The sequence below is a fragment of the Molossus molossus genome, unplaced genomic scaffold (genome assembly GCF_014108415.1).
Source record: "Molossus molossus isolate mMolMol1 unplaced genomic scaffold, mMolMol1.p scaffold_m16_p_3, whole genome shotgun sequence".
NCBI lineage: Eukaryota > Metazoa > Chordata > Mammalia > Chiroptera > Molossidae > Molossus > Molossus molossus.
The window spans coordinates 45,861,578-45,933,666 of record NW_023425366.1 but is presented as its reverse complement, the minus strand read 5'-3'; the positions used below and the strand labels follow the sequence as shown (position 1 = coordinate 45,933,666).

At 41.2% G+C, this 72,089-nt stretch overlaps 1 protein-coding gene and 1 pseudogene across 1 annotated transcript; both read right to left on the bottom strand.

Annotated features, from left to right (window-relative positions):
• Positions 1-19,285: 19,285 nt before the first annotated feature.
• LOC118642000 lies at positions 19,286-24,586 on the bottom strand (annotated as a pseudogene).
• Positions 24,587-47,576: 22,990 nt separating this feature from the next.
• On the bottom strand, positions 47,577-48,112 carry LOC118641724 (ubiquitin-like). The gene has a single exon (XM_036279220.1). It carries the CDS (start codon positions 48,095-48,097, stop codon positions 47,678-47,680), a length of 420 nt encoding a protein of 139 aa, XP_036135113.1. The 5' UTR covers positions 48,098-48,112; the 3' UTR covers positions 47,577-47,677.
• Between the last annotated feature and the right edge of the window lie 23,977 nt (positions 48,113-72,089).

Here is a 72,089-nt window from a genome sequence, read left to right as displayed (position 1 = left end):
TTGCACATACATAACACAGAGAACGAATGTGACACTTGGGAATGTACGCTCTTTTAAGTCACTAGGGTCAGGTTTAGCTCATTACTTCCTGAAAAGTTAATTCAATTTGCTCTTAAGGAGGCCCTTTTTTTTTTTTATCCTCACCCGAGGACATTTTTCCATTTTTTGTACAGATAGAGTGGGAGGGAGAGAGAGGAAGAGAGAGAGAGGGAAACATCGATGTGAAAGGGACACATCAAGTGGCTGCCACCCGCACGACCAACCAGGGCCGGGGACAAACTGCCCTTAGCGGGAACCCAACCCGGGTCTCTCCGGACCGCAGGCGGACGCTCTAACCACTGAGCCAAACCGGCCAGGGCTTAAGGAGGCACTTAAGCACCGGGCAGAGAGACTCGAAGCTTTTCTTTTTGCATCAGCTCTGGGATGAAGTCAGTGAGGTATTCTGGTGACCTTCAATAGTACAACTTCTAAAAGAGATAGTATGTGTGCCGTGAACTGTATACATACATACATACATACATACATACATACATTCATAGGCTTAACTACTAGTAGAAACTATATATACATAATACATATATGTATAAACACCCAATTAATATATATTACTATAATATACCTATTTATTTAAAGTATATATTTATATAATAATACTTACATATTTTTTAATATTAATATAAACAGTTGGGAGATGAGAGGGTGCCTACAGGATACAACTAATATTACATATTAATTACGTATGTATATGTGTGTGTGTTTGCTGTGTGTGTGTATTGTCCAGGTACCCTTCTACCCCCCAATTTATGTTTACAGTACCAGTTAATGCTTTACTCTGGTCTCTTAGGCATTTTGCAGAGAGGAACTTATGCTGTATGTACATACACATTCTCAGAATTATAAAAATTTCCTACTTTCAAACAACAACTACATGCAATAACGATACTAAAAATATTTTCATAATATTCTGAACCTGGAGGTGGAGTCATTACAAGTGTTGTGAGAAATTAAAGATGATTCTCCAAAAAGTTGAAAATTGCCTACAGGATCTCTTTCTCTCTCTCTGCACGTAGGAGTGGTGACATTCAGGATTTGTACATTGTTATCTTGTCCAGAAAACACCAGGCTGGATGGATGTGGTCATTTCCCATTACTTTGCAGATGATGTCAATAGGGAAAGCCAAGTATGGAGTAACTTGAGCAACCGTTAGGGTAAGACTGAGTATAGCATAATGCAGATACAGGGTATAAAGAAGGCTCTCACGTTACTTTCTAAACAAGATTTTCCAGCCTCATCATACCCCTGTCAAAGGTCACGCAGCGTGACGTGGCAGCAATAACAAACTGTATCCCTTGGCTCTTGGTGCCGGCTCATATTTCCTTCCTGTGACGTACAACAGTCTGCCGGAGATTACATAGGGAAGAGTTGGCACAGCGCTTCAGTCTATATTTTACAGTTCTTGATTTTCATATAAATAGACTTGCCCGGACTGTATATATTTCTAACTACAAACAGACAAAAGGGACCTACCGATGCATCATCCTGTTCCCGGACACGTTGGGTCGGAGCACTGTTTGCCATTTGGGTCTCCCTCTCCCACAGCACGTGCGGAGGAACGCTCTCTCAGTTCGCAGAGTGCTTTGTCGAGGCTGGGTGGGCTAGCTCCCTCCGAATGAACTGATGCTCTGCAGCTGTGTTTATTGATCTGGCTGCATTATCACAGTTTGGCTTTCATTAGTATAAGTGGGTATAGCAAACAATCGTGGAAAACAGGTGGAGAGAAAACTATGTGCTCTCTTCTTAGTGCAGAAATCAGGTTCATTAGCTTATTCTTGGCAGATTAGCTAAAAGTCATACCCTAATATATATATTTTTCCCAACAGTGCCCTTTGCCATGCTTCACTGCTCTCATCTGTATGTGCCATGAAGAACATACAGAGGGCAGCACTAATGGCTTGGGCCACATGAGTAACTCTGCTAGCTGACTAGAACTCTGAAATAATTCTAAATAAACAGATGACAATTTTTCACTAGAGATGGGTGTCTGTATGAAAGGCCACAAGAGCAAAGAGCAAGTAACGTTTCTAATTTGGGTCTGACAATGCAGGGGGCATAATGGATATGTGCCCAGAACTTTTTCTCTGGCGAAAATCATGCATACCCATTACAGAGACAGAAGAAATGAGCCCAAGAGCAGTGATCTTTATTCAGTTCACTAATCCTTACCTCGGTTATTAGGCTTTGCTATATTACTGAAGAGGACTAATTTCCCTGGAAAAATTCAAATGAAATTTCTGTGATTAGCAGAATCTTAACCACTACCTATCAGCAAACACCTGTGGCTAGTCAGAATGAAAATGTCATTTTGATTACTAGAATCAGGAGCTTTTTATCGGAGGTAAATCATGTTCCAGAATCTGTCTACACTGTACATCAAAATCTTGGACTGTTGAAGCGATGGTCTCCTTCCACAGAAAAATACATACATGCTTCAAAGTCAGGGGGTTCACGGGTTCCTAGAAACAATTTCGTGGGCCTTTATGGACTAGATTAATAATCCTAATGTCAAATGTATCCTTGGTGACGCCATTGCTGCCTCTCCATCCCTACCAAAGCTGCCCCTTTCCAGGCTTCCTTACTCCGACCGACTCTAACCCCCGCCTCCTCACTGATCCTCTGTCCCAGGGAGGCCTGACCCTTCTGTTCCACACTGCAGCCCAAGTGAACTAGCCAATACCCAAACCCAGACTCATTCCTCCGCCTCCATCCCTCCCATGCGTCTCAGCTCGCAGAATAAAGCCCAGATGCCCCCAAGGTCTGGGCCTTATCTCTACCTCACCATCTCAGCTTACATCATATCCTGACTGATACCTAATGCCTCAGAAGTTCCAAGCTTTTTGCAATTTCCTGCACATATTTTTTGAATCCATGCCTTAAAGTTAAAAATTTTTTTCTTAATTGTTGACAATATCACAGATGTTCCCTCTCCTCCCCTCCTTGGGCCCCTCCACCCAGACCCTGCCCCACCCCAGGCCTTCTCCACACGACTGTCTGTGTCCATGGGCCACGCAGACATGCATATAACTCTTCGGTTAATCTCTTCCTGTCCCTCACAGCCCCCTCCCCTCTTCCTCAAAGAGTTCATGCCTTTATGTTTAGCAGTCACATCAGACTGGAATCCATACGCTCTCCTCATTCTCATTCTCTCCTTTTGGTTAATTTTCTTTGCACTGTAATGACTCAACTCAGTCGCCTTTTCCACCATTAACCTGCCCTGACATCTCTCCTGCTCCTGGCTGATTTAGGGCCTTGCTCAATCCATCTGAAATATTTCACCCATATCCATGTTGCATTACGATTATTTGCTTAGGTTTCAATCTTTTACACGAGACCATAAGCTTCTTCAGGTAGGGGCTGTATCTTATTCTTTCTCGTATCCCTAGGTCTTAAAAGTAGGCTTATCGAGAGTCAGTGTTTGATAAGCATTTGATTGTCAAATAAATGTTTTAAATGAATAAATTAAAGAACAGATGCTTAATAAACCATCTCTGATTTTTTTGACTCATTGTGCTGTTCTTTTGAGATAAACAGTAGCCACTCTTATGTATCTTCAGGATGTAATAGGGAACATATACAGAAATTTAAACTAAATAAAATAAGAGAAAGAACTTACTTGAGTACTTGACATAGAGTAATGCTCAGTGTTGATTTTTTCCCCTTTATATTAAATTATATAAATAAATATACATTTATTAGTTTTAGCATGTAAAGATTATATAATATAAATATATTATTTTTTACTATAAAATATAATATATAATTTATAAATTTAATATAATATAAATTTACTTTTATCAAATCACATCTCAAAGTTGAACCAAAAATTAAGGAAAACTATTTTATTGAAGTTACTAATCAGTAGACGTTCATTGGACCTTACATCCACATGCTAACCGCTGTGCTAAGTACTGAGATATTGAGGGGCAGGATTCGGTGGCTTCTTGCCTTCGGGGAGCTTACAATCAAGTGGGAACTGAGTCCTCCATCGATGCTTCCTCGTGCACCCAGGAGCTTCCCAATAGAATGGTAAGTATGTTTCTGGATCCAAGTTAATTGTTACTTCATTCTTACTTAAAAAATAAAATCTCCAGAAGGAAGTCATTCTTTCTGTGAAATGGTAGATGCCAGGGACAGATATTCTCTGAACTGACAGATCTTATTTAAGAGTCCTAAGGCACATTCTACACGCCATCGTCAGGAGGCGATTGTTCAACCTCAGCCTGATCTGGACACTGCCTCTCTGGCACACCTGCAAGATGGGAAGAGGTGGAATTCCTTTCGCTTCTTGGTCCTAGTCTACTCAAAGGTTATGTGGGGAAGCTACAACACTGCAGGCACATGCGGGTGGGAGTCTGGGACTACAACCTGAAGGAGGATGTGGACACTGGGGATTTGACCATGAACTCCATCTAGCCCTAGTTAGATAAGCAGGCCCCAACTCTCCCAGGACGTTGCCTTGAGGGCTTTACCGTTTACAGCTGTTGAGTATTAAAGAAAGACAGAAAATACACTGCTGGTGGGAATGCAGACTGGTGCAGCCACTATGGAAAACAATATGGTGTTACCTCAAAAAATTAAAAATTGAACTTCCATTTGACCCAGTGATCCCACTTCTAGGAATATACCCTAAGAAGCCTGAAACACCCATCAGAAAAAATATATGTACCCCCATGTTTGTAGCAGCACTATTTACAATAGCTAAGATCTGGAAACAGCCCCAAAGTCCATCAGTAGACAAATGGATAAAAAAGCAGTGGTACATATACACAATGGAGTACTATGCAGCTGTAAGAAAAAAAGACCTCCTATCCTTTGAGATGACATGGAGGGACCTGGAAAGTATCATCCTAAGCGAAACAAGCCAAACAGAGAAAGACAAGTATCATATGATCTCTCTTATTTGTGGACTATAATGAACATAACAGTCTGAGGAATGGGGTAGTCCCAGAGACGTGGAAGTGGGGTACAGACTGACAATCCCCAAAAGAGGGGGTGGTGGGGGAGAGATAAACCACAGAACTTATATGCATGTGTGCATGGACAATGGACATGGACAACAAAGCTGGGGACAGGGCGGGGAGGGAGGGGGAGAGGGGGAATCAGTGGGGGAAAAAGGAGAAACATCTGTAACAAAAATTAATTAATTAATTAAATAAATAAAAAAGAAAGACACAAAATAGACACTGAGAGCAAATTCTGCCCACTGGAATCTGCCTTCCTCAGTCTTAGGCTCTGGGGGCTGGCTTGTAGTGCACTGAGCTTTTACTCAATCACTTTTTAGTGCCTTGGGAAAATATGTCCCACACGAAATTAGATTTGTATCTGTTTTAATGTCAATATCATGTGTATGTATGAATTTAATGACAGAGCAACAAGAAAACACGTTCAAAACATTTCATGAGATTCGGTTAGCCAGTGCTTCATTTTGTTCCCAGCCTCACCGCAACCCACAAGGGGCTTTTGGCAATGTCTGGAAACATTTCTGATTGTCACAGCTGGGGATGGGGTACTTCTGGCATCTAACAGGTAGAGTCCAGGGATGCTGTTACACATTCTCTAATAATGCATAAGAAAGCCTCCCTCAATAAAGAATTACTAGGTCTCCAATGTTAATAGTATGAAGGTTGAGAAACTGTGGGTAGGCCTTAGATAGTAAAATAAGAAATAAGTCCTTCCTTCTAGTTATCTTGTTACATATTTCCATCTTCACCATGCTCCCCTCCATATTTTATTTTATTTTTGGCATATCCCTACGCTTTACTCATGGGAAATAATCTGATTCAACATTTATGAAATGATCCCCCTGTGAGTCCAGTTATTAGTTACCATCATCAGTCACAGTATGAAGTTGTGACAGTATTCTTGACTATATCCCTATGCTGTGCTCTACACCCTCATGACTTACTTACTTTATAACTGGTAGTTTGTACCTCTTAATCATCTTCACCTATTTGCCTGCTCCCCACCTCCTCCTTACTCTAATGACCACCAGGTTTTGCTTCCTGTATCTATGAGTTTGTTTTACTTTTTTTTTTTTTTTTGGTATTTTTTCTTAGATTCTGCATACAAGTGCAATGATACCCTGTCTGTCTTTCTCTGTCTGACTTATACTTAACATAATATCCTCTAGGTCCATATATGTTGTCTGAAATAGCAAAATTTCATTCTTTCTGTGATTGAGTAATATTTCATTGTGTGTGTGTGTGTGTGTGTGTGTGTGTGTGTGTGTGTATCTCATGTGATGTAAAACAGTGGCTCGGTTTTATTCTTTTGCATGTAGTTTTCCCAACACCATTTATTGAAGAGAGTTTTTTTTCTCTTGCTCTTCTTGTCTACTTTGTCATAGATTAATTGGCCATATTTGTGTGTACTTAATTCTGGGCATTCTATTCTATCCCATTGATTTACATGTCTGTTTTCACACCAGTACCATACTGTTTTGATTACTACAGCTTTGTAGTATAGCTTAATATCAGGGACTGTGATACTTCCAGATTTGTTCTTCTCGCTCAGGATTAGTTTGGCTATTTGTGATCTTTTGTAGTTCCATACAAATTTTAGGATTCTTTTTTCTCTTTCTGTGTTTTTATAGAGATTGCATTGAATGTTTAGATTACTTAGGGTAATATTGACATTCAAAAATAATAATTATTCCATTCAATAAGCATGGTTTATCTTTCCACTTATTTATGTCATTTTCAGTTTCTTTCATCACTATTTCATAGTTTTCAGAGTACAGGTCTTTTACTTCCTTGGTTAAGTTTATTCCTATGCATTTTATTCTTCCTAATGCAATTATAAACGGGACTATTTTCTGAATTTATCTTTCTGATAGGTTGTTACTAGTGTACAGAAGTGCAACCAATTTCTGTATGATAATTTTGTATCCTGTGACTTTTACTGAATTCATTTTTTAGTTCCAATAGTTTTTTGGTGGAGTCCTTAGGGTTTTCTATATATAGTGTCATTGGCAAAGACTGATCATTTTACTTTTTCTTTTCAATTTGAAAGCCTCTTTTTTTTTTCTTGCCTAATTGTTGTGGCTAGGACTTCTAAAACTATGTTGAATAAATTTGGAAAGGGAGGCTGAATATTTTCTAGAAAGTTCAGAGGAATGGCAAAGTAAAAGTTGGGAGAAATAATGGGACTGCTGTATTTCAAGCCCAGTGTAGCTGCTCAGAGGAGGTTGTTAAAAGAGGAAAATGGAGCAGGGGTATAGGGAAAAGGAGGCCGAAGCTAGTTTGGGGACTTTGGATTTGCTTTATAGTTATTGGGAATACAGTTTAGGGATTCTATTTGTTCCAGATTTATCCTAATTTCTTTCATGACTTGTTCAAATCTGGGGATGTCTTTAATTGCCCTGCAATGAGTGGTATGTATGAGTGTGAGTCTGTGTGTCAATGGGAGCAGTCGGGTGTTGCATTACCTAGTCCTCCTCTTTATCTAAATGTCTTCCTGCTTCTCTGGCCTGAACCTCCATCTTTTCTACCCAGCCTGGGCTGCGATCCCTGCTCCTGTGTGTGGCCTGACTTAGGGAGAGAATGGGGTAAGGGCTGCCTAGTGTGTGCTTGGTTACTGCCTGCTGGGACTCCAGCAGGATCTATGCATGAAGCCCCACTGTGACTGAGGAGATGCCCACATGATGAATCTGCATTTGAGCCATGCTGCTTTGTTGTTACTGTCACCAAGCTGCCACTTAACTGAGAGTTTATAGCAGTTTATAAGACACAGTTGCTGGTCTTCCCATGGAAAGTGGAAAAGACAATGGGCAGGGAAGGGGTTGTCTGAGTAACTGCTGTCCTGTTTGCTCTTCCTCCTCTGAAAGATGGATGACGTAATTGGGAATAATAACCCCCACAGAGCCGCAGACTAAGGCCTTCCTGGGTCCTAGAGAATCTTTAAGCTGGGAACAGAGCACACAAGGACAGGGGTTCCATCTTTCAAGGAGGGGGAATTCTTTCCAGGCCTGATAAGCTCCAGGGATTTCTTTTCAAACCTTACTCCCCCCTCCCCCTTTTGATACCTATGTCCTGGTGATACAGAAAATTAACATAAGGCTGCCAAGTGCCCAGGATGGCTAGACACAAGACACTAAGGAGGGCCCTAGGGAAAGGGTCAGGTTCTGAATAACCTCTGTCCAAAAATGGTTGGCCTGCACCCGGTAGGGAGGGCACCTGGATACTCAGGTAGTGGACCTTGGGGAAGTGGTTGGAGTGACATAACACGTATGTTAATTAGGACACCCACAAGTGTTGTAATATTCAGTATGTAATACTAACATGAGACTAAGCTGATCTCATGTTCTCTTTCAATGACTGATGATGACAATGACAATGATAATTGTTATGTTTTAGAACAATTCTGCTTATGGCCGAGCAGTGTGGATCACTATCTCCATTTTACAGTGGAGGAAATGAGTCAGCCAGGAAGGTTCACTTAAGGACAACTGAAAAGGTCACTATGTTTCCCCCTGAACGAGTTCACATTGTGCAAGACCGGCAAGATGTTGCCTAAGGTTGACTCACATGAAACTGCAGATACATGGTACATTTTTTACCCATACAAATGGCAGTTTCATAGACCCAACTCAAAACTATGGCTGAAGCAAACTGTCCTTTCTACTTTTTATAGCTTAAGGTGTTTGGGGTCATTTTTATATTAATTTAGAATAGTCATACCTAGTTTTACCTCCATGGTAGAATAGATTCATTTCTCAAGTCTAGGAAGGAAGTCCAGTTTCCCATGCTTGGAAGAATCCTGATGGTCAGTACTTTCCTTCCTCAGCCTCTCCGGCTGTAGCTCTAGAATCTACTCTGGAAGCACAGCCCTGCCCAGTGGCTGAGCAATTCCTGACCCGGGCAGCGGATTACTGGTTGCCTCAGTCCTTCCATGCTTAGACTCTGGCCATAGCCTCACTTCCCCGAGCCCAGTCCGTGTGCCAGGAATGAGTCGTGGGCACCCCACTCTGTAATCCTCTTCTGCAGCAAAGCTGTGGCCCAGCACACAGCTACCTTGGTTTCCTGGGTTGTACTCACTCTTTTTTCCTTCTTGAGGGTTAGTAGTGTTGAGAGTCAAGACAGCTTGGTACCCAGCGAGTTTTTTGTTCTTCCATCCACTGAGAGACTAGACATATCCCCAATAGTCCAGCCACTGGCTGGTGTCCTGCTTCCAAATGAATGGACTGTCTAGACTCATGGCGCTGCCCCCTCCATCTCTGGCCAACTCCCCAGGTATCACTAGCCCTGATCACCTCAGACTTTCACAATCTCCTTTGGACACTGACCTTCTCATCTAGAGGGCCACACTTGGCTTTCTGCCAAGACCCAGCATGACTCGCAGCATGGGTTTCCTCCCATGGCAGAGAGGTGAAACCTTTCTGGATGGCCTTCTGGGTCACTCTCAGACGGAGCAATGAGCACAGTCGACTCTGGCTGCCCCTGTTCCACTTACATGCTGGGAAAGATCCCACTTTGTGATGGTGACTGAGATGCAGACATAGAAGGGGGTGGGAGAAAGCCAATACCAGCCAGTTAGAAGCAATGCAGGGAGAGGAGGTACAGAGTAGATGCTGGACGAGGATGGGAGAGGGTCACCGTTGCAGCTGTAACCCTGGTCATTGCAGGTGTGGCTTGGCTGGGGGTGTTGTGCATGTTGGACTGTATCACAGCCCTGACACTTCGGTGTAAGAAACATCATGGAAAATGCCTTCTGGTGGCCCTGTTGCTTTACAAACCATTTTTTCCTCTACAATCAGCTAGAAAGATGTACAAGGTTAAGGTGATTTTGGAATTGGGATTTGTCCTTAAGTTCAGAAATGCTTTCTGAAAAATAACAATTTCTTTTCCCTTTTGGATGACAGCAGTGATGTTTCATTTCAATGTATCATTCCCCATTGTTTTGCTACAAATATTAAAAAGTAATAAATAAACAGTAACATAATATTTATAAGGGGAAAAGAAGAACACACCAGGAACTTTCACTGGGCAAGCACTAAGTATTTTTCCTTTCCTGATTTGGATTATGAGGAGGGGCACAGGATCATATGACTGTTAAAAGATAAACTAAGTCATATTAAAAATTTTAAGTCTATTTGAGCGAAAGTAGATTCGAATTGGGCAGAGCCAAACCAGAGTGGTTGGGAACATTCTACCTGCAGGAGCTCGGGTAGGGACTTTCCTAGAGAAAAGGCAGAAGCAAAGCAAGAAGAGTATTGATTAGCTATAGCTTAACGTCTAGTTGGCTGTTTGTGATTGGTTGTCCTTAGGTTCCAATTTTGTAACCTTGAGGCATTGCAGGCACCTCAGTCTAATGGCCTCCTTGTTTAATTAATTTAATAGGACTCAGGTCCCCACTCAATCATTAACTCAGTTTGCTCAGAATGTGTGGTTAGACAGATAATACAGAGGGTGGATTCTACTGCTCCTATTCAGTTGAGTGTGGGATGCCGTAGCCTGATCTCTTCTAGTATGTATTCATAATGCACCCTACCCCGTCTTGTAGCTATTAACACACACACATCTAGATGTGATTCTCTGGAGGGCTGGGTTCATGTATTGAATTTAAAGAAATTTTTATTTTGAAAATTTTATAATATAATGAACATAAAACATTTGAATATAGCAAAACTATAGGCACTTATCACCCCAAATTAACAAATATTAATATTTTACAATATCTGTTTCAGATTTTTAAAAATAAAGAGTATTATAGTTGTTTTGCTCTCTCCTTAGAGGTAACTAGTACCTATCCAAGTTATATGCACTAAGGACCTGCAGATGTATCCATTAGCAAAACAGTGTTGTTTCCCATGTTTAAAATTTTACATTGAAAGTATCACACTGTTCATATCAGTCTGCAACTTGCTTCTTGATCTTAAAAAATTTATAATTTTGAGACTTATCCATATTGCTATTCCAGTATCCATGTAGTAGTTCTAATTTATCCATTTCAACTGTCATATAGAATTTCATAGTATAGATATCATGTAATTTATTTAGTTAGTTACCTGTCCGGTGGACATTTAAGTTATTTTCATTTAAAAATTATAGCAAATAATGCTGCTATAAACATTTTGTGTGTGCTTCCTTGTGCACCTGTACAAGAATCTCCCCAGGTACATCTGCAGAGGTGGAATTTCCAGGGTGTCGTGGAGAACATTTCAGCTTCACCATGTGCTGCCAAATTGTTCTTCAAAGCAGGTGTACCGAATAATACTCCTAACAAGATTGCCAACTTCTCTCTTCCCAAATTCCTGTTCAAGTCTGTACTATCAAACTCGGAAACTGCTCCCAATCTGAAGTTATGACATGTTATCTTGTTGATGTTTTAATGTGCATTTGCATATATTCATATATTTTTTTATCCATGCAGACTTCTTCTCCTAGGAATTATATGTTCCTATCTGTATCCAACAGAGCCCCTGCAGGAAACAGATGGCACACTCAAATGATAATAATTTAAAGGAATTGTTTACCAAGTTGAGGGCAAGTTGGTTCTTTCCATGGTTAAGAAACTTTTTTAGTAGTTCTGGTTTGCTACAAAGGTTTTTAGTTTATTTGTTGAGGGAGACTGACAGGCAGTTTCAGAGCAAGGGCTATGATTTTAAAGGTCTCCCTCCTATTCATTTCCGCTTTTTCCTGGAAGTGGGATTGTGCAAAGGGTCCCAGGGCAGCAGGCATGTTGCCCTGAATCTCCCCCCAGGCAGGGTACCACCAGTTGAGGCTCCAAGAAAGATCCCCCCGTCCTGCTAACTTGGTTTGCAAAATATGCTGCTTATCTTCTGAAGAGGGCATGTGACCCCTTATTCTCACCTAGAGTATTTGCATTCATTTGGAATTATACATTGTTTCCTTCTATCTTCCTTCCCTCCTTCCTTCTCTCTTTGAAGTCAAACTTGGGTTCGAATTCTAACTCTGTCACTTTCATAACCTCTCTAAGCGACAATTAAGCTTCAATAGCTTCCTGATATGTAAAGGAGTAATAATATTCACCATGCCCCTACATACACATACCTATACATATACATACATATGCATAGACATACATCCAGACATGATTAATGAACATATGCAACCTGAGCACATGGCAGATGCTTAACAAATGGTAGCTCTTTGTTGTTGCTATGATTAAGCACCTACTATGTGCATGCAATAGGCACTAGAAATACAAGAAAATAAGGCATAGGGCCCGCTTTAGAGAGGCATGTAGACTTGTTTATAAACCAAGAAATACAATGGTGTGTTCTAGTCACCATTACAAGCATCTGTGCAAGGTAAAACTGGGGCTGAGGGAAGGAAACCGGGAGGGAGTTTATTTAAAAAAAATCCTTAAGAGAAGAAGGCTGTGAACCAAATTCCAATGAGTAGGTCTCTCCGGGCAGACAGGACGACGGGTTCTCTGAGCAGCGCACATTATGAACAAAGCAATGTGAGTGAAATAAGCCATCGTGTTTGTAAGAAGCAGCTTGGTCCGGAAGGCACAGACCAGGAGAGGGGTGGGTGGGAAAAGGTAAGGTAGGAAAGTGGGGGGGACAGAGGTTTTTAAATGCTAGTCTATGGAAAGTACATTTTTGCATAAAGTCCCATAGACATGAAAATCTACTGATGGGTTCCGAGCAGAAGAGCAATATAATCTGATGTGCATTTTGGAAAAAATTGTACTGGCATCATTTGGCAAATTGGAAGGGTTTCATGTTAAGAGAATGAGCTCCGTCGTCTGAAAAATGGGTTAGAATCCTTGGTGCCCCCACCTACTAGTTTAGTCAGCTTGAGCAATTTATTTAACCTCCCTAAGTCTTACCACCCCTCTCTATAAAACAGAGTTAATTATATGCCTATCGATAGAGTTCTGGAGGATTAAATGAGAGAATTCACACAAAGAATTTAGTGTGGTGCCTGGCATCGTAGGCAAAGTTAGGTAGTAGAAACCCAGGGACCTTCTCTAGTCTCTAAGCCTTTCAAACTATCTAAGTCTCGTCCAGAAGAGAGTTTACCCTCTGGCATCGCCCCAGTCCTCTGGGACAGAGTTGATGCTAATTTGGGTCGGCTGTGTGGATGAATTAATTCTGGTAAAGGAAGGGCAAGTACAATACAAAAGTATAATCAAAGTATAATCGAAAATGAAAGAGACGATGAAGTTCGTGATCTTTTTGTATGACGTAAGACCATGTACATGAGAAAAAAAGGTTTCAGAATATTTAAAATGTAAAGATGTCAAGTGGACATAATGCTAAAATGGGAGAACATCAAGAGAATGAATAAGGTTAATCCGACCTCTCTCTGGGAACCATGGCCAAATGAGTCATTATGGACATTGTGTAATTTATTTTTATGACTTGTGTTCAAGGGAAATGTTCAATGCTGGTTAAATATTTCATCTTGAACATCTAAATTCAAGATTAGCAGAAGGCATTCCTAGTCATACTCACCTGGGCCTTGTCGAAATGTGGAAATCCTTGAGAAAAGATGGAAGGGAAGGAATGGAAAAGGGTGTTGCTGGGAATATTCCTGTTCCTGGCATTTCTTCTCTAGTGTTTGGGTTTCGCCTCATTGCAACAGACTTATAACATGGCTTATAGTTGCTTGGACAATTTATAGGTATTTCTACTACAAACGTAAGAGCTCAGTTAGCTTGGATGGTATGGGAGGTCCTATCTGAAGAATGAGATTTTAATTTAATAGACAAATTAATTCTGACGGTTCTAGGAGAAGAATGGATGCTTCTGAACAAATACATAGAAATCTGTATTTCTGTACATCACAGCTGGTCAAACTCCTGCCAGAAGAGGACCTTCAGGGATGGGCTCAGCCTCCTGCTGACACCTGTGTGTGACTGCCTGGTGCCAAGGCGTCCTGGACCATGGCGCTCAGACGGACAATCGCTAACTGCTTTGGGCTTCCATCAGGATGTGCTCCTTTGGTGCTTTGAAGACTAATATTCTTTCCTTTTCTTTTTCAAAATGAAGTGAAATAAATCAAGAAAAAGGAGGTCAGAACATGTGTATATGAACGTGGTTGTATAGAGAGATAAACTCTGAACAGGACGCCCATCAACTGCTCAACGTGGTATAATGCAAACACCTGGGCAAGGTCTACGATGTTGGCCAAGTCCCTTCGCCTCTTTGGCTTCAGATCCTTATGCCAAGAAAGGGCGTTGGGTTAGTAAATCTCTAAATCCCCTTCCAATTTCAAATGCTACAACTTTCTATTATTTAATACTGCTTATGGACACTTAAAATTAAATACAATTCTACATTTATTTTCTGAGAAATGTAGTATTTAGCAGCTTTACAGAAAGGAATTGACAAAGGAGAAAACAAGAGCAACTCTGCTGAAACATAGTTTCACTTGTTAAGGGAGCTTGGAATAATGTAAAGCAAATGCAGTAAGCCCTCACTTGGCGTCGGCAACAGGCTCTTGGAAACTGTGACTTGAAGAGAAACGACATGTAACAAAACCAATTTTACCATACGCTAATCGATATACACAAGAGTTTAAGTTCTTATGACATATTTCTGGCCACAAAATATCGCTGAACTTCTAAAATAAAGACCCAAAACACTTCTAATATTAAACATTGAAAAAAAAAATGAGAGCTATACATGCATCAAAGAAAAATTAATAGAAACAAATAAGATCATTATTTTTTAATCTGATTATTCCAGTTCAGGTTGCATGTGGCTGTGCCTATCCCAGCAGCTCAGGTACAACATAGAAACCACCCTGGACAGGATGCCCATCCATCACAGCACACCACACACACACACACACACACACACCACACACGTACACACACCACACACACACCATACACACACCACACACACACCACACACACACACCACACACACCACACACATACACACACCACACACACACCATACACACACACACCCACACCACACACACCATACACACACCACACACACACACACCACACACACCACACACACACCATACACACACACCCCCACACCACACACACACACCATACACACACCACCCCCACCCCGCAAACACCCCCCACACACACCCACCCCGCGCACACACCACGCGCACACCACACACACGTGTGCACAATGTAGACATGCCAATCAACCTAACGTGCACAGTTTAGGGATGTGGGGAAGGAGTGGAATTCCTACAGAATCCTACACAGACATGGGGAGAACATGTAAACTCCACACAGACAATGACCACGGCCGGGAATCAATTTTTTTTCTCATCAACGTTATAATGAAGGGATGTTGAACAGAACGTTATTTGAGGGCCTGCTGTATGTCTTTACCTGAAAATCAGAGACAGTGATTCTTATAGGACAGGGGAGAAGGGGTGGGCTTGGTTAAATCTGGCCCACCGCCTGTTTGGTCACTGAAACTTGGCTGGAACAAAGCCAAGCTCATTCGTTTAGGTTTTGTCTATGGCAGTAGAATAGTTGCCACAGAGACTTGAATGGCCCACGAAGCCTAAAATGTTTATTTTTCGGCCCTTTACAGAAAAGTGTGCCCACCCCTACTATAGGAGATCTAGTTAGTATTCACGGAGTTCTATTCTCCACATAAGCGTGTCCAGCTTAGGGAAGAGTGTGGAATCTCTCTCCTACTTGAGGACTCAGCAAGGACCTGGGTCTTAACCCTCTTTTTAATAGGTGCAGGCCCTGGACCTGCAATTCTGACTCACATTGGCTTCTCAAAGGCGTCTGGAGTTTTTAAACGCCTCCACACACCAAACAGCTCTTTGGATGATATGGAAGATTTTTAGGTTAGAGAGGTTTTTGGAGCAGGGCCTTGTGTGTCTTTCTGGAAGAATCTGGCCAGCTACATGCTGCTCTGATGCACAGGGCCAGCCTTGGCAGAAATGAGGCCAAGGGGGTGACTGGTGGGAGTCAGGGTGGCCACCGTCTTGCCCAAGTCATTGGCGTTTCTTGCCCTGACTCCAGGATGCCTTTCAAACTGTTGTCTTTTCCATCCAGTCAACCCTCCAATGCTCTAGAAGGAAGTTTCTAAAACACATATCTTAGCCCATGACTTCTCTGCTTAAAATCCTCCAGTAATTCCTTATTATGGACAGAATAAAACTTGCCCTTTGTAAGAGGGGCAGTCAAGTCTCCAGTATTTGGTTCTAGCCCCTCTCTCCTACCTTTCAGCCTATTTCCTCAGTCTACTCCATGTACTCTGATCGATCCTGAATTCTGCAGCAATATCTGAGTGCAATTTATGTTTTGTCCACCGCCCCCGCCATTCATTTTTTATAATGAAGATGTTGTCTGTTAAACAGTGCAGGCTCCCGTCTGTCCACTGATTTCTGTAGAGCTAGTGCTCATGGCTCTGGAACAGAGTGTGCCTTCAAACATATTTACAGAGTGAATGAATGAATAAATAAATAAATGCTGCTTTGTAATAAAATAGTTTTTTAAACTAGAAAAATGTTGAAACAAATTTGTATTCAGTTTAAAGGATACTTCTATAAACATAAGAGAACACAGATTCTGAGAAACTTGGGTCCTCGTCCTAAATTTGCCACCATGTGACACTGAGGACGCTTTAAATTCCTTCCCAACTTTAATGTTCTTACTTATTTTTTTTTTTTTATCCTCACCCGGGGACATTTTTTCATTTTTTGCTCAGATAGAGCGGGAGAAAGAGAGAGGAAGAGAAAGAGAGAGAGAAACATCAATGTGAAAGGTACACATCGAGTGGCTGCCACCCACACAACCCAACCAGGGCCAGGGACAAACTGCAACCGAGGTACATGCCCTTAGCGGGAATTGAACCCGGGTCTCTCTGGACCACAGGCCAACGTTCTAACCGTTGAGCCAAACTGGTCAGGGCAATGTTCCTATTAAAAAATTTTTAAAAAAATATTTTTTCTTTATTGATTTGAGAGAGAGAGAGAACATCGAATGGCTGCCTCCTGCATGACCCCACTGGGGATTGGTCCCATAACCTGGGCATGTGCCCTGACTGGGAATCAAACCAGCGACCTCTTGGTACATGGGTCGACGCTCAACCAGTGAGTTATACCGGCCAGGCTGTTCTTACTTTTGATTCTCTAAGTATTCTTTTGATGCCTAGTGCCAATTAGCCAAACTATCAGGATACCTTAACTATCACAACAAATCAAATAGAAATCTGTCCATCTTTACAAAGATTTTATGGAAGATGTGAGTTCTGAGAAACGGTTCAGGGGAGGGAAGATGGTTCGTAATTCACCAGACTTTTGCAGTGGTCACAGGGAAAAATATTAGAAAGTACACGAGCTTGGAGGAGATAGGTGAGAAAAAGAGCAAAATTAAGATAGTGAGTATGAAACACTGGGATAATGCATCAGTTCTTCCCATGAACTGTCTTTTCCCATCTAAGCAAATGACCCAAATGCCCATGTGTAAACTCAGAGTTCAAGTCATGAGGATACATTTCAACATTTATGCTTTAAAATTTTGGAAAATAATATTCTCATTCTCTCTCTCTCTCTCTCTCTCTCTCTTTGTGGCCCTATCCCCCAATCTCTTCTCACCCCCTTATTTATTTTTTCCCAGGGTTACTCCATATAGTCCAGAATAGTCTTCTTTTAGCTCCTACATCTCTGGGCCATTTAATGCATATCCCACATAATGAGCATTCAAAGATTAATAAGGCAAACATATGAAAATGCCCTTAGCTTAGTAGAATGGCCTTTTCAGCTGGCTGGGAAGTTACTCAGGATTCTGTGCAACTCAGACTCCCAGGAGAAGAGGAAGGGATCCATTTAATCTGCCTTTCCCTGTCTGTGTTTATGCTCAAGGCCACAAGGGCGCTTCCCTCATGAGATTGTGGGGAGGAGCCATTTTGCTTTCAGAGCGTGTGAAATTTCTGGCAGATTTTATTTTAGAAAAGATCAAGGCTCTGAAGAAGAAAGGGGCTCGATTGGCAGGCAGCCCCATAAATTCATATTCCATGTTGTCTTTGCTCTTAGTGTTCAATGGGGAGACTCTTCCCTGTCTGTCAGTAGCATTTCCTGTTGGAAAAAAGTAGCTAGATCCTCAGAGGATTCATTTCTCACCATCAACAGAAACCAATCAATCAGTAGGGTTTTAAAAAATTATGAATTAGCAGACTAATTTTTGGAGCAGTTTTAGGTTTATAGAAAGACTGAGCAGAAAGTACAGAGAGCGCAGTATATTCCCTCCGTCACCTCCCCATTTTTCCTATTATTAACATCTTGTTTTAGTGAGGTGGATGTCTTATAATTGATTAATGAATAGATACATTATATTAACTAAAGTCCACAACTTAAATTAGGGTTCACTCTTTGTGCTGTACCGTTCTATGGGTTTGAACAAATGTACAACAAGATGTATCCACTGTTATAGCATCATACAGAATAGTTTCACTGTCCTAAATATCCCCCATACCGCTCTGTTCACCCGCGCTCCCTCTCCCTGCTGAAGCCCCTGGCAACCACTGGTCTTTCTACTCTCTATAGAATTGCCTTTTCCAGACTGTTATACAGCCCAAAGTATACAGTATATAATCTTTTAAAACCAGCTTCTTTCACTTAGTTTTATGTACATATGTTCATCCAGGCCTTTTGTGGATTGAGAGCTCATTGCTTTTTATACTCAAAAAATGTTCCATTATGGATATACCAGTTTGTTCATCCATTCACCTATCGAAGGATATCCTGATTGCTTCCAAGTTTTGGCAATTAGGAATATGGCTGCTCTAAACATTTGTGTGCTGGTTTTTGTGCGGACCTACGTTTTTCACTTATTTGGGTAAATATCAAGGCATGCAATTGCCGGGTTATATGTAAGAATATGTTTAACTTTATAAGGTCTTGCCACACAGTTCTCCAAAGTGGCTGCATCATGTCACATTCCCACCAGCCATGACGAAGAGTTCCTGTTACTCCCCACCCTCACCAGCATTTGCTATTGTCGGAAGTTTGGACGTCAGTCATTCTAGTATGCATGCAGGGGTATCTCGTTTTAACTCGTAATGTCCTAATGACATGATATTAAGCATCTCTTCATGTGCTTATTTGTCATTTGTATATCTTTCTGGTGAGGTATCTATCCAGATCTTTTGCCCATTTTGTTTTGTTTTGTTTTCTTTTGGTCTGAAGCAAAGGTATTTTTTATTCTTTTTGCCAAACACAAACACTGATTTCCATCTACAATCATTTTTAAAGATGAGAAACAGTAGGTGAACAGAAGTACCAGCACTGGCCTTGCGCTAGGGTCATGACACTAGGCTGGGATACAGAAAGTCAGCCACCGGCTGGGTGGCAGCGGAGGGACACAGCCAGCGGGCCTTCTTCTCCGGGAAAACCTGCAGCACCTGGCACACCACTGGGACAAGGTCTCCAAGCCGGACTCACGTCCATAATAGGGATCTTTAACAATAGCTGTTTCTGTGGACCACAGCTCCCAAGCAGTTCAATTTTAGCTTTGCGCTTTTCCCTTGATTGCTTTTTCTATTCAGATCTCTCAGATTGCTTTCACCCATACACAGTATATAATCCAATGCGGCGAAGGCTTCTTTAATAACCTGTCTTGCTCTGTGGGCTGTGCAATGCCATGATTTCTCGGGCAGCTCGCAGCTCCTGGAACTGGTGACCGGCCCAGGTTCCAGCAGGGCGCTGTCACTGACCCATTTGTCTGACACGTTTGGGTCAGTAACACGTTTTCTGAAAATTGCCTCTGCAATGGGTGATCACAGATGTTATCCAAATATATGAACAGCACCGACCGACGTACCTTCTCTGCCAACTTCCCTCGTGAATACTTGCCTATTTTTTAATTGCCCCTTCTCCCCGTTGTTGGCTTTAAAAAGAGTACTTTGTGTATTTTGTATCAGTAAGTTTTAATGAGCTCCTTCTGCTGTGACAAATCTTGGGGCCACAGAGTGTACCGAGTGTATCCTGCCCTCACTAGACGTACCGACTAGTTGAGACTCTGACTAAAATGAACACAGAGAAACCGAGGAGAACACAAGACGACAGGTGACTGGTCACTGCAAACGCGTTCATTTACTTTGTGAGATACAGTAAAAGTCTCACTTACTTCGATGTGTTCCATAATCCTTTAGGCTGAGTGGAGTGTCAGGTCTTCCACTTTTGAATATTTCATGGTTTTCTATACCCTCCCCCAACACACATAAGTAGGCAATTAAGAGGCTAGTGTTGACAGGAGCTGGGGGGGCGGAGCACTGACTTTTAGATCCTTTTCTAAAATGTGCCTTGTAATAAAAATTTATTTTAGGCTTTCAGATAGGGTTTAAGATTTAATATCCATATAAAAATTTTTCAGTTAGGGAGTCTGTGTGCTTGTTTTGTTTTTCTTTTTGTTTTCCTTAGCAAGGTGACCTTGAAGAAGGAAAGCCAAGCCAGGGACAGTCCACCATGCTGATATTAGAAAACAGAAAATGCAGAGTCCCGGTGATTTTCTTGGAAAACCTTCTCTACGACCCCATAAAGCAGTGAGGTGAACATGCTGGAAACTACATGGTAGCACTTATAACCAGACAAGAAGCCATTTCATTTGCTTAGTACTTCCTGGTTCCCAAAGCACTATCTCATTTATCCTCACAACAACCTTAGATAGTAATGATTATGAATTTTGTTTTATAGTTTGTGAAACAGTCTAGGAAAGGCCAAGGGACATGTTGAAGAACGTATGACTGACTTCATCTTGAACTGGGGTACTTGACCCCAAGTGCAATGATGCAAAGTTCCGTCTCTGTCTGACGGTCTGAGTTAGCCTGTTGAGGATCACTACCCCTAAGTGATGATTACCCTAAAAGTGTAAGTCTGGACCTCCAAGTCATGCTTAGATTGTGTTTCATAGTTATCTCTAGCAGACCTACTTATTTATTTATGTCTGTCATATGAAGTCATAGCCAGCTTCCCACTGTATTGAATTCATGGATTTTTTTTTCTCAAAGGCTTTTCAAATTTAATATAACTAGCTAAAGACATAGAAAATTTTCATTATATATATTCGGGGAATCAAGTGAAAAAAAATAGAATGAGTAGTTTGACTCTAATTTTGCTATGTAAACATGTATTATATAAACTATATTATTGGAAGATTATAAACCAAAACATTAATGGAGATTATGGCTGGGTCATGGAATTATGGATAATTATAAATTATCTTTTTTATATATTTTCCCCAATAAAATGTTACTTTTGTCCGTAAGGTAAAGAAAGACAAATAAATGCCATTCAAATGTTACTACAGCCTCCTCTGCTATAAAATTCCCTAAGCGTCTTAGGGCTCACATTAGCTGGGAGCCAAGATTTCTATCCTTCTTTCTTTCTCTGGGGAGAAGCTGTGATGAGGTAACAATGCAGGGCACCTAAAGACCACAGAATGAAGAGCCTGGACTCCTGAAATCCTACCTCCCAAGAACCCCACCCCTCCCCAGGGCCACACTGGAAGTAAATTGCATTTCCTGACTATTTCACCCAGTGCTCAGGAAACAAAATTGTTAAAAGGTGAGCTTAAGCCAGGTCTGAAACATAAATAGAAAAACAAAATTCACTTAAAGAATCCAGAAGGCAAGTGTCACACGGCAGAGGGTTGGGGCTGGGCAGAGGTGGAAGAAAGCAGGACAGGAGCCGGCCGGCAGTGCAGCGGGGTCTGGGCCGTTGTTAGGAGCAGGCCTGTGATGCCTGAGGGGCCCCCAGCACGCCGGCTGCTGAGTCGTCTTATCCTTTGGCGAGGACGGGGTGGGATGGAAGCCTCCCCCTCAAGGGATGACTACAGGCTTGCATGTCATGAAAACATACATACATATACACAAAATGTAATTTAAAAAACCTAATTCAAATGACCTAAAGTCTTTGCTGGAGGAGACCGGAGCCCTAGCTATTGTAATTTCAGGGTAAGAGGAAATCATACCATTAGAGATTTATTATTTGGTGTTAAAATTTGGGCTATCCAGGATTCCTCTTCATCTGGCTTATATGTTCTTGGTTTTAACTCACCCAGAGCCTTTTTCTGACACGGTGCAAAATATCTGCCGTCCAAATGTACATCCTTTGACTCATTCTTTTACTCTCCAGGGAAGTTCCTGATTTGCCATTTCAATTGGCTGTTAATGTTAATATCATACTGTTTTCCCAGGGCTATTTGCATTTTATTTTAAAAAATGGATGGAAAATCAAAATCCTAACCCCAAATATCTCTGATGGCATGTATTTTATCCATCTTTATAGAAGCACTAAAGGGCTTTTTATCATGTGTCCTCAAATTGTACTACCTAGAAAGACTCCTGAGAGGCCTCTGGGCCTGAGCAAGACACACACACACACACACACACACACACACACACACACACACACAGTATTGCCTTAAAGGCACCGCCTAGGTGCTAACTGTGCTTGGGTCGACATACATCTAAGAAACTTGCTCAAACACATTCATCTCATTACAGTTACCTCGGTGTCTGGGCCAGGGCTCTTCTAATTGTCTGGAGTTGCATGATCTTTGCCCAATGACTGTACAGATGAGTTTTAAGATCTTTTTTATTGACGGAAAAGATGACTCATGATGGTTTGTGGCATACTGTGTTGTTTTGAGGTCCTGCTACCCAAGGATCTTAATTTTCTTAGGACTGCTTGGGTTCTAATAGCTTTTTCTTCTATCAGTCAATAAACACAAAGCATGTTTACTTTGGCCAAGGAACTATTTTTTAAATATCATGAGTTTCAATAGAAGACAGGTCCAGAATTGGATGACTCTGTGAGTGTCTTTGGCTAGAGCTTTATCCTCCCCACCCTGTCCCCCTCCCCCCAGATAAAAATGAAGACTCCTGTTTTACCTCCCTTGCCTAGAGCCTGGTTTAGGTCTACTCAACAGAACTTCTGTTTAAGGAACTCAGAGCTGGTGCTAGAAAGTATGTGGGGAAGAGGAGAGATGCGTGAGCACAGTCATTCAAGCACTATCTTTACAAAGCATGAATGAGCTGAATCAGTTTCTCCTCCTCCTCCAGGGGCTGACTTTCAGCTACAGATCCCTACAGTTTCTGCCAAGTTCATACTGTCTCCTTTGAAGGTCTGATAGGGGAGAGGAAGAGCTTTTCCTGAAGCTCTTATGGCTGAATGTGCCCTTTCACAGTTGAATTTAAATGTCACTTTCTCCAGGAAGCCTTTCTATCCCTCCAGTAGGAAATCCAACTGCAATTGCTTAAAGTCTTTGCTGGAAGATAAATGAGTCCTATCTATTCATTTTCTAATGCATAGAAGTCTTATACACACACATCTCAGAGATACTGCGGGTTTAATTCTAGGCCATCATAAAGCGAGGATACCAATAAAGTCAGTGGTAATCTTTTCATTGGTGGAGGGTCTTGCCTTAAATTTGTAAAAACCACAACACCTCTAAGGCACACTTAAGTAACATGCAATACAACTATGTAGGCCTGCATTATGATTATTTGTGTTACATATATTTCCTCTACCAGAGTATAAACTTTTGCAGAAAGTAAACAGATCTGGGCAGAACTAAAACTGAGTGCTTAAAAAAAAGAATCTTGGTAATATCTTCAGAAACTGACCTTTTATTTCAGGAACTATCTGGAGCTCACTAAAGAGACTGCTTACAAGAATCTAGGCTACATTTTTGGGGTTTGGAGAATGCTTCATCCCGCAAGGACAGAAGAAATGATCCCAGAAGTGTTTCTTCCACACCGAGCAACAGGGAAGATTTATTAGGAGGTTGCCGGCAGGTTTGAGGACAGGGCTTGTGTATTTTGTGTTCGTTTCTCGCTTCGTGAGAGCTGGTCCTGGGGCTGGCGTGTGTGTTTGAAGTCTGCACAGGAAGCTGTAGTTATGAGAGCCTTACTGCTAGATCAATTCCAAGGCCCTGGGAGCATGGGCCAAACCATGGGCCAAGAGCAGTGCAGAATGCTGGCCACTGTGCACAAATGTGGGGCAGAAGGGGAAGAAGGGTACTGGCCCAGTGGCAAGGAAACTGATGTTTTGGGGCCCGGGAAGGAGATGGGGAAGGACATTGTGACACAATTATCATTTAGGAATGCCTCAGCTAGATGTGTTTGTCTAACCTCCAAGGTACCTGGCCATGACCCAGTGTGGTAAGAATTTTGCTGTGAGAACCTGGACTGCAGTCACCGCGGAAAAAGATGTTGCCTCATTGTGGAAAGATTTTTACAACCTGCAATTCGCTATAGGCCAGCAATCCTCCCACTGACAGCCTTGAAAAAAAAAAAAATTAAAAATAAATTTAGAGTTTATGCATAATAAAAACTTTATGTGCCGTAAAAACTGTTTCTCTGGGGCTGCACTAGGATCCTCGTCTGAGCCACATCTTCTGGAGCTTGTATTGGGTGCTCTGTTGATTTAATTTTCTGATCCATGCCAAATGAGATAAATATCCCTATTTTTGATCTGGTAGAACGGATGGCCAAAGGGATTTGTGATCAAAGGTTGCACACCCCCAAGGACCAACAGTTGAATGCTCTGTACTTGAGCGAATTCCAACTTCAGACTGGTTGACGGAAGAGAGTCGGGCATAAGCTTCCATGGAGACAAGGAGTAAAGTAACATTAACACAGATAATTCTGACTGTGCCCAACTATTCACGCTCTGGCTTCATTTGAAGGGTGACTGTGGACCTCAGAATGTTCCATTTGCAGCATCTTACTTTGTTAGGGTCATATTAACCAAAACTAATTGTGTTTGGCTCATACAGTGGGATCAGCTTAATATTTACTCAGTTTTAAACTCATCTGGAGAAACCATACTGAACTGAGTCAAATCAGATAAGATGTGTAGTGTCTGAAAATGAGCTACTCCTATTGCCAGATGCCTGGTCCAAACTTACAAATCTCTCATTCTGGAGAGAATGAAAGTTCTTTGTCTTTTAAGAAGGCTTGGCCTCCTCATGTGCACTTTCTGTGAGGGATCGGACGCCACCTGCAGGGGGCGGTACCCTTACCAGCACCCCCACCATCCACAACCCCACTGAGATGCACATGTCCTGCTAACACTGAATTCCAGAAGCATTTGAAAGCTTCACAAGACCCCAGAAATCCTTATAGCAACAGAAAGCTATCAAACACAAACCAGCCTTCTTAACAAGAGGGAAGACATCAAATTTCAAGTAGGAATAGTGTTACTGTTGTTTTCCCCAAAAGGTTTGGACCAATTTCTTTAAATATTGTATATTTGAGGAAAAACCCCAACGGGAAATGTAAAAACAGTCTTTGTATTTTAATTGATGGGCTTCGATGTGAAATTAAATGATTGCTGCACATTGAATGAAGTAGGAAACTGAGATACCAAGAACCTCAGGAATGTGAACAGTGGGAGCAGTTAGTATAAATGGAACCCCTGGTTCTAACCAGCGTGTGTTCCATGGATCCCACCTTCTTCTAAAAATCACAAACACCAAGTAATTTTAGCTTAAGTTTGCTTTCTTTCTGTATATAAGTTATTTAAAATCTTTAAAAAACTCCAATAAACTGAGGATGGATACTACCATAAAAAGTCATGTCCAGTTTGTTTAAAGTGGACATATCAACACAGATATGAATATCTTAATGCTTTTATTCAATTAACACAATTGTATCATAGAAAAATCTAATTGCAGGGTTAGAAACAGGAACCTACTATTTCACCATTTCTGAACCATCGATGTTTGGAATTTTAATGGCTGTAGCCAACTTTTTCCTATTTCCCTTACGTGAAAAGATCTCTTGCTCTAAATATGTGTCTAACATATACCCATGCACACACAGGGAATGGTCATGTATGTTTCAAGTTTCCAGTTTAGTGTCTCACTGGTACCATTGATATTTAAGTCCTTAGACAATGTCATCATTACAACCTAGATTCCTCTAGCATCTTAAAACTGAAAGATCACTCTGTGGTATGACAGTCTTCCAGATACAGCAATCCATAAGAAAGAAAGATAAAGAATATATATTGTTTCCAAAGAAGTCATCCAGTTTTTTTTTAATTAATTTATTTTTGTTACAGATGTTTCTCCTTTTCCCCCTCCCCTTCACTCCCCGCCCTGTCCCCAGCTTGTTGTCCATGTCCATTGTTCATGCACACATGCATGTAAGTTCTGTGGCTTATCTCCCCCTCACCCCCTCTTCTGGGGATTGTCAGTCTGTACCCCACTTCCACGTCTCTGGGACTACCCCATTCCTCAGACTGTTATGTCCATTATATTCCACAAATAAGTGAGATCATGTGATATTTGTCTTTTTCTGCTTGGCTTGTTTCGCTTAGGATAATACTTTCCAGGTCCCTCCATGTCATTTCAAAGGATAGGAGGATCTTTCTTTCTTACAGCTGCATAGTACTCCATTGTATATATGTACCACCACTTTTTTATCCATTCATCTACTGATGGACACTTGGGCTGTTTCCAGATCTTAGCTATTGTAAATAGTGCTGCTATGAACATGGGGGTACATATATTCTTCCTGATTGGTGTTTCAGGTTTCTTAGGGTATATTCCTAGGACTCTAGTACACTGCTGGTGGGAATGCAGACTGGTGCAGCCACTATGGAAAACAATATGGTGTTACCTCAAAAATTTTAAAAAGTCATCCAGTTTTAAATTAAATGCTTCCATAAGCTCTCTTTAAGTCATTTGCTCTCAAATCAGTATGTATCAAATATATATATATATTTTGGTACATGCCCCTAGCGGGAACTGAACCTGGGACTCTCTGGTCCACAGGCCGACACTCCAACCACTGAGCCAAAACGGCCAGGGCCAACATGCCAATATTGATGAAAGAAATGTAAGTAGCCTCTTTTGCAATTATACCTAGAAAATTTGAGTAGACTCCCTCAGACTTACCACTTTTCTAAAAATCACTATTATCCTAATTTAACCACACTATATTATGTAGACAGATTTTTTTCAAGTTATGGAAAATTTCAAACATACACAAAGTGGAGAAAATAACCTAGCACACCTCCTGTTACCCATCACCAGCTACAGCCGTTAGCGACATTTGGGGACAGGCTTTTGATCCAGCAGTTTGTCAGAGAATATCTTAAAGTCTAAAAAAGTTGTGTGGTTTCCGTCAGCTACCCAGTTCAGAACTTTACTAATTTAATAACAGAATATACTTTGGACAAGAATTCTTGGAAAAAAAAACTGGAGGGTAGTTAAGTTTGAGAGAGGAAGATGGCCAACAGAGGGAGGGGACAGGATTCCTGTGTTCATGGTTTCATTCATTGAACTAGCAGGTACTGAGCACCTGTTCCACGCCAGCACTGCCGGCACCAGGAGACAAAGATGCTCACACTGGGTCCAGCCTTCCTCCGACAGCTGAGTCTCCTAGGGGACGGAAAATAGTCCCCTCCCACCAGCTGACTCTCACCTTAAAAGAACAGAATGGGCTAGAGTAGAACAGATAAATCTGTTTTTGGTTTGATAGCAAACTGAAACAAAAAACAAACAAACAAAAACAAACACTCAAAAAACCATACCATGGTAATAAAAAAATTAACATAGAGACAACTACAGTTCCGTGGATAAGGAACCAGCAATGGCTTTAGTTCAGTGGATGTGTGGGTTACAGAATTTCTGCTGAATTGAGTACAGGCATAAACCAACCTATATGAATCGGATTTAAGCCCTTAATAAACCAACCTATATGAATTGGATTTAAGCCCTTAATAAACCAACCTATATGAACTGGATTTAAGCCCTTAAAATGTTAAGACAGATTGATAATGACCAAATCTTAAGGGTGTTGTTGCAACCCAGAGAGTAAAAGCAAAGTAGGAGGTTGCAACTAACCCTCAGGAGAAAACTTCTTGTGAGACACATGAAGAAAAGGAAATGTTTATTTTCCGTCCACGCTGTAAGTAAGCAATTCCTATTTCTATTTTCAAGTATCTCAAAGGAAGTGTCCTCTTATCTGCTGAATGAATAAGGAACAACTGGCAATGTTATCTTAAGCATAGCAAATGATTTTTAAAATGACTAGTTTCATGTAGGGGCATAGAGAGAAAGGACAAAAGAAGAATAAAGGGGGAAAATAAAAATAAAACAGAATAGGAGGTTTAGGCTATGATGGATGAGTAAATAAAGTCTCACCAGTCACTGGAAGGGCAGCCCTATTGAGCAGTAAATAGCATGAACTTGACAGTCTAAATGACTGGGTTCAAATTCTGCCTCTACTATTAATTAGCTCTGTATTAAGCAAATTATTTATCTTCTCTGTGCCTCAACTTCCTTATTTTTACAATGGGGAAAATAATAGTTCCACATACAATAAGCTTGTTTTGGAGGATTATCTAAAACACACATGAGCCCTGGCCAGTTTGGCTCAGCGGTTAGAGCGTCGGCCTGCGGTCCCGAGAGACTCGGGTTCGGTTCCCGCTAAGGGCACGTACCTCGGTTGCAGTTTGTCCCCGGCCCTGGTTGGTCGTGTGGGTGGCAGCCACTTGATGTGTCCCTTCACGTCGATGTTTCTCTCTCTCTCTCTTCCTCTCTCTCCCTCCCTCTCTATCTGAACAAAAAATGTCCTCAGGTGAGGATAAAAAAAAAAACAAAAAACAAACAAACAAACAAACAAAAAAATAAAACACACATGAGATAAACCAAATAACTAATATGCATGTATGCATAACCAATGGCCACAGACAGCAATGCTGGGGGTGGGGGCAGGATCGGGAGGAGGGTGTCTGCAGGGGAAAATGGAGAAACATCTGTAACAAAAATAAATTAATTCATAAAGAAAAATAAATAAATAAAGAAAGAAACAAAACAACAAAACCAAAAACTACCAAGCAGAGGATAAAGTATGAATTTGGCTACAGACAACCACGAAGTACTGTTTTTAAGTATGTACTACATCCTCACTCTGCCACTTACGAGGCCGTATGTCCCCAATAAATTCAGTCAATTTCCTAAACAAAAATAAATAAATAAAAAAACACATATGAGGTTGCCTGTCATATAATCAGGGCTTCATAAATGCTGGCTGTTTATAAATCTGCCCTCTCTTCACAGTTCTTCTTACACACTATTTGTTCTTCATCGATAGCCTCAGTCTAGGTTCCTGCATGTCCCATTATCTTGACAAACCTCTACCCAGATAACAAAATTCCATCATCTTTTCCTTAACAGGCTCTGGTTAACTATCCTAGTTTCTGCAATCATCTAATTTTCATGTAAAAAGAAATCTCAATTAAAAAATACAACTAAGAGAAAAAGAGAGAGAGAGAGAGAGAGACTGAGAACCAGATTTTCTGAAGTTTAGGAAGCAAAACTAGGGCAGAGATAGAAACCACAAGTGTGGATATATTCAAACCAGAATTATATAGGAGCTTCGCAAGAAAGAATATTATGTCCTGTTGTGGTTTATCCACAAGTTGGAGTGCTGGGCCAATCCTGGAGGTTCTTAGACTGTTTTCAACCCATAAATTCCTGTGTTTTTGAAGAGCCAAAACTCTTCTAAAATGTTAACAGATAGACCAACTTGTTAAGGCAATGGCTCCATTTTCTGTGCTACAGAGATGCTGGGGCAAATCTCTATTTTAGATTTGTAGGAAACTGTGAAAACAGACTACCACCAGTTCCTGAAATGGATCTTGGTTCCCCCTCAGGGCAAACATCTTCCCTAGAGCTATTTAAGGATATCCTTCATCTTTTTGCACATTCACCCTTTTTTACTCTGTGGTTAAAGGAGTGTTTGTTTGTTGTTAAATGGGCTTCAAGGAAGGAGGCAAAATTCCACTCTCTGCTGCTAGAAGACCCCCCTCACCTGCCTTCACTCCCTACCCACCACTCCTACCTGGAAAGTTGGGAATGTGGGCTGTGAAAATACTTCATGGATATCTTTTTGGCCACATCCCCTAACAAAGAACTGACCTGGCATATCTGGAATTGTTCATTTAGTATCATTTAAGGAGCATAGGAAAAGGCACTAATACCCAATGTGTTGCTTTAATTGGTCTGAAACACACAGGAAGTTCCTCCAGAAGCAATTCAATTCTCTGGGAAAGCATGGCTGTACTCTTAAAATGCAACCGCTCTGCATTACCTAACCCCTTTAGAACCCTGAAATGTAAAGACAAATCCTTAGAGAGATTCCCCCTAGGAATCTAGGTAATGCGTCCTTGTATAGACCGGGATCTGGAAGGAGGGTCCAGTCAAAGGGAAAGGAAAGCACCACAAGGAGAAAGTCAGGAAGAATCACCTTGCATGCTGGGCAATGTACTTAGAGGAAAGCAGGATTCTGTCAACAACAAGTTTGCAAACTCTCACTCACAGCTTCTCTGTAGCTCAGCTTCTTCATGTGAAAATAAAGATAATGATTCATGTGTCCTAGAGTTGTTGAGAGGATGACACTGCATGATGGAGAGCTTCCTAAAATTGTCTACTGAAGTGGGGAGCACATAAAACATGGGTGATGGGGTGCTTACTGTAGACATAGCCTTAAGACCTTCTGCAAAAGCCAAGTTTCTTAGAAAACTCAAGTTTTATTGTAAAAATGTATGGCTAACTTGTATTCTATTCAAAAATAGAATTCTTTTCTCCACATATTTTAGGTATATTTTGCTATAAGATGATCAGCTATGTTTATCCTATAGCTTTGTAGATCTCTTGGGACACCCTGATGTGAGAAGCTTGATCATATTATGCCTTTGATACGAAGTTGTGCCTTAATACTGGGTAGGTGCCAGTTTTTATTACCATTATTATTATTATTATTATTTTAATAAATACTATTCTTTTATAGCTCTGCTTAGAGACAGATGTAAGGAGAATATACACATTTTCATCATGAACGTTGGACAAATTAGTTCTGTTTTGCAGACGGAGAAATTGGGTCTAATTAAGTCTCAATCCCCTTTTCACCTCTGGTGGTGTGCTGATCTTACTCCACCGAGATTATTTTTGTGGAAGACCTCCCTCTCCTCCCCGGTCTTGCTAATAAAGATACAGGCAGGTATCTGCCCCAAGCACTCTTCCCCTGCGTCATACAGCTGCAGACTTGCCTGGTCTTCAGCACTCTCCTACAGCCGCTGAGGCCAACAGGCAAGAGAGTCCACACAGGGGACATCTTTAATTGCACAGCCCTTCTGGCCAGAAGAGCTTCTGTACCCTGGGCCCCATGGGATCTTAACAATGGGAAAGGCAGTCTGGGCAGGCTACCCACCACAGCCAGGACACTGCAGAGACAGCAGACTAAAACATACTCCCAATATGCCAGTGAAAAGGCCCATTTAATTTTTCTGGCGCTGAAACTTGAGGGACAGGATTCAGGTTTAGCATACGTCTGGAGGCTGCAGAGGCCCCCTCAGGGAATGTAGGCAGGGAGATATTATCTTTGCATCCTGTCTCAGCCTTGCCACAGCTCACTGGTACCTCCCAGAAAGGAGTTTATATAATCATCTGGAGCTCTGCTTTTCACAGTTGTCACCCAGGGGATACCTCCAGGTCTTCTGGTCTGGAGCTGCTGCCTGGAGGTCTGGCTTCCAATTAATCTGAAACTAGGTGCTAAGATCTCTCCCTCTGAAATACTGACAGGTCGTGGCACACACTCAACAACTGGGACTTATGAAGAATAAACAATGGAACTCAGACAATCACAAAGGTTTGAGGGACAACCAAGAGCTAGGGCCAGGTTGAACTACAAGATTCATTGACTTCACAAGCCCACTCCTTCAAGACTGAGAGGTAGCTTTCCCCCCTAATACATAGAAATAAACACAAAGAATCAAGCAAAATGAGGAAATAAAGGAATATGACCCAAGCAAAAATAATAATAATAATAAGACAAAAACTTCAGAAAAAGACTGTAATAAAATGAAGATAAGCAATCTATCTGATACAGAGTTAAAAGTAATAGTCATAAAGATGCTCACCAAACTCAAGATATGAATGAATACAGTAAAAACTTTAATGAAGAGATAGAAAATACCAAACAGAAGTCACAGAGCTGAAGAATATAATAACTGAACTGAAAAATATACCAGATTCAACACAGACTAGATGAAGCAGAAAAACATATCAGCAACCTGCAAGACAAGGCAGTGAAACTCTTCTAAATAGAGCAGCAGAAAGAAAGAAAAAATAAAAATAATTAAAAGAAGTGAAAATAACCCAAGGGGCCAGCCTATAGGACAACATCAAGCAGACTGTCATTCACATTACAGGGGTCTCAGAAGAAGAATAGAGAGGGGCAGAGGAGTTATTTGAAGAAAAAAAGCTGACTTACTGTAAGGTAAATAAGCTGTGTTCATAATTTTTGGTTTTACTTTTCTAAGCCAAGTTCAAATCAAACTTTCTATGTCCTCTCCTCTGCTCACCATTTTCTATGTCCTCTTTGGTCCCTGTTTTAAATGGATTCAGTTTAAGCTTTTTTTGGATACTAATTAACCTCAGATAATTAGAACCTCGAATACAAACTCAAACACATTAGATTTGAACAGCCATTTACTGTTTGCAAACACTTGCTCAGACTTTGTCTTGTTTAAATTTCACAAGAACCCCATCATTAATTTGTTTTCTCTATATTATGTAAACTAATATTTAAGACAGAATAAGTTCCCAGTTTTCTTAACCTTTACCACTTTTAATTACCACAAAATCTCATGTTTCCCAGAAATTCTAACCTACTATATCCCCTATTGGGAGGGGCAACATTTCACCCTCAATTAAAAATCATTGAGACTTGTCCTGGTCAAGTGGCTTGGATGGTTGGAACGTCATCCCCTACACCAAAAAGTTGCAGGTTCAATCTCTGGTCAGGCTGCATACAGGAGGCATTTGATCAATGTTTTTCTCTCTTGCTCTGCCTTCCTCTCTTGAAAATAAATAAATAAATTAATTAATTAGAAAAATCATATCCTTGGGTGAGGATTAAAAAAACAAAACAAAGAAACATCAATACTTTAAAAAAGAGTTAATTTCTAAAGGCACTTTTTAGCCAAGATTCAGTTAAACCTGACTTTCTATAATTTTTGTTACAAAAATAATTTGTGTTCCAAAACATAAAGTTATAATATTGAATACATAATTAAAATAATCTGCAATCCCAGGTTTCTGGCATGTCTTACTGAGTTATGTATCCACTTCTTCCCACACCAGATTGTAAATCACTTGGGCAAGACCACAGAGCTGTCAAATAGCTATGTTAGCCCTTGGCAAGGGCCTTGATTCTTTCCGTGTTCTTCTTACCACAAGAGCCCCCTTCAAGTTCTGTGACACTTAGCAGCTACTGTGGTCTACACATAGTTAACCCATGGTTCCAGCAAGGCTTGGAAAGCTGAGAGTACATGAGCCTCCTTACATTTTTCAGGACTTCAGAGGACTGAGACAAGATTATGGCCTGGAGAAAGCAGATAAACAGTACTTTGACTGGATGTCAAATGATGGGGCTGATTTAGAAGGGGATAGTGTTTCCAGGCAAGAGAACAGGTAAGGCAGAAAAGGAAGGTTTAGATCACAGTTGGAAGGGTGATCAAAGTAAAGCTAAGTCCTTCAGACTTGCATTCAGTAGGCTAGGGGCAGATGGGGAGGGCATTTTCAGCCTTTGAGCAGGGTAGTGAAACAATCAAAGCAAACTATGTTTTCATATAGTGGGGAAGATTCTTCAGAGAAAACGTGTGAGTAGAGACCCATGAGAAGGTTATTAAAATATGTGTAGACCAGAGAACAGGAGAACTAGAAGGGTCTTAGTGGTCCTCTAATTCAACATGTTTCCAGTGCATGAATCCTCCTGTACTCTCTTTGATAGATGACGAAGACTAGACAAAATGGAAGGGCCAAATAGGGATGGTGGAGTGGAGACACCAAGAATGCGATGAGTGCCTCACCACAAGAAAGACACGTGCTTTTTTTAAAGTTAGCAAGGACTATTCTGTCTTCTCTTCTTGCTGCCTTCCCAGCACCCTTTGCCAGCTCTTGGGAATTTCTCTCTAGCTTCCCCTTCCTCCCACTGGAGTAGAATCTATTCACTGAGGGTGGATCGCGTGGATCTTTAAAGTTGGAGCATCATACTGTCCACTGAATATATCCTAGATCTGGGAATATACTTTGTCAAATGGTTATTGGGCTATTCTTAGGTGAATGTGGGGTCAGTTGGGCCCAGGCTCATCACAATCATTGTCAATTGGGGCTCTAGGGAGGGGTTAATACAGCCTGATAGCTGATGTTTCCAGAAATGGACAGGGCTGGGCACTGGCTTCTGAAACTCCAAAGACATTCTGTGTGGGGTGGGGGTGGTGGAAGATGGACATTTTTTAACCTTGTGTTAAGCACTCTTAACCTTGTGTTAATGCATTCTCGGAATCCTAGCGGGGGGGGGGGGGGGGGAACCTGGCCCACCCAGGTGTATTGGGTACTTCATTTGCATATGAATAAGGGTTTGTAATCTTTTGGCTTCAAGGCCTCTTCCCATAAAAAGCAAGAGACAAAGCTAGGGTGTATGTTTGCAGTAATGCCATCTCAAGGAAATAATTTACTTAAATCTACTTGTGACCTGGGGGTACCAATCTGCAAGTAAATAGGACTGTGTCCAGAGATCGAGAGCATTTGCTACCTTGCAAAGCTTCCCCTCACTCCAAGCAGCATGTGCTTGTAGTTTCATTGTGTTGCACCGATCCCGGCAGGCCAAGAGAGGGCAATTCTGGACTTGTTGCTAAGGGCTCACTGAGACTGCTACCTTTGCCCACTTCTGTCACCATATTTTGCCCAGTTTTTATTGTTATTCCTTTTGAAATTGGAGCCACAAGGAAAAAGGGTAAATTGGGCAAATGACACTTGCTTGGTCTTTATCAAGCCTCCGACTCTTACTTCCAAAAGCCATCATTGCAGCATGTCTAGGCTTCTGCAGATATCTAGTTAAAGTATTCTGTAATCCTTATTCATGTTTTTAATATTTACTGGATTTTATTGTCTGTCTGGACTGGGGAAACAAAGACAAAAAGATAAATTTTCTATCCTGAAAGCACTAAAAAACCAATAGGAAGAGAGAGATTCAGAAAGGTATGACCTTAGAATATCATGCTAGTCATGCTGAGTTAATTTTTTTTTTTTTTCTTTCAGGAAAAGACCCCCAGAGTTAAGGAAAATTTGTTTTCAACTTTAACCTATTTTAGTTACTTGCAATTTTCTTTTGAAAAATGCTTGGGCATACTAAATTTGAGTCCAACAACATTCTCATGTCTTAAAATTTTTTTTTTCCTCCAAGGTGATTTTTTTTTTTTCTTGTAGAGGTAGCAGTGAGGGGCAGGAGGAGTGGTCAGATGACATTTCAGCCCCATCGCCCACCCCATTCGGGGAGTTATGCACCAAGGGGAAATGCGTTTTCCACTCGCGATCACTTTTGCTCTTACATAACTCCCTAGCAGCTGGAGCTGTAAACTTTAAAACTGGCAGGAACATAGTTCATATTGCGAAAGGAAATTCAACCCAAATATGAAGAGAAACAGCTAGATAAATGTTTTAAAAGTGATTCCAGTATTTGTGTTCTTTAACATTCTTTAACATTTAGTGAGTGCTGGTGATGTGTTGGTACATTGGGCAGAGCTTCTTGCCCAGAGACATCACCATCTTGACTAGGACTGCTATCAGCTGGGTCTGGCCCAGGAGAATGGTTATTTCTTATCTTTCTCTTCATCGCCAAGCTCTGGTCTGTGGCAGCACCACTGCCCACAGGCTACCAAAGGAATGCTCACTCTCATGTTTGGAGTAGATTCGTATCAATCTACTCACTCCTTCCAGAAACCTTGTGGTCTCACTAGCTCGCTTGGAAAATCTCTCTGTCCTTCTCAACAACAGTACTTCCTTCCCTTCCAGAGATGCCCACTACCTTGTTTTCAAACAGACTCCCCTTTGTCATTGGTTTCCCTTCCTCTCTTCTACCTTCTTCTCCCCCACATCCCCTCCTCCTTCAAGTTTGGGATATGAGCTTGTTGCCACCAAAGTGGGGATAAACCTGTAAAAGATACATGTCTGCTGTTATAATGTTTGCACAATGAAAACCAGTCAAGTCCATCAAAACCCACTATTTCAGAATCAATAGCTTCTTCAAAGCTGCAGTGATGCCTAAATACAGTTAACACCAAATGCAGAGACTGGTTTCTAAAAAAGTGATCCAACCTCTAACTTGCTTCAATAAAATGAAAGAAAGGCAAAATTGTGTTTTTCATAATGAAGCAATTCGCTGGAATCATTGATACTAGATAGTCATTGAGGTAACAAGAAATTCAGGCATTGACATTTTTTATGTCAATGATTCTGTGATTTACACCATCAGCATCAATTACTGCCTTAGAGAGACTCCAAATCAGTTTCTCCAGGAACGGCAGGTGGCAGGTTGCAGGTGAGGAAGGTGATGCTTATCACCTTGATTTATATAGATGGGGTTGCCATCAGTTCAGGAACCGCTACTCTCAGGGACCCCAGGATGGCTGCTTTGTATGGAGAGCTGGTCACCCCGGAAGTCTGGCTTTCAGAGATAAATGGGTACTTCATTTGGGGAACTCAACATGGCCCCCTAAAGCAGAAACCACTATTGTGGTGACCCGGAGGCTTCCTCAGCCTTGCCACCAGCCACTCTGAATTCTGCTGAAATACAACCCCCAAAGCAAAAGGGATGATACAACAGCAGCGAGGTCCCCTTTCCTGTTCCCTGGGGGCTGCATGATTCCAACTGCTTTCCCTGTTTTTAAGCAAAGCCAGTGTTCCTGTTATTCTGAAGAAGCTTTCTGTTTTGCTGGGTGCTCCTTCCAATGCCTGCCCATTTGTTTTCCCCTTCTGTGGTCTTCCGCGCGTGTGTGTGAGTGTAGCCTCTGCTCCTGATCGCAGAACGGTGCGCCACGGCCTGGTGTCTAGCTACTGGAGACTGCGGAAGCTGCTGGTTGTAGGAAGTGCCCAAGGCACCCAGGCCATCAGGACACACTGGGTCGTCTGAGTCCTGTGTTTGAGTCACTCTGATGTCCTTCCAGGATCAGGCCAGGTTTCTGGAAGCATCCTGAGAGGATTTTCAGGTAGGGAGAGAGATGATTTCTCAGACACATAGTAAGAGGTTTTTTAGTTTTAGTGTTTGAAGAATGTTGTCATGAAAGGAAAAGTGAATCAAGCACAGGTGCATCAATCAGGCACATACTTCCAGGTAGAGAACAGCTCACAAGTCAAGGAATAAATTCATGGTGAGGTTTAAACTGGCAGGTGCTCAATTACTGTCAAATATAAGTGATAAGAATGCTGATGATGGCAACAAAGATGATGGTATTTCTCATGTCGTGGCATTTGGTGTGGATTTAGGGGCTGATGATGGTCGTTGCTGGCCACTGGCTTGCATGCAAATACAAGGCTTCTGTGAGCCCGTCCTTACCGCCCCCATTGGTTTCTACTCATCCTATATGATTCTTTGCCAGAAATGAGCTGCTCCGTCAGAAAGTTCTCTGGCATTGTTAGAAGTTCATCTGTGACTGTGCAACTCTTTCTCAATGGAAGCATTTTTGACTAAAGGAATAAACAGTCCACGTGTTCAAAAGGAAGGTGTGTGTGTCCACTTCTCACCTGCTGCCATTAGGAATAGTTGCCAAATGTGATTTCCTTTAAGTTTTCTTTTTTGTTTAGGGTTTTTTTAAATCCTCATACGAGAATATTTTTCCTTTTTTTTTTTTTTGGAGAGTGGAAGGGAGTGAGGAGGAGACAGAGAAAGAGAAACATCAACTAGTTGCTTCCCATACAACCCCAACTGGGGCCAGGGATCAAACCTGTGCCCTTGACTGGGAATAAAATCCATAACCCTTCAGTCCACAGGCCAGCGGTCCAACCACTGAGCCAGACGGGCCAGGGTTTGTTTTTTTTTACATTTTTATTCTCACTCAAAAGAATGTAAGACAGAACGTGATGTGAGGTGAGATCTTTAACATTTTCCATGCCTTATCTTTATTTCCTTTCAAACAACTCCTCTCCAATGAGCATCATGGTAACAGCTGACATTCATTGAGTTCTTGTGACCACAAATAACTTATCCTCACAAAACCTTATGCTATTGATGCTGCTATCCCCATTTTTTAAATAACATTTTCAATTGATTTTTTAGAGAGAGAGGGAGGGAGAGAAAGAGAGAAACATCGATATGAGAGTGCAACATTGATCAGCTGCCTCCCACAGGCCCCCCACCAGAGCCTGTAACCCAGCCATGTGCCCTGAATGGGAAGCAAACCAGCAAACCATCAGTACACAGGATGACATCCAACCAACTGAGCCACACTGGCCAGGGCTGCTATCTCCAATTTGTAGATATGTAAACTGAGGCACTGATAAGTTTATTTATGTGCCCAAGGTCATACAGAAAATATATGGTATGAACAGATTTAGATTCAGGCATTCTGACTTTAAACCAAGCTTATAACTTGATGTTATGCAACCGCCCTTGTTGGAGATAACAATAACTGTTGTTTAGTCAACAAAGACTTATGGAGCTCTTACTACAAACTAAGTCCTGAGTTAGGAACTAAGGATACTGAAATGGGCACAGAAAATATGGTTACCATCATCACAGAACTTAGATTCTAGCAAAAGAGATCAACATTAACTAATAAGTATATAATTAAACAATATGAAACATAATGAGAACATATAACAGGGGACCTATTAGCTCTCTGAATAAGTGACATTTAAGGTGAGATCTAAAATAGTATGGAAGAGCAAAAGGAAGGGGAAAGGCTGAGAAGGAGAAAACAATTGTCAAAGATAAAGTCTGGTGATTTCCATCGTGCCATGAATATACAGTGACACCATGTAATGCATAATTACTTTTGTTAATACTTCCTTTAAAGGAGGAATAAAAATTAAAAGGGTAACTATTTTTCCTTGTATTGGAGTTGTGAGTTATGATTACTATAGTTCGGAATAATCCATAAGAATCACATATTGATAGGAGTCTCCGAAGAGGAAGAAAATGGGCAAGGATTAGAGAATATATTTGAAGAAATAGTGACAGAAAACTTTCCTAACTTGAAGAAAGAAGGCATTCAAGTTCAAGAAGCACAGAGAGCCCCAAGTAAGAAGAACTCAAACAAGCCCACACCAAGACACATAGTAATTAAAATGCAAAAAATTAAAGACAAAGAGAGAATCCTAAAGGCAGCAAAAGATAAGCAACAGGTTACCTACAAAGGAAACCCCATAAGGCTCTCAGCTGACTTCTCAACAGAAACACTATAGGCCAGAAGAGAGTGCCATGAAGTAATCAAGGTCATGAAAAACAAGGATCTGAACCCAAGACTACTCTATCCAGCAAGGTTATCACTCATAATAGAAGGTGAAATAAAGAGCCTTCCAAACAAACAAAGAAAAGGCTAAGGGAATATATTAACACCAAACCAGCACTGCAAGATATTCTAAAAGGATTGCTGTAATTAGTAGAAGAAATGGGAAGAAAAATATAACCACACTAAACAAAAATGGCAGTAAATAAGTACATATCAATTATCACCTTAAATGTGAATGGTTTGAATGCTCCGATAAAAAGACACAGAGTAGCTGACCGGATAAGAAAGCATGACTCACATATATGTTGTTTACAAGAGACCCCACCTCACAACAAAAGATTCACATAGGTTGAAAGTGAAGGGATGGAAAAAAATCTTTCAAGCAAACAGAAAGGAAAAAAATCTGGGGTAGCAATACTCATATCTGATATAGTAGATTTCAAAATGAAGACCATAACTAGAGACAAAGAAGGCCACTATATAATATTGAAAGGACTTATCCAACAGGAAGATATAACCTTGGTAAACATATATGCACCCAATATAGGAGCACCAACATATATTAAAAATCTTCTGGAGGACTTCAAGGGAGAAATCGACAGCAACACAATCATAGCAGGGGACTTCAACACCCCACTGACATCACTGGATAGGTCATCTAGACAAAAAAATTAACAAGAAAACACAGACTCTAAATGAAGCAGTAGATCAAATGGATTTAACAGCTATCTACAGCGAATTATACCCCAGTACTGCAGAATTCACATTATTCTCAAGTGTACATGGGATATTCTCAAAGATAGACCACATGTTAGGGCAGAAAGCAAGTCTCTACAAGTTCAAGAAGATTGAAATCATATCAAGCATCTTCGCAGATCACAATGGCATGAAACTAGAAATCAATTGCAACAAGAACATATAAAAACACTTGAAAACATGGAGGCTAAACAGCATGTTACTGAACAATGAATGGGTTACCATGGAGATCAAGGAAGAAATTAAAAACTTCCTGGAAACCAATGAAAATGAACACACAACAACACAAAATCTATGGGGTGCAGTGAAAGCAGTTCTGAGAGGGAAGTTCATAGCACTCCAGGGCTACCTCAAGAAGCAAGAAAAATTTCTAATAGACTATCTAACCTCACAACTTAAAGAACTAGAAAGCAAACAAAAAGAAAACCCCAGAGCAAGTAGAAGGAAGAAAATAGTAAAGATCAGAGCAGAAATAAATAACATAAAGACCAAAAAAAAAAAAAAAACAATTCAAAGGATCAATGAAACAAAGAGCTGGTTCTTTGAAAAGATAAACAAGATAGATGGACTTCTAGATAGACTCACCAAGAAACAAAGAGAGAGAACCCATATACACAAAATCAGAAATGAAAGAGGAGAAATAATAACTGACACCACAGAAATACAAAGGATCATTAACAAATATTATGAGCAATTATACGGCAACACATTCGACAATCTAAGTGAAATGGACAAATTTCTACAAGTGTACAAATTTCTCTAGAAATGGACAAATTCCTAAAAATGAACTGGGAAGAGATACAAAACTTGAACAGATCAATAACAACAAAAGAAAAAGAAGATGTAATCAAGACTCTCCCAGCAAACAAGAGCCCAGGCCCGGACAGCTTCATGGGGGAATTTTATCAAACATTCAAAGGAAAACTAATACCCATTCTCCTCAAACTACTTCAAAAAATTCAAGAAGAAGGAAGACTTCCAAACTTGTTTTATGATGCCAGCATAATTCTAATTCCAATACCAGAAAAAGACACTACAAAGAAAGAAAACTACAGGCCAATATCCCTGATGAACACAGATGCCAAAATTCTGAACAAAATACTAGCAAATCGGATCCAGCAATACATCGCAATACATCAAAAAAATTATTCACCATGACCAAGTGGGATTCATCCCAGGGATGCAAGGCTGGTACAATATTCACAAATCAATAAATGTGATACACCAGATAAACAAAATGAAAGATAAAAATCATATGATCATATCAATAGATGCTGAAAAAGCATTCGGCAAAATCCAGCAACCATTTCTGATAAAAACGCTCAGCAATCTGGGAATAAAGAGATCATATCTCAACATAATAAAGGTCATATATGAAAGACCTACAGCCAACATCATACTCAATGGGCAAAAACTAAAAGCATTTCCCTTAAGAACAGGAACAAGACAAGAATGCCCACTTTCACCACTCTTATTTAACATAGTACTGGAAGTCTTAGCCACAGCAATCAGACAGGAAGAAAAAATAAAAGGGATCCAAACTGGAAAGAAGGAAGTGAAACTGTCATTATTCGCAGATGACAAGATACTATACGTAGAAAACCCCAAAGACTCCATCAAAAATTTACTAGACAATAAATGAATTTGGCAAAGTAGCAGGCTACAAAATTAATGTCAAGAAATTGACGGCATTCTTATACACCAATGATGAACTCACAGAAAACAGAAACTAAAAAAACAATCCCACTTACAATCACAGCAAAAAAAATTAAGATACTTAGGAATAAACTTAACCAAAGCAATAAAGGACCTATTTGCAGAAAACTACAGGTCATTGAAAAAAAGAAATAGAGGAAGATATAAAAAAGTGAAGCACATACCTTGTTCATAAATTGGAAGAATTGACATCATTAAAATGTCCATAATACCCAAGCGATCTATAAATTCAATGCAATCCCCATCAAAATACCAACAACATACTTCACAGAACTAGAATGAATACTTCAAAAGTTCATATGGAACCAAAAAAGACCCTGAATAGCCACAGCAATCTTGAAAAAGATGAACAAAGTTGGAGGAATCACATTACCAGATTTCAGGTTATACTACAAAGCCACTGTAATCAAAACAGCCTGGTACTGGCACAAGAACAGGCACATAGATCAATGGAACAGAGAACCCAGAAATGGACCCAAGGCAATATGCTCAATTAATATTTGACAAAGGTGGCAAGAGCATACAGTGGAGTAAAGACAGCCTCTTTAATAAATGGTGTTGGGAAAATTGAACAGCTACATGCAAAAAAATAAAACTAGACCATCAACTTACACCATACCCAAGAATAAACTCAAAATGAATAAAAAACTTAAATGTGACTCATAAATCCATAAAAGTCCTAGAAGAAATGTAGGGAACAAAATTTCGAACATCGTATGCAGCACAATTTTCACTAATACATCACCTAAGGCAACAGAAACAAAGGAGAAAATGAACACATGGGAGTACATCAAACTCAGAATCTTCTGCACAGCAAAAGAAACAATCATCAAAATGGAAAGGCAACCCCCTTCATGGGAGAGCATAATTGCCAATGATACATCAGATATAGAGTGCTCATATAGCTCAACAAAAGGAAGACAAAGAACCCAATTACAAAATGGGCAGAGGAACTAAATAGACACCTCTCCAAACAGGACATACAAATGGCTAAGAGACATATGAAGAAGTGCTCACCATCACTAATCATCAGTGAGATGCAAATTAAAACAACAATGATGTGTCACCTCATACCTGTCAGAATGGCCGCCATCAACAAATCATCAAACAACAAGTGTTGGCGAGGGTGTGGAGAAAAGGGGACTCTATCTAGTACACTACTGGTGGGAATGCAGACTGGTGCAGCCACTGTGGAAAACAATATGGTGTTACTTCAAAAAATTAAAAATTGAACTTCCATTTGACCCAGTGATCCCATTTCTAGGAATGTATCCTAAAAAGCCTGAAATACCAATCAGAAAGAATATATGTACTCCCATGTTCATAGCAGCACTATTTACAATAGCTAAGATCTGGAAACAGCCCAAGTGTCCATCAGTAGACGAATGGATAAAAAAGCTGTGGTACGTATACACAATGGAGTACTATGCAGCTGTAGGAAAGAAAGATCTCTTATCCTTTGAGATGACATGAAGGGACTTGAAGAGTATTATCCTAAGTGAAACAAGCCAAGCAGACAAATATCACATGATCTCACTTATTTGTGGAATATAATGAACATAACAGTCTGAGGAATGGAGTAGTCCCAGAGATGTGGAAGTGGGGTACAGACTGACAATCCCCTGAAGAGGGGGTTGTGGGGGAGAGATAAACCACAGAACTTATATGCATGTGTGCATGAACAGTGGACATGGACAACAAAGCTGGGGACAGGGCAGGGGTATCATTGGGGGGAAAAGGAGAAACATTTGTAAGAAAAATCAATTAATTAATTAATTTAAAAAAGAAATAAAAGAAAAAAAAGAATCACATATTGAATGAATTGTAATGCCAATTAATTAAATTTTCATGGAATATATAGATCAATGGTATGGAATATTGGCAGCAGGTAATGTGGTTCTTCTTTGCTGACATGCTCTGAATTAAACAGGAGAAGCCATAGACATCTGCACCCGACCCAGTAAGCAAGTCTTGATTACATCAATTAGTTCTTAAGATGAATTGGTCACTGAAAAATTAGGGGGCTCTTTGGCTTTATAATTCAATAAAGACATTAACAATGAAGTAGTGACTGTTTCTAGTTCTTCAGTGTTACTAGATACCGGGTGTTCTCCTAAGCAATTTACATGTATTAATTCTGTCATCATCCCTATAGCAGGTACTTGTTCTAATTTTATGACAAATAAGCTTGCCCTGGCTCATGTGGCCAGCGAGTGGTAGAGACGGGTATCAGGTCCATGTCTGTCCGACACCAAAGTCCATGTTTAATTTATTTTTTTTTAAATCTTCACCTGAGGATATTTTTCCATTGTTTTTATTTTTTATTTTATCCTCACCCGAGGACATTTTTCTTTTTTTGTTCAGATAGAGCGGGAGGGAGAGAGAGAAAGAGAGAGAGAAACATCGATGTGAAGGGACACATCGAGTGGCTGCCACCCGCACGACCAACCAGGGCCGGGGACAAACTGCAACCGAGGTACGTGCCCTTAGCGGGAACCGAACCCAGGTCTCTCGGGACCGCAGGCAGATGCTCCAACCGCTGAGCCAAACCAGCCAGGGCTCCATTGTTTTTAGATAGAGTGAAAGGGAGAAAAGGAGAGAGAGAGAAACATCGATGTGAGAGAGACACATCTATAGGTTGCCTCCCACACGACTCTCACCGGGGCCCGGGATCAAACCTGCAACCCAGGTACATGCCCTTGACAGGGAATCAAACCCGCAACCCTTTGGTCCACAGGCCGATGCTTACCCACTGAGCCAAACCTGCCAAGTCAAAGCCCATGTTTTAAAAACCATTATACACTCGTATCTTCTAAGGTGAGCATATTGAACTTTTTCACTTGTTCTGGGCTTCCTAGTCTCTGCAGCTTCTCTTCTCCAAGCTGCGTTTGACAGAAAAGTGGAAATACAGTGAGCTGTAAAAGTAAGCGAGCCAGTCACGCCTATGCCTTTTCATTCTTCAGCACTTGAACCTTAAAAAATAGCCAGACAGGCTCTAACGGGGGGGAGGACTGGGGCAGCGTGTAGGAGAGGATCTGAGGGTTTGAGGACGCGAAGTGGAAAGCCTGCCACAGTGTTTCAACAGGGCATGCCTGCTAATCGGTGGCATGTCAGAGCCTGAACACCAGCGTGTGATGTGCCTATCACTTTCCTGAAAGGAATCCCACACGCCCATCCCTGTGGCTACAAGCTCCCTTGCAGCCAGCTGAGCTGGGTGCCAACTCACAGACACCAAGGCAATTTCTCCTGAGAGGAGAGGGTGACAGAAGGACAGTGACATGATCAGACACTGGCCGTCTGCGCAAGATCTGAGATTGTCACGGAGCTATGAATGGAATCCGCAGAATGTGGGCCTCCTTCACATTCGTTTCTTGTAACGCTTGATGACATTTGTCACAGAGCAGAGGTCCTCAATAAATGTTGATGATTGTGATAAAGATTTAAATAACAGTGTGCTGAACGTGTGTCTCTCTTGCTATCAAAACAGATATAATATAAATAATGTATTGGATAGGATTTTGGCTTTAGCAGTTTATAGTCTCAAAGAAATGGCTCATAATGGAGGAATATTAGAGACCACAGACACTCTAACTTCTTCATTTACAGAAGATAAAACAGGTTCTAAAAAAATACAATGACTTCCCCAAGGGCATATGTACTTACTTAATATGAATGCTATATAAATATAAATTTAAAAAGTATATTGGGAAGGTTTAGTACTTGTTTTTAGAAAGATCTTTTTTTTTTTTTTTTTGTAGATGGGATCAAATATCTGAATTAAGGTACATCAACGCAGATTTTCTTTTTTTTTTTAATCCTCATCCGAGGACATTTTTCCATTTTTTATACAGACAGAGTGGGAGGGAGAGAGAGGAAGAGAGAGAGAGGGAAACATCGATGTGAAAGGGACACATCGAGTGGCTGCCACCCGCACGACCAACCAGGGCCGGGGACAAACTGCAACCGAGGTACATGCCCTTAGCGGGAACCGAACCCGGGCCTCTCCGGACCGCAGGCGGACGCTCTAACCACTGAGCCAAACCGGCCAGGGCTACGCAGATTTTCTATTCCAGTTATGGTCATTACAGAAAGTGTATAATCTGGGCCCCATGGACGTTTCCTATAGGGTAGCCATTAGCACTGTGCCTGGAACAGATAAGCACTAACCCATATTAATTATCAGTCTCATTAGTATTTCTAAGAGTGGCTTGTGACTGTCGTTAACATTAATACCTCCAAACATCGTTGATGTACTACCCTTATTTGTAAACCATTTTTAAACATGCTTCCCCCAAATTTATGTTTATGTTCATATTCATATATTATACACATGGATTACTCAATGTATTATTTATATTATAAAAATACATGACATAGAATAAAAATGGTGAAATAAAAATTAAATATATTTGTATACATGGGGTTCATTTGACCAGTCTGTTACTTTTTGTATGTTTAAATTTTTTTATAATAAAAAAGGAAAGGGAAAGAAAATATTAAAAAATAAGCATTTTGTGTCTCTTCTCCTCATGGATTGTCTTATAGCACATGCCTACTTTTCTAACTTGAAAGTAGAGAGCTCAGATAATCACTGAAAACTTCTCTGACTTCCTGAGGAGGGCACTTTTTTTTTTTTTATCCTCACCCAAGGATATTTTTTCATTTCTTGTTCAGATAGAGTGGGAAGGAGAGAGAGAAAGAGAGAGAGAGAGAGAAACATCGACATGAAAGGTACACATTGAGTGGCTGCCACTGCACGACCCAACCAGGGCCGGGGACAAACTGCAACCGAGGTATGTGCCCTTAGCGGAAACCGAACCCGGGTCTCTCTGGACCGCAGGCCAATGCTCTAACCGCTGAGCCAAACCGGCCAGAGCAGGAGGGCACTTTTATGAGACAGACCTCCAAGGCTGCCTGTTCTTCACTTCCCAAGGGAGTGCAGAGTGGCCACAGACAAACTTCAGATGAGCACATGTCCAGTGCTTCTGAGAGTGGAGTTTGCAAGAGGAGAGGAAAGTCATGCTACTTGGTGTGTCCATGGCATGGGGACCTGGTTGGAGACATGCTTTGAGCTCTTCCATCACTTCAGTCCCCTTTTTCTGACTCATATCAAACAAATCACCAAGTTCAGTTGAGTTTTTGTAATGTCAGCCACATATTATGGGGGCATAAGTGAGTGCTAAATGCTGCTGCAAAAAGGCTATTGTGGCGTTCAGTTCATTTCCATCTCATCCTCTGATAGGAAGAGGATTTAAAAATAACATCAACAAACAAAACCCCTCCTGCCAATGAGCAGACAGAGTCACAAGACTCCTTCATAAAGTACCTGGCAGCCACAACAAACGATGTAGCTTGTGGAAGGAACACAGACCTACTATTGAACAACTACAATATCACACACTCACAGTCAGAGTTTGCAGACTACCTGGGGAGAAGGAATTCAACTGATGAACATTTAAATGCATTTTTAAAGAGCAAAATAATTCTTAGAAATAAGGCTCCTGAAACAAGAGCAGATTCTCTACTCAGATCTGACCGGAGTCAAGGGGACTCAGAACAGAGGCTGGATATGGCTAGGTGATGTTCCCCAAATCCCGTGGGCTGCGGATGATTGCCTTCTCTTAGGTTAGAAGGAACCGGTACCTAACATCAGCAACAGTGTATATATTTTAGAGGTCATTGTTCCTGGGAATGGATCAAGAGCTATCTGACTTTTTAAAACAAAGTATGATGCAGCTATTTGCATCATACCCTTCAGTCTTCTTTGTAAAAGTCTAAGTTAAAGTTCCCATTGGGTTTTCTTTTCTTTTTTTTTTTTAGCTCATGTCTTTTATTAACCCATGTATAAATTACTTGTCTTCTGGTTTGTTGAAGCAATAGGTCAGACAACATTTGCCACAATAATGTCTGTCAAAGTGGCTGGTCATAAAACTCCAGCACCGCCTTCATCTGAAGGGCACTCCCGACGAAGGCGACTGATTTTGCCATTCTCATCCACTTTGTAGTATTTCAGGACAGCCAGCTTAACCTTCTTTCTCTTATGCTTACTATTCTTGGGAGTGGCATAAGACTTCTTCTTCCTTTTCTTAGCACCACCATGAAGTCTCAACACAAGATGAAGAGTGGACTCCTTTTGAATGTTGTAGTCAGACAAAGTGCGTCCATCTTCCAGTTGCTTGCCAGCAAAGATCAGTCTTTGCTGGTCAGGAGGAATTCCTTCCTTATCCCAGATCTTGGCCTTTACATTTTCTATTGTATCCGAGGGTTCAACCTCGAGAGTGATGGTCTTCCCTGTGAGGGTTTTCACGAAAGTCTGCATCTTGGCAGCGACGCCACCACACATGGCGGATCGGAAAGGAAGAGCCGGGTTTTATTTTCTATGGATAGATTTGGCGAACTCTACCTGGCTCCTAGGATCAAGAGTCTAGTGGCCGGAGTGGGAAGAACATTGCAACATGACGAGCACAGTGCCTGGCATGCAGTGGGCGTTTAGTTATACATGTTGAACTTTTGAGATGATCCCAACAGTCTTGGCAACTTCTCCTCTGCTGTCCAAAGTGCTCTTCCACTCCCGGCATGTGAGTCTCCTTTGCAGCCCCTTAAGTTCTTATCTCTCTCTCTCTTTTCCCCAAACGCAACCTACCTATAAATCCACCGCCTCCTGAGATCTGCACTGATGGCTGCCATATTTTAAATCCCCTTTTCTTTTAGGGACAGTGGACGGACACCACCACAACACCCTTACTCATGTTTCCTTACAGTTGTCCTCTCACTGTTGTAACTGTAGTTACATGGCGCCAGCTGGACCCTGTGGGGTGCACACCCGCCTGGGCGTCAGGAGACCTGGGTTTTGCTCTTAGCTCTTCCTCCAATTAGCTATTCAATGGGAGTAAATCGTGTTCCCTCCCATGTAATTCTTTCTTCCTTTGTTAATAGCAAAATTTTACAGACTTTCCCAACTACATTGTGAGGTTTCCCAGGGCAGCAGCCTTGTCTTTTATTAATTTTTGAGATAGCGACTATGCATCTGGCAAGTGCTCCTTATGTATTTGTGTAATTTTGGTTGTGATCAATGAAAAATGACCTTCCGGTTCTCACTTTCCAGGCTTCGTGCAGTCAGCGCTACAATGCTGCTTGGAGAAAGGCGCTGTGAGCCCGTGTGAGGGGGACGCAGGACACTGTGGCCACTGCCGGGCAGCCAGGTTCTAGTCCTGGGCCGCCAGGTCCCTCCTTTTCTAGGTATTTTTATTTACCGTTCTGGCCTCAGCCTCTTTGTTTGTAAAGCTGGCTGGTGGAAGGCAATAGCGACTCTCATTGCAGCCTCTCCAAACAGCACGATCCGGCAAACTCGTTCTCCCAGATCCTGTCCAGCCTACCCGTATCTCTGAAATCAGGAGCTCACAGCCCTGTAGGACAAATGTCTACGTGGAGGCTGTGGGACGTGCCGAGAGACACCAGCACTGCTCAGCCCACCGCCCCTGGGGAAGCTGGGACGTGACCGGACAGCCAAGGAAGCCAGCGGAAGGGAGCAGGAGCCTGGGGGCAGGACGGGCACAAGATCCAGCTGCTCGTTTGGCCTCCAGCAGGCGGCCTGAAACACGCTGTGCCAGCAGCTACGGGACGGTGGCGAGAAACCTGAGAGCAGGGAACTTAACTACCACTAAACTTCCAGACACCTCAACCCGCCTCGTGTGTTCTTCAGCCCTGATTACATGCTTCACACTGGCCCTCGGTGCTGAGCTCCACTGTGCCCGACCCGAAGGGACCCAGGCAAACCGGACTGTGTTCCACCAAGAACCCTATACCTACTTATGAACCGAACCAATTTAGGATGAAAACGTAGAACTTGAATATTAAATTTAAAACATAACTAAGAAAACAGAATGTGAAATGTAGCCTGTACTGGGTACTTTCTGTATTTTGTACAAAGTGTAGCCATTGCTTAATAAAGCCCCGATCCTTTGTTAATTCATCTATCAACACAAACATCTGCACATTCACCAGCAGCCTCTCTGAGGCACCAGGGGGTAGAGGGGAAGGCGGGGCTCTGAGGCACAAGGGGCCGAGGGGAAGGCAGGGCGGCCGCGGTCCATGAGAACACAGAGCAATTGTGATACAATGTGATGAGAAACAGGCTGGTCTCCAGCTCATGCCTTCTATGTTTCTTTCACACACCTGTCCCAGTCCATAGTTAATTTATATATGTAGCTACTCTGCTCTGTCTCTGCAATAAAATAGAAACTCTAGGCCCTGGCCATGTAGCTCAGTTGGTTAGATCATCGCCCCAATATGCCGAGGTTGTGGGTTCATCTCCAGTCAGGGCACATACAGGAATCAACCAACGAACGTATAACTAAGTGGAACAACAAATCAATGTCTCTCTCTCTCTCCCTCCCTCCTTCTCTCTCTAAAATCAATAAATTAAAAAAATATATATATATAAACTCTCTGTAGAGAGGGATCTTTTCTAACGTTTCTACACTTGAATACCTCACACCCAGCCCAGTGTCTGGCAGTAGTAAGTGCTCAGTAGTATTTGTTAAATGACTGAATTAACTTGTTTGCTGTGGAATTTAATGTACAGCCCTACCTAAAACCTTCTGAAAGCTGGAATCGCTATGAACCATTAGCTGAAATTTAAAATTATAGGAGGTATATGTCTATATTATATTATAATGATAGAGGGCATACATTCAGATAATATTATATATACCTTTTGATAACGAATGTTTACTTTCTTTTTCTTGAAGGGAATGTTCAAAACACAAGCTCAGAGTAGAGACACCTAGGAGAGAAGGGCAGACCATGACACTGACTTGGGAGATTTTGCTATAAGCCGGACACCTGTTGCCCTGACCAGCTGTCCGACTAAACACATTGCAGGGCCGTGGGTTATATGTTCTGACAGAGGAAGGAAGTCTTTATAACTCTTTGCCTTCCCTTATGGAAAGCCTTAACCGGCGCACTGTTCATTCCCAGCAGGCCTCCACATTTTTCTAGAAGCCCCTCGGCCTTCTTCGGCCCCGCCCACGGAGGTTTGGCATACGGGAGTTTAACCATGCTCACGCTCTCCTGTGGGAGGGACACTGAGCAGCGGGGACTATGCACAGAGCCCCTCTGTCAACAGGTGCAACCAGCCTAGACAGTCTCATGGCCAGGACATGGCAGGGTGAGGACAAGTCACGCTGCCAACACACAGGCTTGAGCAAAGGTGTCACTTAGTAGCTGAGTGCTTGTCACTTGTGTAGAGCAAGAGAGAACAGATCTCTCCTCTCCTCCAAGCAGTCAGCTTGTGACCAAGGCAGCGTCACTGCCCCCTAGGCACACAACTCCCTGCTGAGGCCGGACCCCCGAGGGGAAATGCATCCTCTCCCCTGAAACGTGTCCCCAAGCAGACAGAGGCCTGAAGTCTGGTGACTCAGGGAGTGGGAAGATCATGCTCACGACTTACACCTGACGTTCCCACTTGATTCTGGCACAGATGGAAGAGAGCCAGGCAGGGAGGGGGAGGCAAAGGAAGTCATGATCTGAATCCGAATGCAGAGACGCAGTGGCGGTTCGTGGACAGCCTGAGGCTCTGCTGTCCTTGAGGGCGACTTCCTGTCGCTCTCGAGCCTGTGCAGTGTGAACAGGCTCTACGAGAATATACATGACTTTGATCTGGGAAGACTGAATTTTAAACCCTTTTACACCTGGAACAAAAAGCTAAAATATACGTCATTAGGGCACACAAAGTTCCGGATTCGAGAAGAGTTTTCTTTGTCGAAGATAAAAATTGTCAACAGATTGGAAATCTGTGTCTAGTGATAGAAATAAGATAGTGACCTCACAGACATCTTAGAAATCCAAGAATCCAAATATCAAATTTAATTCCTTTACAGTTTCTCATGCTTTTCTTTGCTCCCGATTCCTCACAGTTGAGACTTAAATATTTGTTGACAAAACATGAACACTCTGTTAATCCACATGGGCTGGCTGTAAAACTGAAGGCCAGATGTCAAAGAAGCTGGAATAGCACTACCCTAAAATGCCCTGTAATAGTGCCCCTGAAACTCTAAGTTACGATGTGTGTTTAATGCACTGTAATTAGTATAAGCATTATTCTATTCAAACAGTTTTCAAATGTCCCATGGCTTCCAACGCTATTACCACTTCAGCAATATTACGAATGAGAATTCTGGAGAGCCTTTTTATTAGAAACACATAGCAATGCTGCTTAAGAGTTACCAATACTCTATATAGGCAGCGGGGGGAGGGGGGGAAAGAAAGAGAGAGAGAGAGAGAGAGAGATCTATGGGGACCCAAACCAGAGTGATAATGTGTGGTCGAGAGCAGAGGCAAGGGCTTCATTGACGAGACCACCAGCACTAGGCATTCAGGATGTGGGTTTTAGCATCCACGTGGAAGAATGAGAAACAAAGGCTTTGTCCCACCCACATGAAGTGTGGAGAAGGCACCGCGACTCCACAAACCCCAAGTTTACGAAGGGCTATGGCCACAGTGGGTAGGGTGGGCTAGAAGCCCTGTTCCTGAAAAAGGAAGCTGGCAAGAAAGCCTGTCTGTTGAAGGTACTGGCTTGGGAAAAAAGAACTCCTCTGGAAAGTAGTAACCGGAAGCCTGCCCATACACAGATTAAGAATTTGAACTGATATCATCTGCATGGTCCAGGGAAGTTCAATTCAATAAATTAAAATAAAATACTTCTGGATCAGGGATAGTCCAGGGTGTTTGGAGAAAATAACACAAATCCTCTCTGGAGGAATGCACCTCAGCTTAGGCCTTTCTGAATTTGTACAGATGAAAACAGCCAAATATGAGCTCTTTGTCACATTAAAAAAAAATAAAGTGATCACACCAAGATGATGGAGCAGGAGACCCAGCCTTCACCTAACCCAGGCAACGGTTAGACAACTATCCACAAATGAAAATAGTTCTGGGAGAGCTCGGGGGTCCACTTAGGAAGCTTCCACAATACAGCGGAGCAAAAAGCCTGAGAAGAACCCCACAAAAAGGGTAGGAAGAAGAGTGTCATTTTCCCTGCATCATTCCGTTCCCCAGACTGGCTCTGCCCTGTGCCAAGAGGGAACTCCCAGCCCAAGAGACACCGCCTGAAGAACCCACCTGCTTCACCCCACCCACAGACTGGCAGAGCTTAGCTATGTATGATGGCTGAGAACAAGGAGCAAGGGCAGGGGATACCAGCACCAGTCACGAACGTAAGTGACAGCCATTTTCTGCGGCCTGCTTGGCAGAGGGCCCTGCGGCTGGCTCTCGCAGCTGCACACCTGCGCAGCACTGGCCCTGTCCTGCCATCGGCCTCCAGCGCTGTACACATGCGCGTGGTGGGCCCTGCAGCTGCAAACATGCACGCCCACAGCCGAGGTCCTGAGAGCTGCGGGCCTGGATCCAGCTTGAGTCCTGTCATGGTCCTGCACTGCCATGCAGGCTGGCAGCAAGCCCTGCAGCTCTGCATCTGCATGCCACCAGCCCCAACTCCGTTGCCAGCCTCGCTGCTGTGCACACAGTGGTGGCCGGCTCCTGCTGTCGTGCATGCGTATATAGACAGCCCTGCTCCTGCTCACGACCTTGCAGCCATTGTGGATGCCCCCACCCACAGCTCTCACCAAGGGTCACACAGTTGTTGAAGTCATGACCCCAGTTGCTTAAGTTGACACACCATAACCCCAGAACCAAGGTCTCCACATGCCCTCCATGTGGTGCCCACACCTTGAGACGCAGAGTCACAGCATACACCAGGGTGCCTTCACCCACAGTTCAAAGTCTTTCCTTAGTAAAGTCAGTCCAGAAAGTCTGGAAGAGATGACTGCTTCTTCACGTGCCCAGATGCCTATGCAAGGTGACAGGAGTCTTGAAGAATCAGGGGAACGTGACACCACCAAGGAACAGTCGACTGTAAGTAATGGGCCTAAAGAAACAGATCCATGAATTGCTGACAAAGAATTAAAAATAAGTGTCCTAAAAATGTTCAGAGAGAACTACAAGAAAACACACATAAATAATTTAATGAAATTAGGAAAAACAATACATGAACAAAATGTGAAGTTCAACAAAGAAATAGAAACATAAAAAGAATAAAACAAATTTTGGAGCTGAAGAATACAATGACTAAATAAGAAAAATCAACAGAGAGTTTCTTTCTTTCTTTTTTTTGGTTAATCCTCACCCTAGAATATTTTTCCATTGGATTTTAGATAGAGTGGAAGAAGGGAGGGAGGGGGAGAGAGAGAGAGGGAGAGAAAGAAACATTGATGTGAGAGAGACATATCGATTGGTTGCCTCCTGCACAGCTGAGGATCAAAACTGCAACCCAGGTATGTGCCTTTGACCCAGAATCAAGCCCAAGACCCTGTGGGTCCACGGGCCGACGCTCTCAAACTGGCCAGGGCACAATACAGAGTTCCAACAGCACACTCAACCAAGTGCAAGAAAGAATCAGTGACTCAAAAACAGATCATTCAAAATGATCAAGTCAGAAAAGCAAAAGGAATGAAAGGACTAAAATGCCTACAGGATATATGGGATACCATTAAAAAAAAACAATATACACATCATGGGAGTCCCAGAGGAGATGAGAGGAGGAAAGGGGCAGAAAGCTTATTTAAACAGATAATGGCCGAGAACTTCCCAAATCTAGGGAGAAATTTGGAGATCCAAGTGCATGAAGCTCATAGGCCTCCAAACGAATTCAACTGAAAGAGATGTCTTCCAAGACACATTATAATGAAACTGTCAGAAATAAAGGAAAAGAGAGATTCTGGAAAGCAGCAAGAGAACAGAAGTGTGTCATTGGCAAGGGAACCCTTATAAGGATGTCAGCAGACTTCTGTTTGTGTACTCAAAACTGCTACAAGTCACACACGTGCGCGCACACATACACACAAAGTGCTGACAGAATTACGTGCACACAGGTGCCATGAAAGTGTGTGTGAGAGGGCTTCCTGAAGGAGGGGGTGTCCATACTGACTTCTGGCCAAGGCGAAGGAGTTAATGGGATATGAAGAGCAAAAGGAACAGCATAAACAAAGACAGAAAGGCAAGAGAGAGCAGAGTGCCTCCAGGTGAGAGGCAGCACGGCCATGCCCTTAGTGGCACTGGCTCTGTGGTCTGACAGCGTGGGTTCAAGTCTCAGTCTGGCACCCACTGGCCATCGGGGAGTTACTTAAGCTCTCTGTCAACCTCCTAGAGCTGTCATCAGGACTAAACGAGGTGACCCGTGTAAAATCCTGAGTGCAGCATCTGAACAGGCTCAGTGAATATTAGCTTAAACAACAAATAAGGAGTTCGGTGTGCTTGGAACCCAGAGGGCAAAGTGAAGAGTGACCAGAGATGAGGTTGGAGAACAGTCTGTGACCACATCGCCAAAGGGATCGATGATTTCACCCTGAAGCCTCAGGGCTTTTAAGCAGAAACTGACCTGGACAGGCAGGTTTCTGCTCTGAGGGCTCGATTTGACGGCAGAAGGACATGGTCAGAAGGCGTGGGATTCTCTCTAAGTGAATCTCGGCTTTTCACAAAGAAAAGCATCATTCCACTCCCTGCACACCTTAGACAAATGTTTTTATAAATTGCAATTGTAAAACTGGGTGGACTGAGTAGTATAAACAGGTTACCTACCTAGTAATGACAATTCACAACTTCTGATGGGGGCTCACTGCCTAGTAAAAAACAACAACAACAACAACAAAACACCCCAAAAACCTGACACAAGTCACATGGTCATGCTCAACATAAATCATGAAGAAAGTATATTCCTGTCGCGGACAGAGAGAACAGAGTAAATACTTGCTGAATGATAATACAACATACCAAACTCATGCATATTTTAAATTTTTCCTTGTTCTAGGTACATTACATGATCAATTATATACTATTTATATTTAAATTACATTCACTAGATGTATACTATTGAAGAAAAGTGTAATTAACTTTTATATCTGACAGTTTTATTGACTTCTCATATTAATCATTTGTCTGTGAATTCTCATAGTTTCTCTTTTGCGTACACTCATTCCCCAAACTTTTTCTTGGTGTTTGAAACACATCTAATAGATATGGGTGACACAGTATTTAAAATGTCTGTATAAACTCAGAATAGCTGAACCAAAGAAGCAGACAGATTCTAAATGCGTTGACTGCCGTGTATATTTCAGGCTTTTGGACGTAGGATCCTGAGTGAGATCGGCCTGTAACTGTCTATGATCTCACGCTTGTGTAGTTCCGTACCATATAGCTACCATAAGTAATACTAATTCTGTCACGTAAGACCCTCAAATATTAGTGGCTGAATCTAATAAAATGTACTTCTCACTTTTGCAAGTCTAATCAGCTTTTCTTTGTTGACGGGCATCATTTCAGATGATCATCTGGGGACACGCTCCTTTTTATGTCTCTACCACACTCAGAGGTCTTGGAGTCCTCTGTTCCTCACTCTGCATCCAGCTGTCAGAAATGGCAGCAGAGGCGGTGCCACAGGTAGCGTGGGACGTCTCCAAGGGACAGGCCTGCCTGGGAGTGGGCAGCACATGACAACCACCTACATTCCGTTGTCGAAAACCGTGTCATGTGACCACACCCACAGCCACGGAGGCTGTTCTATAGACTGGTTTGTACAAGATTGGAATAATGTTGACAGATCTTTCTGACAAAACTATCTCAACCTGATTATTTCTTATTAGGGAAATTTTGAACTATTGTTTAAATTGTCAAATGGCTATAGGACTATTAAGGTTTTCTGTGTCTCTTGAATTTGTTTAATAGCTATATTTTTCTGGGGGAAAAAGTCAATTTCATGAAGGTTTTTGAAATATAGTGACATAGAGCTTCTTTCCCTCATTTAAATAATTGCATATGTTTTTAAATTTCTTTTTCCTTTATTAATTTTAGAGAGAAAGGAAGTGAGAGGGAAAGAGAGAGAGAGAAACATCAATGAGAGAGAACATCGAGTAGGTGCCTCCTGCATGTCCCCCACTGGGGATCGGGCCCACACCTGGGCATGTGTCCTGACCGGGAATAGAACTGGCGACCTCTTGATGCATGGTCGATGCTCAACCACTGAGCCACACCGGCCGGATACATATCTTTTTTAAATCTTTAAATCTACGAGTCCCTTTTCCCTCTCTTTCTCATCCTTCAGTTTTTCTGTGGAGGAACAAGGCATTTGATGTGCATGGTTTTCCACACTCAGGATTTTGTTGACTATATATTTTTGGTTTCTTACAACATGTTTCTCTATTCCCTAAATTTCCTGCAAATTGGCAGCTGGATCCAGAGGTTTGATCAGATACAAGCCCATCCCTTTGACACCATTCGGTAGGAGGGTTAAGTCCGTCTTGTGGGCTCAGCAGCACACGCAGCAGGTTGCCAGAGGGGGAGCTGGGATAAGGAACGTTTGGAGCCCCCTCAAGTCCTGCAGTCCCACCCTGTCCCTTCTGCTTCTGCTGCCTGCACGGAGATCAGGCTGTCTCCTGACTGTCGTTTGCCCTGTAGCACCTGCCCCCATCTGGGAGGCTACAGTGATACCTTATCACACAGTTTTGTTGCAAAGGTCAACCGTGAGTTATTGGTTCTGGATCCAGTTACTCTGCTTTTTTTGTGGGGATTCGGAAAGATTTAAAGACTCGCCTGCCGCTGCCACCACTTTCCCAGAATTCCCTCACAAAACGTTGTTTTTAAGTAATTGCTCATGTAAAAATTTTTTAAACCAATTTTTAAAACCACTTAAACTATACAATATCTGAATTATAATAAAGTAATATTTATCTGACTCCTCCAGGGTACGTCCTGAATTCCACCATTTAAAAAACAATGATTCGGAGCGCACGCGGTCAATATTTCATACCTCTCTCACATTCTGTATTTTGTTTCTTAATATACAGGGTGGGGCTGAAGTAGGTTTACAGTGGTGCGTATGAGAAACACAGAGTTCTTTCGTGTATTATTATTCATTAATTCTATTTCCCATATGAACAATGGTAAGCCTACCTTGGCTACACCCTGTATTTATACAATGTACCAAATGTAATGTGTTTTTCGCCAAGTCCCAAATACATTTCTTCATATCTCCTTGCCTTTCCAGCTTCCTGAGTATGCTTTACACGGATCATTTTCTCAATGTGCATTGATCTTTAAAAGGTCCAATAACACTTTTCAAAGAGATGGTCAGTGTTTACCAGAAGAATAGGTTTGCAGCTCTGTCTCCTTTTTTAATGGACAGTTAATATAAGAAAGATATAATGGTAAATGCACTCTCGGTTAGGTAATGGTGGAAGGGTGGACCTTTTACAAGCCTTCCATATTACATACCTAATTACACACTCCTAGAATACGTAAGACACACTGATTATGCTATTATGTTTGGAGAGGCTCAGAGACCTTGAAATGCTGATGAAACTTTGCTCTGCTTCATTAAAAAATTTTTTTTTGCTTTCCTTTCTTTTAAAAATAAAACAGGGAATGGAGCCACAAAATGCAAATAAAAACAACTAGGTTTTCAACAAAAGACATAATTTAACAGCCCTTCCAACTTGGCAGACAGAATAAAATCTCTTCTAATAAACAAAGATCCTGCAAAAATTGGTTGTCAATAGCATCCATTGGTCGGTGTCTACAGAGAAGTTGAAAAATAACCATTGGAATTTTCTGACTGCCCCATGGCCCAGCGGTATCTTTTAGAGACAAGTACAGAGATGGGGGTTACTGGATGATATACTGGATTCCCAGGACTGCTGTAACAGAGCACCACAAACTAGGTGGCTTGATATAACAGAAATTTATTCTGGAGGCGAAAAGTTCAAAACCAAGGTGTCAGCAGGACTGACTCCCTCTGAGTCTCTGAGGGAGACCTTGATTCATACCTGTGTCCGAGCTCTGGTGACTGCCAGCCGTCCTTGGCATTCCCTGGCTCGTCACTGCATCACTCCAGTGTCTGCCTCTGTTGCCACGCGGCCATTCCCTTGTGTCCCTCTGTATGACCTCCTCTCTTCTTGTAAAGACATCTGCCACTAAACTTAGAACCCACTTAATCCAGTATGACCTCAACTTAACGAATTATTTCTGCAAATACCCTATTTCCAAATAGGTCCCATTCTGAGGTTCTGGGTGAGCATGAATTTTGGGGGAGTGCTATTCAACCCACCACAGATAACTAACTTTCTAATCAGTTTCAGAAACATTCAGCCTTTAAAAGTCTACCAGTGGTGCCCTGGCCAGTTTGGCTCAGCGGTTAGAGCGTCCGCCTGCGGTCCAGAGAGACCCGGGTTCGGTTCCCGCTAAGGGCACGTACTTCGGTTGCAGTTTGTCCCCGGCCCTGGTTGGTCGTGCGGGTGGCAGCCACTCGATGTGTCCCTTTCACGTCGATGTATCTCTCTCTCTCTCTTCCTCTCTCTCCCTCCCACTCTATCTGTACAAAAAGATGGAAAAATGTCCTCGGGTGAGGATTAAAAAAAACAAAAACAAAAACAAAAAACAAACAAACAAACAAAAAAGTCTACCAGTGGTAACTGAGTTTTATCACAACACACTGAATAGTATACAATCTTTTTAATATCTTACACTTGCCATGCCTCTACTATTATTTGTTTCATTTGAAGGTCATATTTCTTAGGTTCTTCTTCTTTTTATATATTTCTATCCTTTTTAAGGAAGGAAAAATTAGTCTCTTAATCAAGGATACTGAATGATACATTAATGAAGATGCAGAAACCCCTGTTCTCCTGGCAACATTTTTCACAGCACCAAGAAAAATGTTGAAATTGGCAAATTTCAACCACTGAATTAAAAAAAAAATCAACACTGCCCATTGGGACCACAATTTTATATATAAGTATTCTGACCTGGGAAAACTTCAAGGAATAATATATTGGTGTCTTCCTCTTTATACAAGGTATCATTGTTGGTAGAAATTCATTTTTACTTTTCTGAAAGCCAAAGATGCTCCAAAATACTTAGTTCTTTTCATCGGTTACTCTTCTCTGCTACCTGACAGCATACTTATCAGCAATATGTTTCTGTCAAAATGGCCATGCAACTCCTAGACGACATTGCCAAATACAACGTAACTTGAAGTTCAAGCTCTCCAGGCATGGACACTTTTCCCCCCTGGATTCTTAGAGCTAACTTTTGAGTACTGTTAGGAAGAGGACAGAGCAGACATTAGAAGTCCTGGGTCTTTTGAACAGAAAGGGAAGCTCTGTGTGTGAGAGAGAGTCAGAGAGAGAAGGAGCATCTATGTGACTGAGCATTCGGGGCCTTTCAAATACTCCACTTCCCACGGATTTTGGTTTTGGTGTGTCCCCAAAGCTCTGAGGAGGTAAGTCTTTACATCAGTTAGGATTGGATTCAAGGGACTATAACAGAAAACCCCAAGTAAGGGTGGTTTAGAGAAGACAGAAGTTTCCCTTGCTCTCTTCACTCCCCTCTCTTAAGGGACATTGCAGCGGGGCAGCTTAGAGAGGGCATGTCAGCCACGTGATATTGCAGAGGACAACAGCTCCTTCCATCTCCACCGGAGCTATGGTATGGCCTTGTTCTTTATGGCCAAGACTTCCCTTTTCCCCTTCTCCCATCAGATGCTTCTCAAGAAGAAGAGTACGACTCCTTTAAGGACAGTAGGAACACCCCTCCACATAGGCTGTCACCTCACTGACTGGGAACTTGGTCACAGGGTCACATCACAGTCTGAGCCTTGGAAATACAGTCTGAGTTGTGTAGAAATATAAGCCGTTAGCAGGGTTGCATGATACAATAAAGAATAGCCAATTATATTTGATGTTCAGATAAACATTTTTTGTAGACATGTACAATATTTGGGATATACTTATACTAAAATGTTGTTGTTTTTCTGAAAGTCAAGTTTATCTTGGTAATGTGTATTTTGATTTGCTGAATCTGGCAACCTCAGGAATACATCACGGTTATACTACAAGGCAAAAGCAAATGGATACTGCCATAGATAAACAGTGGTCTCTGGCACGGCTATTTGAAAGGACCTGAATCAACTTCATGTCACCCAGCCATTGGATTAAAGACTAGACTCTGAGATAGGGGATAGGAAAACTAGAAACCAGATCTTCTGAGATAATCTTTAGTATCTTTGCTAATACATCTATCCTAATAAATCTTTACTGATAAAGTCTAGGAGTGGGTCCATCACATAAAACATATAACCTCTCAAATCCAGTATTGGTTAATGAGACTGTACAGTACTCTACATGATTTTTGGTATATACAGTAGGAAGATACCATAAAAAAATATTTGTATATGGCTTTTACAATCCCGTAGGTAAAAGGACACATTCTTATTTATACTGGGTCAGATTCTCCGCTTTAAGTCTGACACAGGTGTGACCATGCTCCTTTGTAAATGATCCCTTTTAGCTGTCAGAGATTTTGGATGTTAATTCAGACTTACTATTTATTTAACTCATTTAGTTTATCTTGGAATATGAGGGGAGCTTCCAGATTCCACTAGTTTCATTTTTGGCATAGGCTGAGCTTCCCAAAATACAGATGCTCTTTTCTGTCAGACCATAAGGTCATCCGTGGAAGGACCAGCCTACGGTCTCGACTGCACCTTCAGACATCCAGGCTAGGTCTGTCTCACAGCAGAAAAGGGACACTTTGCCTTTCTATTTACATTCCACTTGGTGGAAAGCAGCAAGCTACACCTTAAAGACAAAGCCACGTATCCGTTCTTTCCTGTCTTCACATCCTGGCCCACACATTGATCATCCAAATTTTATCTGATAAAAGTACATTTAAACAGGTTTTCTTGTTCATCTGCCTCACTTTTTAAAATCCTTACCTCGTCTCTCCAGGATATATGTTCCTGCCTTTACTAAGAAAATTTTGTAGCAAGTTTTCAAATTACAGTATTTTTCTTGAAAATATTTGGGTAAAATAGGATGACTGAAATATTTGGGATTATTGCTTTTCTTATCCCTTTGGATCCTGAAACTCCTGAATGATTCATAATTCATTTCCAGGCATGAATACTATTTTTCTGGCTGCCTTTAAGGCATGATAAGGAAAAAAAAATATCCTCAGAGAGAAAAATGAGAAGCAACATATTTATGGCTCAAGTTAGATGAATGGAAAAGAACAGAACACTCAGTGGATTAAATAGGATACTGCAAAGCCAGGCTTAGTGATTGAATGGTCGCCCAGTTTATATTAAAGAATGTATTTCCATTTACAAAATGATTCTCTTTGTATGGTTCAAGGCTTAATATGCTGGGCACCTTCCCAGCTTGAAGAATTTATTTTAAAAAAGCTTTACATGTCAAAAAAATTCGGGTTCTGAAGTGATAAATATATTGCTGAGATGTCCAACTTGAAGTTCTGGCTACTTTCAGGTGTTGAACATCCTCCAACCATTTTTACTGGAATGGGAGGGATATGCCAAATGCCATGACTCACTTCCAGTTGTGTTATCGCCTCCAATCAAACGAAAATGCCCTGGAAGCCAAGGATATGCATTTCTGCAAGAGCTTACACTCAACATATGGCTGCATGAGGCTAAACATCAAAAGGAAAGTGAAGAAAATTAGACAGTTGCCCAGAAATTTCCAAATGTTGGCAATATATCTGGATGAATGAGTCTAGTTTTCACTTTTCATCCACACAAGTATAGATCTCCAAAGTCGATGTTATCTTGGTGGGTGCCCTGACCTGCCAATACCAGGCATAATAAGCTCCCTAAGATCATGGCCTCCAGTACTGTGAACACCAGCATCGATACCTATGGGTTTGCAGACACTCCTGCTCAGGTGCCCTGGAGTCGCATGAACTTTTAGTGCAAGGTCTGGTCATTGATCATCTCCAACTCCTGTTTCTCAGTGTTGACCCTGCCATATGGTTGGCACTCAGTATGTGTCTGGTGAATGAAATGAAATGACTAACAATGCAGTGGAAACTTAACCACAATGACTGTTACACCCAGAATAAGTATTTCAAAAGCTAAGCCAAGAAAGAGTTTTAAATATGTAATGCTCAAAAAAGGAGCTAATACAAATATAAAAAGCAACATAAAGCCAAGTAAATCAGCAATGGGTTCCCTTTTCTCCACACCCTTGCCACATACCTGGTTAGTATCTTTTTAATTTTTATCCCTTGTTTGCCCACCTTTACCTACCCTCACCCCCTTTCCCTCTAGCTATCATCACAACGTTGTCTGTGTCCATGTGTTAAATATATATTTGCTCTGCTTAATCCCTTCACCTTCTTTCATCCAGCCCCTCCCCTCTGAGGCTGTCAGTTCCATGTCTCCAAGCCTCTGTTTCTGTGTTGTTCGTCAGTTTATTCTGCTCATTAAGCTCCACATATAAGTAAGATCATATGGTATTTGCCTTTCTCTGACTGGCTCACTCACTCAGCATAACACTCTCCAGGTCGATCCATGCTGCCGCTAACGGTAAGATTTCCCTCTGTGTTACGGCCATGTAGTGTTCCACCGTGTAAATGTACCACAGCCTCTTAATCCACTCACCCACTGATGGGCACTTGAGCTGTTTCCAGATCTTGGCTATTATAAATAACTCTGCAATGAATATAGGGGTGCATATATTCTTTCAAATTAGTGTTTTGGGTTTTATCATACGTCTATTCCCAGAGTGGGAATGCTGGGTCAAAAGGTAGTTCCATTTTTAACTTTTTGAGGAAACTCCATACTGTTTTCCACAGTGGCTGCACCGGTCTGTATTCTCACCAGCGGTGCTCCAGGTCCCCTTTTCTCCACACCCTGGCCAGCACTTACTGTTTGTTGATTTATTGATGACAGCCATTCTGACAGGTGTGAGGTAGTATCTCATTGTGATTTTAATTTGCATTTCTCTGATGATTGGTGATATTGAGCATTTCTTCATATGTCTGTTGGCTATCTGTATGTCCTCTTTGAAGAAGTATCTATTCAAGTCCTTTGCCCATTTTTCAATTAGGTTGTTTGTCTTCTTGATGTTGAGTTGTGTAAGTTCTTTATATATTTTGGAAGTTAACCTCTTATCAGATGTATCATTGGCAAATATGTTCTCCCATTCAGTGGGCTCCCTTTTCATCGCTGACGGTTTATTTTGCTGTGCAAACACTATTTAGTTTGATGTAGTCGCATTTGTTTATTTTCCCTTTGTTTCCCTTGCCTGAAGAGATTTATCGGCAAAAATACTGCTACGAGAAATGTCTGAAATTTTACTGCCTATTTCCTTACAAAGATTTTTATGGTTTCACAATTTACATTTAAATCTTTTATCCACTTTGAGTTTATTCTCGTGTATGGTGTAAGTTGGTGGTCTAGTTTAATTTTTTTTTTTTTTTCATGTATCTGTCCAATTTTCCTAAAACCATTTACTGAAGAGACTGTCTTTACCCCATTATATATTCTTGCCTCCTTTGTCAAACATTAACTGACCATAAAGGTGGCAGTTTACTTTTGTGCTCTATTCTGTTCCACTGACCTATATGCCTGTTCTTGTACCATGCTGTATGGGCTTGTAGTATAGTTTGATATCAGGTAGTGTGATACCCCCAACTTTGTTCCTCTTCCTCAAGATTGCTATGGCTATTTGGGGTCTTTTTAGTTCCATAAACATTTTTGGAATATTTGTTCTAGATCTATGAGATATGTCATTGGTATTTTAGTAGGAATTGCATTGAATCTATAGATTGCTTTGGGTAGCATGGACATTTTAATTATGTTAATTTTTTCTATCTGTGAACACAGTATATGTTCCACTTATTTCTATCTTCCTCAATTTCTTTCTTCAGTATTTTATAATTTTCTGAGTATAGGTCTTTTAACTCCTTGGTTAAATTTCTTCCTGGGTATCTTTTGTTGTTGTTGTAATAATAAAATGATACTGTTTTTCTTAATTTTTCTTTCTAATATTTCATTATTAGTGTATAAAAATGCCACTGATTTCTGAATATTAACTTTATATCCTAGTTCCTTGCCAAATCCATTTATCAGACCTAGTAGTTTTTTGGTGGAATTTTTAGGGTTTTCTATATACAATTTCATGTCATCTGTGAATAATGACAGTTTTACTTGCTCCTTTCCAATTTGGATGCCTTTTATTTCTTCTTCTTGTATGACTGCTGTGGCTTGTACTTCCAGTACTATGTTGAATAAGACTGGTGAAAGTAGACATTCCTAATCTTAGGGAACACACTTTTAATTTTTGCCCATTGTGTATGATGTTGGCTGTGGGTTTGTCATATATGGCCATTATTACATTGAGGTAGGATCCCTCTATTCCCACTTTGCTGAGAGTTTTTATCATAAATGGGTGCTAGATCTTATTTAACTTGGGTTTTATTTGGAGGAGAGTAGTGTAACCTCTATGGACACAAAAACCCACGTAGCAATTAACAAGAACAGTTCAAGGGCAGCATAAATTATAAAGAAATTTCTTTCTTTATAATTTCCTGTAAAGAATATTTAAGAGGACCTCACTCCCTAATCCACAGAAATGTTGAAATCTGTTCTATCTCTTCATTTCCTTCACTTGTCCCAGCAATTCAGATTCTCCTGAATTCATCACCCCTCACTCCCAACACAATACTGTTTTTCCTCCCCAAACCCAAAGAGCCATTTTCCTCCTTCTCCTCCTCCACAGATTTCCCTCAGCCCTTTATTGTGTAGATACATTTAATTTCTTTCCAAGTACCAATTATCTATTCCCTTTAGAGGGAGTGTGGAGAAGATAAATTAGGTTAGAATGAATAATGGTCTTTTGCACACTAGATGAGCATCAAAGTCTGTACATATTTTCAGATGAATCATTTTTGACCTGGTGTAGTAGTATTTTTATTCAGTTACTAGGCATCAGCCTTTGATGTTTAAAAATATGAGAACCCATAATGTGTGCAATATTCATAAACACAACTTTTCATATCCATCCCACATATTGTAAGGCATAGTAGAGCGCGCATTGACAGATGACTTATCTGCTAGAATCGGGTAGCAAGTCAGGTAAGTAGGATCATATCGTCTTTGTAGTAGAGAATTGGTAAAAGGTGTTTTACAAACCTGGCATCCTTGAACTCAACAATTTTTAGGCTCATGTGTGTCACACTTTATATAGCACTGATTAGTGGAGGGTAAATCAGCAGCCTAGCTTTATGGCAACTGTAAGCACTCAGGCAAAAAGAGAAGCTCAAAACTAAGCCAGGTGTCCACGTTTATTCTCTGGCGGCTCACGCTGAATGGTCACTTCTAGTGAAGGCTCCTACGGGAAGTCGTATATCACTTAGTGGCCCTGGTTTGACACATCATTTTCTAAGGTCCCTTTCAGCTCTGCATAAATGACTTTACAAAATCATCTCAAATATAGGTGGTGGAAATGTGTTGTTTATTAAGTACAGATGATGTCTAGTGATTGGCTATTGTCCATATTGTGAAAATCAGATTAATTCCAGAACAATGCAATAAAACTAAGCACATACTAGAATGAAAATTACAGCATTATATATTCTGACTGGAATTTTGGATATTGTTGATTGTTTTTGAAGAATTCGGAGACTTTAAAAAACATATAAGCAGATAGCCCTGGCTGGGTGGCTCAGTTGGGTGGAGTGTCATTCCTTATACCAAATGGTTGCAGGCTTGTTTCCTGGTCAGGGAACATACCTGGATTGTGGGTTCCATTCCTGATCCGGGTGCCTACAGGAGGCAACCAATTAATGTTTCTCTCTCTTTCTGTCTCTCCCCCCACCCCCCTTCCTCTCTAAAATTACAAAAACAGCCTGGCCAGTGTGGGTCTGTGGTTGAGCTTCCACCCTTGCACCAAGAGATCGCCCGTTCGATTCCCAGTCAGGGCACACGCCCAGGTTGTGGGCCAAATCTCCAGTGGGGGGCATGCAGGAGGCAAGCAATAGGTGTTCTCTCTCATCGATGTTTCTAGCTCTCTCTCCCTTCCTCCTATCCCTTCCTCTCTCTAAAATCAATAAAGAAAAAAATTTTTAAAATAAAATCATAAAAACATATCCTTGGGTGAGGAGATAGATAGATAGATAGATAGATAGATAGATATAGAGATATGGATATATGGATATAGTTTAGTTGGAATATGATTTTCAGTATTCTCTTTCCCTGCTCCTTCTGATACTTGCTTAACTGTGAGATACTTCCTATCTCTCATCACAGCCATCATACCTCTGCAGAAAATGGTTTTCATCTAACATATTTTTACTTTCAAGTTACAAGAACATCCTTCTGGACACCTGTAGTACTCTTCTCCAGAATCCTCGTGGCCTTGATCTTCACTCTGGCCATGCTGCAGTGGGTGACCTGTTCCCTGTAGACTTTGATCAGATCAGATCAGCACAGCTCTCAGGGTAAGAACCTTCCAGTACTTTGTCTCTGTCCCAGTCAGATACCTCTTGCTTCTCCTCTACTCTTCAGAATTACTGCAAACTCACTTATACATCCATAATCAGAAGCAGAAGGAAGATAATGCCTGAAGGCATCCTTTAGCATTGGAAGATGGGGGCATTAGTGCTTTCCTGTGAGCCCCAGGTGATCAGTTCTGGGACACATTTTACAAGATCCCTTGAGTTTCCAGGAGAGTGGACCACAAATTGCCTACAGGAGAAGCCAACTTTCAACGTATTCTTGTACAGGTTTTCCCTCCTTCTGTGTTTTCCTACAATATCATGCACCTCTGCTCTAAAGGATCACAGTCCTAAAGAAACTACAGGCACAGGCATGTCTGTCGCCAGCTTTGGGAGACACAAGTTAAAACATGCCTATAGCACACTGTTGGGGATCCTTTTATTCTTTGATAAGAAAGAGTTACATAAAATCCTTTCTATGTTCCTTTGTTTATTTGTTTGTTTGTTTTTCTTTATTTGTTTTAGAGAAGGGAGAAGGAGAGAGAGAGAGAAACATCGATGAGAAAGAACATCGTTGACCTGCACGACCCCACTGGGGACTGGGTCCACAACTTGGGTATGTGCCCTGACCGGGAATCGAACTGGCAACCTCTTGGTGAATGGGCCGACACTCAATCACTAAGCTACACCGGCTGGTATTTGTTTGTTTTGATTACCAAAAATGTGTGCCTTGGAGAGGGAATCCAAAGATCTATACTGTCCAATCAGCAGGTACTAGGTACATGTATTTGAAGTGTGGTTAGCCCAAATTAAAATGTGCAATAAATGCAAAATACATACCAAATTTTGCATTATATAAAAAAGGAATATAATAATTTTTACATAGATTATGTGTTGAAATAATATTTTACATATATTGGTTTAATAAAATATATTATTAAAATAAATGTTACCATTTTCTTACATTTTAAATGTCAACATTAGATAATTTAACGTTACATGTGTGGCTCATATTACATTCTTTTTGGACACTTCTATAGATGAAAGGAGGCTTAAGAGACATATGAATCAATTGCAATGCACAAACTTTGCTGAAATCTAATTAAATAGAAACTATGTAAAAATTATGAAACAATGAGGAAAAGATAAAAATTGCCTGGATATTTGATGTAAGGAATTATTGTTAACTTGTTTTTTAGGTGTGATGACAGTCTTAACATCATATTTTCATTTTTTAAAAAAGGAGTCCTTATTTTTTAGAGATACACACCAAAATACTTATGAATGAAATGATATGATATCATGTGTTTGTTTCAAAGTAACCCAGGCATGGGGGCGGGAGAAAGTGGGTTGGCACATAAGTGAAAAAAAATTGGCTGTTAGTTGCTAATTGATGAAATTAGATAATGGTACCTGGGTCTATTATCCTATTGTCTCTACTTTTATATATATTTTAAATTTTCTATAATAAAAAATTATACATACATACAAACACATATAAAACAAAGGTTCCATTTCAGTTCCTTCTTGGTCTCTTGGGGAGAAGGGTATTACTTGATGCTATTTTATTACAGTAGATGTGTACAAAATACTAGGAGTCCTCATGGCCTGGAGAAGTTAACATGACTAAGTTATGTAAAGAGAATTAATGCGTATCCAATTCTAGAGTGATCTTGGTACTACGCAACAAACGGCAGCTCCTTTTATAAGTATATAATATAAATGATATATATTTTAATCCTCACCTAATGATATTTTTCCATTGATTTTTATATATAGTGAGTGGGAGGAAGGCTGGAAGAGAGAGAGAAAGAGACATCGATGTGAAAGAGACATAGCAATCGGTTGCCTCCCACACGACCCCAGCAGGGGCTGGGGATCGAACCTGCAATTGAGGTATATACCTTTGACTGGGAATCGAACCTGTGTCTCTTCATTCTGTGGGCCAACACTCACCACTGAGCTAAAGTGGCCAGGGAATAAGTATGTTTATATAAAACATATTTATATATTCACATATATTTTATTTGTTTATAAATAATATATAAAACATTTATATTATATATAACATTTAAATTGATATAAAACATATTTATATATAAATATATAAATAGAAAAGATGTTTCCTTTTATATTGTGCCTTGTTTTCTATTCTTCTTTCTAAATCGGTTTCATTAAAATGCTTCTAAAATGTATATACTCATTTTCTCTCCTTGTTATAAAAGTGTTTGAATCTGATGTTCTATCTTGTAAGCATTTTGTGAGTCAGTGGCCACGTTGTAATAGCCCTGAGGCAGAACAAGATTTAATTTAACCATTAGAAATGAGAAATGTTTGGTTCTATAGGCAAGGACTCTGATAAACAAGTCTGAATAAGGGGTGCTCTGGTAGACTGTTTTTTGTGCGCCCCACCCCCCTTTTTAAGCTTCCAGTATAACAACTTACAGGAGCAAGGAGTGGATGTGGGTGATGGGGACGAGGTGCATCCCTTTTTGAACCCTGTCTCAAAATACAATGACCTGGGAAGGTCATTTGTGCAGACCATTTTCTGTCTGCTTTCTAAGCACTAACTAAAAAAGCACACTTACCTCCACCCTGCCCAGGCTGGCCGTCAGGGCTCCACCATGCTCTCCAGGCGGGCATTATTGCGTAGACCACCTCAGGCTGCGCTGTGCATATTAAATCTGTCCGGAGTTTTTCGATTTAGATACAATCAATAACCCATCCTTAAGGCTCTAATCGAGAATAGACTGTGTTGTTTTTACCTTGCTTTCTGGGGGGGCTTCTCAAAATAAAGAACGTTTTCTGGTCTAAAATCCTATTAGATTGAGTGCTCCTCAAGGCACAGAATCTAGTGTCTATAGCTTGGCACATAGAAGATGCTCAATAAATGTTATGAATAAAAGAATGACCCCAATTTCTTGCCTAATGGATTATTGATCCCACATCTTGTATAGTAGAGGTCTCTACTTCTACTCTAGTAGTATTGATTTATAAATTGAGTTGCATTCAAATCTCAAAAAAACTAAAATCTGCTTTTTTTCATATTAAACTCTCCATGCTCTGGGACCCACGAAGTCATCATACATTAATGCAAGAAGTTACCTTAGATACTATCTAGACCAAAGGTTTTCAAATTGTGTCCTTGGGAACCACACAGTTCCATGAACAACTTAGGAGACTTCTCAGGGTACAAGGAGAGAGTTTTCACCTTCCTCCACCTCCAGCTTGAACCCAATTCAATGTTATATTGAGGTTATTGGAAGGAAGGAAAAGAAGTGTTCTTGACCTTGCATAGTTTCTAAATCACTGGTCTTGACCAACTGCTTCAGTTTACGTAGAAGAAATCCAATTCTGGAAAGGTTCTTTGGTAAGCTCAAGCTCACACTGTCAGTTGGAGCAAAACCAAGACCGGAACTCCTGGTCCAGATCAAACCCCACTCACCCCTCCCACAGTCAACTATGTTGTTCCGCTATAAAAAGTTACATGACTTTTCTTCTTATATGGTCATAATGACCCAAATGTATTGAATATGTTTGTACATTACCTAATGTATAGACAATACACTCAAGATGGGAGCATAAACCTCTGTGTTTTTTTTTTAACCCTAGCTCCTACTTCCAGTGGGGCTTTAGTAAGTGTTCGTAAGTTATTTATGGACTAATTGACTGACAGAAAATGGAAACTAAGATATATAGAGGCTTGGGAAACTTCAGGGCTTAGCCACAGAGGACAAAGTTAAAGTTTCTAATCTATCAGAGAACATATTCTGCTGTGTAACTTGGAGACATGGTTTTGGTAAATAGCTGCATGGATCTATCAGTTTTATAAAGTTTAGGAAAATGTCCATCTTTGAGAGGGCTTGGAAACAGACCACTGTTCTTTGTGTACTTAAGAAAAAATGAGGGTAAGTGTTCATAATTTCTTACCCACTGCAGGGAAAAATAGGTACACGAGAACTGAGTCGGTGAATTAATATAGCAATTAATTTTGACTGTGTCTGAGCTAGAATCAAATTGACCCCACTTAGTTTTAAAACAGTGACTTAGATTGCTGTTGTTGTTGGTTTTTTTTTTTTTTTTTTTTGCATTTCAAACTTTCACAACGGAAAGGAGAATCGAATTCAGTGGTTTGGAAGTGCACTTTGGAATCAGCCTGTTTTCTAATCTCAGCTGTGTCAACTACTGGTTATATAACCTTGGACAAGTTACTTAACCTGGCTGAGTTTCATTCTCCTCATCAGTAAATTGGAGATAATATTTCTTCAATAGAGTCTGATATGATGATGAAGTGAGACATTGCATATGTAATGTTTGCACAACACCTTCCTGTGATAAGTGCTCTCCAGGTTCTGAATATTACTGGGCCATCAACTGAGAAGTTACGGGATGAAGGCAGACATTTTAGATTCTTGTTCTACCTATGGCTACTTTCTCTTAATTTATAAATGAGAGAACTTGAGGTGTCAAAATGACGATCTGCTGCCTTACTTCTGTCAGTTGGCTGCTTAGTCTGCTATTCATGCATACTTTAATGTTCAATAACATTCATGTTGTTTAGTTTTCAGTGTGTAAGGAAGCCCTGAGAATGTGCCTTTCAGATCTCCCACTGTAGGAGTGCTGTTGACCAAAGGCCCCAACTGTTGGGCTCTGAAATCCATCCGGGAATCCATTCTGAGGCCACACTTCCCACAGGCTGCTTTCAGCCAATGATCAGGGATACTAAGGCAGACTTGTTCCTGGACAAGGAGGGCTCCTCTTGTTGAGTGACTCTGGCTAAAGGAACTTCCATTGGCTTTGCTGAACTTCCTTCGACCTGCACTGCAGCCTAAGACTTTCCCACTCAACCTGCGTTCCTTTCTTTCCCACTCTCCTTCACAAGGGTCAGACCTACAATATGATCTGTCAGTTATCCCAACTTCCCCTGGCTCTCTTCCTAATTATTCTCATGGGTGTGTACCTTAAGAAAATGCTTGCTTTTACCAAACATT

Coding starts and splice junctions, on each gene's coding strand:
- LOC118641724 (XM_036279220.1), bottom strand. CDS start 48,097: ATGTGTGGTGGCGTCGCTGCCAAGATGCAGACTTTCGTGAAAACCCTC.